This window comes from Uloborus diversus, chromosome 1 (assembly GCF_026930045.1).
Source record: "Uloborus diversus isolate 005 chromosome 1, Udiv.v.3.1, whole genome shotgun sequence".
Taxonomy (NCBI): Eukaryota; Metazoa; Arthropoda; class Arachnida; order Araneae; family Uloboridae; genus Uloborus; species Uloborus diversus.
In genome coordinates, this window is record NC_072731.1 from 100,774,054 (window position 1) to 100,840,258 (window position 66,205).

General features: G+C 34.9%; 1 protein-coding gene across 1 annotated transcript; it reads right to left on the minus strand.

Moving 5' to 3' along the window:
* Positions 1-8,116: 8,116 nt before the first annotated feature.
* On the minus strand, positions 8,117-58,757 carry LOC129235032 (adhesion G-protein coupled receptor G6-like). The gene is made up of 13 exons (XM_054868763.1): positions 58,740-58,757; positions 56,811-56,908; positions 51,790-51,966; positions 48,474-48,665; positions 46,813-46,974; positions 35,611-35,660; positions 33,403-33,497; positions 28,835-28,937; positions 25,085-25,241; positions 19,781-19,847; positions 12,511-12,663; positions 11,620-11,788; positions 8,117-8,239 (listed from the first exon to the last, which is right to left on the minus strand). Coding segments are annotated over exons 1-13 (1,479 nt in total). The 5' UTR covers positions 58,742-58,757; the 3' UTR covers positions 8,117-8,185.
* Positions 58,758-66,205: the final 7,448 nt, after the last annotated feature.

A 66,205-nucleotide genomic window follows, 5' to 3' on the forward strand; every position in this document is an offset into this window, starting at 1 on the left:
TAATTTTCTTTATGAGATTATAATAATGTGAACACAAAATAACATAGTTTTAAATTTCACTAGACATACCTAAAGAAAATGTACACAACTTTCATGAACTTATGATGCTTTTGATCAGTTACTTATTATCCAATACAGTTGTGAACAAAATACTATGTTTATAAATAAAATAACTTTTTTACTTCCTTTTACAAAAAAGGAAGTATTGTATTCGCGGAAAAAATTTTCACTCAAAAATCGCCCTTAATTTCCATTTTGCTCACCCCCAAATGAATGTTGAGTTTTTTTTTCGATTCGACCACATGCGGAAAAGTGCCTAAGAATGTATAGACACGCGAAATATCCATTTTGACCATCACCGAGGTAATTACAACGACTTTTCTCGTGACGTCTGTATGTATGTGCGTATGTGTGTATGTGCGTATGTGCGTATGTGCGTATGTTGCGTATGTGCGTATGTATCTCGCATAACTCAAAAATGGTATGTCCTAGAAAGTTGAAATTTGGTACATAGACTCGTAGTGGGGTCTAGTTGTGCACCTCCTATTTTGGTTGCATTCGGGTGTTTCTAAAGGGGTCTTTTGCACCTTTTTGGGGGGAAATCATTGTTAATTTCGATGCAAACTCAAGTGGTGTTATAATTTGGCGGTCACTTGGCGATATATCGCCAGTCTTTTGGTTGCCAAGTTTTGTCGCCAACTTGGCGAAAAATTTGGCGATTTTTTTTTTTTTTTTTTTTTTAAATCTGCTTTCAATGTGGCCATTGCTAGTGATATTTAAAGAGTTAGAGAGAGAATCCCGTTAAAATTGCAATAATAGGGAAATAGCATTAAATTGGTGTAAAAGGAAGTCATGTGATGCACACATCAGCTCGTTTTTTTAAGTAGCGTAATGAAGCTAAAATTACAACAAATAAAAAAAATATGATGACAGTCACGCAAATCATCTTATTTGCAAGCAATTTGTCTTGCAATAATAAAATCAAGAGTTTTATCAATTGAATTAATTTTTAAAAAGAGGGGGGGGGGGGAAATGTAACTATCAGTGTACTTATAAAAAAGAAAAGAAAGCCTAGCATATGTTTTCAAAACCTGAAAAGTCAAATGCAACCAATTCGTTTGTTGTAGTTCTCCAAGTTCAGCTCAACCCATCTGGATGCATGTAACTTAACACATTCATTCTCATTTACTACACTTTTGTCAACTTTTCAGAAAAAAATAGATTGATTAAGCATGTTACCGTTTAGCTTTAGAAAACTTATTTCGAACTCTAGACATCCAACTTAGCATTCTATCCGCTAATGGGTCTACATAATGGGCAACTTACTTTTTTGTTGTAAATTTAACATTAGCAAAATATGTTTTTTTCTTTCAAACAAAGATTTGACATCTATTTCAACTTGTTCAAACTCATTTGGCTGATCAGAACACAATTTATCAGTAGAGTTAATTAATGTTAAGATGTTTGAGGTGTTCTGTATGTTACAATTGCGAACTAATTATTTAATTGTTTAGCATATTTACTGCAGTGATTGATTAAATCTATCAATTTACTATGATAAATTTTATTATATTAACATGGTTTTGAATGTTTAAAGTTAATGTCAACTAAGTAAACAACATTTATATTGTTTTCATTGTGTTTATATTGTCATATGGAGACTTGATCCCTGGGATCATATATCCCTCTAAGCGAAGAGATCGAGTATCAATAATATGCGATTTTTACAAACATGCTTGTTATATTATTAACAATCAGAGGCAATTTACTAAAAATATATCTCAATTATTTAAGACTGTCTATACTTTAACATTATACTTCGGATTTTTTTTAAGTTGTATTTAACGGATAATGTAAACTTCGGAATACTTTCCTAAAGAAAAGTTTCCCTCAAACACATTCAACCAATCATATCTTGAGCTAAAACAAAATGTTGCCAGTTTTTATGTACAAATGTGACTTCAGGTTTCAAATCTCTACTTAATGATTTTGCTACATTTTTGGCTATGGGATCATGTATCCCTAGGTATCAGTAGGAAGTATCCCCAATCTCCCCTAACCCGTTAGTTAAATAAATTATTCCTCCTCAAATATCCTTTCTTTTTTTCTTGTTGACTACATTAATTAATTAATAGTACTACTTACTATTAACTTTATATTTCCGCATCGCACTGAAGTTTGGATAGGTCATTTTCAAAAGGAATGTGGGATTGAGCTAAAAAATTGTGTCACCAAAAAAAAACTATTGATGAGAGCCAAGGACCGCTAAAAGCAATACATGCATAAATAAGTGTGTTGCACAATTGTTTGAGCACCACACTGAAGTTTAGATGCAATTACCCTCCATGATTGTTGTCATGTGTGAATGCAGTTCGCAACCATCTTACTTCACTTTAATTCTACTAAATAAAATAAATTAAAATCCAACCATGAACGGTAGGTATAACTCATTTATAAACAAAGGCATGTCGGGATGAACCACAAAATTGTGTCACCTTCGTCAAAAAAAAATGTTTTAAAACATAAATAACAGTGAATGGCAGCTGGAGCGAAGCAAGCTAAAAGTGACACAACAGTCTGTTTCCAAAGCAGCATCAAGCTTTTGATTTTATTTCAAAACGCAATTTAGCATAAGTTAAAACACGTACCCTCGTTTTTTCCCCTCCGAGCACGGCCGCTCTTCGGAAAAATTTAATACACGGAGGCGGAAACAACTTGCTTGTGCCTAAGCGCCTAAATGACATCAGAAAAATTGCTTTCCTCTTGAAAACTGTCAAACGTCGCGTTGAGAAAGAGATATGTTCGCTCACAGCATCTGGAACCCAAAAATTTGCAGCTAAAAAAGTGAAAGCTGACAATTTACGAATGCAGTCATATATTAAGTTTGGTGGAAAGAATTTGTAACCGAACGTTTTTTTGCCTCGTAAGAGAAGGCACGAATTTGCATCGAAGTTTCATTTAATTTGAGTTACAAATTCTGTTCCCGCCTCGTTTCAATGTGCTGGAACGGTGATTAAAATTGAACATTTCTTTTCCGAATGAAGTTATCTCCGATTTGAAACCTTTTCATCTTTTTAAAGAGTTTTACGTTTTTATTTAATAAATGTTCGGTGACTTTTTTATTTTGTGAAGTTTTGTGAATATTTTTGAAATACTGAACAGGAGATTGAATTTGTTTTCAGAAAGAATTAATTGCTGTAGATCAAGGTCTGTCTGCAATGCCGTTGAATTGCGAAGCATTCTTGGATGGTAAGTAAAGCATTAAATTTTATGTCGCAAATATGTACTGAATTTAGTCAAGCATTAAAATACTCCTCTAAAGTCTACAACACCTAAAGTTACCTGAAAGAAATTATCATGTTTTTCTCCTGATTGATGAACAGATCTGGAAAAAATTACGCATAGAAGTTCTCCGGGTCATATTCCCTCTAGGAAAAACCCATGACCTGGGCAAAACATACTGTTCGACCACCAATTGTATGTAATTTGGCAATCGGCCAAGTAACTTCGATTCCATCTGAAGGAATCTGACAGGGGAGAAGGGAAAATAGCGATGAGATATTGACACACGCGTTTTATAATATTACTGGTGCCTTATTCATTTATTGCATTCTCTAAAATAAAATGAGGGGAAACAAAAAAAAGTTACTATGGAAACAGCAAAAATAAAATAAAATGTTTTAATTTCGTTCGGGAAAGTAAAAGCAAAATGGTAAACTCAAAATTATGTTGAGAATAAATAAATCAATTTTTATAGTGAGAATATAGAGCGAATATACTTTAGAGTAAAATAATATTGCCGTGAGCAAATTTTCATTTTTACAGAACTGGGGCTCAGTAATAAAAAGGCAAAAGTGCACATTTGTAACAGACAAACTAACACCCCTATAAACTAATATACACATATATTTCCGCCTATAAACCGGACAATATCCTTTCCATCTAATCGATGGTCAGACAGTACTTGACTACGACCAAAGAAATGCTTGTATTATTGCATACTTTATGGAATTGTCATGAGTGGTAAAATTGCGATTGTGAAACTATAAATAAGGTGACAACATTTTTCAAACACATACTGAATTTAGCAAATGTTATCTGCATTCATGAAAGTAGACCAATCTTTTAACTACCTGATTGAAATTGCTTTTCTTCTCCTCATCAATGCGCGAGTGAAGAGAAATTAAACAATAGAAATACTCCGGGAAATCATATTCTCTTTAAAACAGGGCCATGATATAAACCAGTTGTGCACTACCTACGGCTTGCCAATCTGATTCGTGGAGCTCGTTGTTTTGTCCAATGTCACAAATCGAAAAGCACCATTAATGACAAAGTTACAAATTTGGATCCAAATATTCAGAAATTGGTTCTGAAAAACAGATGTATTTAATAAAAAAGCATAATAACCGATAATAACAATCAATGGTTCATAATTTTCTTTCTTTTATCATATTTTCCCATGTTATGTAGCAAAGTTTTAAATATTTTGTAATTTTATATTTGTTTTAGCCCGCGAGAATCGTTTTAATATGAAATGCGGTCCTTGGGTAGAAAAAGGTTGGGCACCACTGATTTGGACCAGGTACTTTGTCTTGTAGAAGTAATAGATTTATTGCTATTGAAAAAAAAATGCGATTAAAAATGAGATAGTTACTTTTTTCCTAAATATACACGTACAGTAAAAATAGGGGTCGGGCCCAAACATCCAAAAAAAAAAAAAAAAAGCTAAACCTGGTGCAATTTGTTTATTACCCTCCCAATAAGAACAGGTAAAAAGTCCCACCTCATTGGGCGTCGGGTTTTGGAATGGGGGGGCATCTAAAAATTGCTGTTTAGGGTATTTTTCCACAATTTTTAGAGTAAATTTAAAGTGAGAATATTGTGTTATACTAAATTTAAAAGCATGAAATTAAAAGTGTTTAACCCCCAAGAGAGATGACATAACCCACCAATGCTACGGAGCCCCCCTATCCCCGTAAAACGAAGCAGTACCCCCAAACCCCCCTCCATACATTTCATATGGAAACATTATTTTATGCTAAGAAAATTGTTAGAAATCAAGTGTGTACATTCTCCAAGAGCGATGGTGCACCTCCTCTCAAAGCTACAGCACCCCCCCCCCCCTCTGCCAAATAAAATAAATCCTCCACCCCCCCCTCCACCTTTTATTTCAAGTAGAAGTATTATTTCATCCAAATCTAAAAGGCATTAAATCAGGACAGTCCTCCCCATAAGAACAGTAGCTCACGTCCCAAAACGAAATTATATACTAAAATATTATCCTCCCCCCCCCCCCCTCTGATGGTGCACATTTGATTAAATGGCCAGAAAATTAACGCTGAACTGTTTTTTGCTTTCAAATGATTTCTCCTAAGCTTATAACAAAAAGTCTTCGTTATCAAGATGTTTTTTGGAATCTAGATCCTCAGCAAAATCGTTATTGTTGCAGCTATGTCTAACAATGTCTAACACAGTTTGTGCATATAATTGAGCACTTCAGTCCACTTTCAGACTTTTCAAACATTCACTATATCCAACGAAACCCTCAGAGCAAGCACAAGATTGAGACGCAGAAAGTTTTCTAGAGCAGAAGGCTAGGTTGTTGTAATAGGACGCAGATTATATTTCTGTGGTGCTTTCTTTGCACCCATCAAAAATGACACTAGATTTCCCATACTTACAAGTGATCGATACACTGCATTGCTGGCATATTTCCTTGATGCTTACAAATCATTACCAAAAATATGATCAAGCAGGTACCTTCCATCTATTACATATGAGGCAGTGAGAAGCAAAGGGATGTAAGTGGCAAAATTAAAAAATTGGAGATAATCAGTACAAATGGTTGGTGAACCTTTCCTCTATCTTGGGGCAAGAAATGGTACTAGTAGACCTGGTAGTTGCTTCTATACAGCATGATTTAGAAAAGAAAATCAATGAAAGCCTACCTAGGATCTTATCTTTAAACGCGTTTTATTCAAAACTTGAAAATGTCCACTTACACCTTTTGCTTCTCACTGCCTCATATATGACATCGCTATTCGTTCTGTGATGTTGGATGAACCTTTTGCTTTAGATAATAGTACTATAACGATACAGGATTTCTTTCCTTCTGAAACCAGATTCATCGAATACTGATGGAGGATCAACGCATAACTCGTACCAGAAGTTTTCAGAAATTTGCTATTCCATCTTTACTGTTCATACCACTCGGTGTAAAAGATGGTTTGGGTTCACACATCTTTACAGATAGTAACTACTCTCGTAACAGAAGCTAAAGACATAACTGCTTATCTCCTTTACAAAGAAATGCCACAAAATTGTTTGCCTTCAATATCTTTTGATGTTACTACCCGAACGTTAAAGATCTCATCGCAGCTCACCTTATAATCAGCGAGCAATACCACTACCAAATTGAGAGGGAAGAACTTCTGGGGGGCTTTATAGAAACGGATTGTGATTTCCAAACTGGGAGACAAAAAGGTGTAAATATTTAGCATTCTATTGTTGTATTGCTCATTGCTCTCATCAAGATTTGTTCTATCGTTGAATCACTACAGGTTCTAGGCCACCTGAATTTGTCACTACGTTAGATCGTTGGATAGCTGATGTTTAGCTGATGTTTGATGTGATCAAATTTTTTTTATCGCATAATGTACTCAAAAGTTTCAGATAGTGTTGCAAGTATATGTCCGCATATTTAGCATAATTCACATAACCAGCTGCATAAAAGAGAGGTAGCTTGGTGTTTGCAAATGAGAACCCCCACCGACTTAGAGGGCGCAGAATTGCAGCATTGCCCGTCTCACTATTGGCAATTCCGGTTTGTCCCACCCTTACGGTGATGGCAAAAGATTGTAGAAAAACTGAAGTAAGTTAATCAAGATGAAATAGGGAAACTTTGGTCAATTTGGACTTTTTTTATGCTGCATAGGAATTTTGTTTTCCAGCGCTCTAAACAGTTTAATAACTCCAGTCCCAAATCATTTGGTTACTGAGCTTGCTTAGATCTTTTAGAATTATCATTCTGACATTTCCATTTTGAGGCATTTTGTACTTCCGAAAAGTTTAAGTTAGGGAAATTTTTTCGTTAACTTCACTGCAATAGTTGATTTTAGAATGTAAATTCAGGTCCCCCCCCCTCAAAGTGATGGCGCACCCCTTAAGTGTGACGGAGTACCCATCCCGAATAAAAGTCCTCAATAAAGAAAGAAATACCCCTTGAAAAAACTGCCTTAAAAATTCCAATGACTCAAATCTGCTTCATGGACCTCCCTCCATCCCCCCCCGCCTGTGCATCCCTGTTAATTAGAATTTTTTCTGTGAGAGTTTATTGTTTTACTATTATAGAGTGGTTTCTGCGAGGTTTGAGAATTTTTTTTTAAGTAATAGAAATTATTTAAATAGAGGATTATTTCGCCCCCCCCCCCTTCCCCCCAAAACCCGACGCGCAAAGTGCTGGGACTTTTTACTCCTTCTTGCTGGAAGGGTAAGAAGTAATTTGCAACAGGTTTCACTTTTTTTTTTTGGATGTTTGGGTTTGGCCATTTTTTGGCCTAATTTTACTGTACTAGTACTTCATTAAGCTACGCACGTGCTACGTTATTAGACATATCCATTTCAAGCAAATCGCACATCCATCAAGCGGCCTACTATATTTTTTCTGGGTTTTTTCCAGTTCAATGCGTAAATAAAAAGGAATTGATACCAAAATATTATGATCTCTCCAAATAATCATGTACTATTTGGAACAAAACCGTGACCTAGCTCATTCCTTTTGTGTTGCAGACTGTTTTGATATGTAGCAATTGGCGAAAATGCAACTAAGTAATTATAAACAGCAATATTTTAATCAAAATGCATAATAATTGTGATATTTGAATGAAAAATACAATTTTAATCGTTTCATAAAAAGATCAACGCTAACCCTTGCCAGTCGATACCTGAACTTACTTTGAGTAACTCCAACGTAAAAAATGGGTGCTATGAGAAAGATTGGCACTTCGAAAAGAATATATGTTTGTGCAGTCTCTGAAATACAATTTTAGTGTACGAAACATCGTTGTTTGAACGAAAAAGGAATTCAATAACAAAAGTAAGAAGTGATGCACACTAGACTTTATTGAAAAATAAAAGAAATCAGGCAAGAATAATTAACGATTTCAACGTGTCGACTGCTTTTTCAATTATCTTGCCTAAAACAACACTTGAACATATTCTTCACTTTCTGTCTAACCTACAAAAAAGCGCAAATGAGCATTTTATCAAATATAAATGTAAATTATTAAATTATAGTGGATTTTATGACACAAGAAAAACAAAATCACTACGGTTAAAAATCTCTCTCAACGTATGAGATTTCTTTTTAGCTTAAATGAATTTGATTTAGTGACATATACTAGTTGAATGAACAAGTTATTTCACAAATCTGAAGCATATCAACGATAATTTCAAATAGAGTAGAGTTAACCAACAAAAAATATTTTAAATATTTTTTTAATGTTCGTAGTACTTAGCAAGTATTTCTTCTAATCTAAAATTTAATGCTTCAAAACAAATTTGATTGACAGTCGTTCTAAGGCAAAGTGGTTATAAAGAAATTTTATGTAGCTCAAAGTGTTTCAATTCCTTTTATTAAAGCATATTTTATTTTCCTTAAGTCACCTACATTTAGAAATGGACCCTTGCGAATCTCTTAGCACTAAAGTATTTCTTTCTAAAAAAAAATAAGCATACATATTATGTCGATGAAGATTAATCAGGTGGGTTATCATTTTATCAACAAAGATCATGTCCACCTTAAAGAAAGCTAAATGTTGTTGCAACATTAGATGTTTCATCAAGTGAATAAAATTTTCTTTTTAAAGGGTCAGACGCAAATATCCTGTAAATGGCTAAGTGCTCAAATGGAATTCCACTACGCGGTATGCTACATTGCACCATCTAATCCAATCTAATAGTGAGAACAAATAAAAACAATAAACTTGAACTGATGCTTGTGTCTGCAGTGATCAGCGATTTGTTCTTTTTGTCGTTGTTATTTTTTATTCGACTTTTTATGCACAAAGATGTACATTTAATTTAACTTAGTATTGATTACTTGGAGTAATTGAAATTACAATGTTTCTTGAAATATTCCACAATAAACGCAGGAGTGCTTACCACCCCCTAACAGCAAGGGCACCCTCCCCCTAAAAACTGCGAAGCTCCTCCCCCCCCCCCCTCCAAAGCAAGAGCCCTATCCAAAAAACGAAAAGAATCCCATCAAACCAATTTTAATGGTGCAGTATGCGCCATAACCCTCTCCCCCTTCCTAGGTGGTCACCCCTGATAAACGTGCAGTAGTTTTAGCTACATTTCTTGTACATGGTAAATAAAGCACTGTAACCCACGTCCTGTATTTTAAATCTTCGATCATGTTTTAACCTTTCGAATAATCCAATAATTACAGTGTTAGTTACATTATTATATTTTATTATGTCGTGGGACAATTAAAAGGAATTGTTGTATTGGATAAATGATACACAAAAACTGTGGGTGATGGAAAAATTCTATGTGGATATTTGAAATCAGCGTCAAAAATTACCCTAGGAACACTTGAAATGTTTAATGTAACAAAACCTTTGTTTACCAGTGTAATTAATAAGACCAACAACTTTTAACTGGGTTCAAGGGAGGAGGGTTAAAATATGTTTTCAAAATCTAAGAAGAACTGAAGGGGTTAATGGTAAAATATGCAAAAGCTTTTCAGATGAAGTCTTTTTATAATTGTCACCATAATGTTCTTTGTAAGTTTCTGGTGTGCAGAGTCAATTAAAGTTGATAGATACATTAAGACATAAAAAAATGAAAAACCAAGAAGGAGTTGTCCAAATTACATGAAATTTGGTAGATGTAATATTCACGTGCAACAAAAAAACGATCAAAATTTCAAACAAACTGCATGTTTTACGGCTACGTATAACAAAAAATTCAGTATGATGTTTGACCGATAAAGTTCACGAATCTCTTCTTGTGGAATTTCTTGCCACACTCTCAAATTGCTGTGTTAAGTCAACCACATTCTCAGATGGTCGAAGTAGCCTGGACATCACAGCCCAAACATGTTCGATTGGAGACAGATCATGTTATCTTGCTGGCCATGGACAAGTTTGGACAGATCGTAGGTAATCAGTTGAAACTCTTGCCGTATGTGGTCGGGCAGTATCTTGTTGATAAGCGTGCACTGGATGGTGTGATAAAAATGGCAGAAAAACGGGCGGGCTGTAACAGTGCCACTGATCACAACTAAAGCTGTCCGGCTGTCAAAAGAAATGGCACCCCAGACCATAACTCTTTGCTGTTGGGCAGTGTGGCGGGCGATATTAAAGTGTTTATCCCATCGCTCTCTTTGGTGCCTCCAGACACGCATTCTCTGGTCATCGGGACTCATCACTGAAAACAATAGTGCTCCAGTCAGTCAAGTTCCACGTTGAACGAAAGCGGCACCACTGCAAACGAGCTTGTCGGTGCGCAGGGGTTAAATTAAGTAAATTTAAAGGGCGTCGTGAGCTTAGTCCTCATTCTCTCGAGTACCTATCAATTGTCCTTGTGATCACTACTGTCCTGTTATCGCGATGGATCTCTGATGGAAACGATTCTGGGGCAGTAAGAGCTGATTTGACCATGACCGTTGCCTTCTTGACGCTGTGTTCGATCATGGTTTACCCATTCATGCAAACGTCGTCGAATAGCCGCAACACTCCGATCCAAATAACGAGCGAATCTTCGATTTGACTACGCATCTTCTGATAAGCTAATCGCACTATCTCTTTCAAATGCTGACATCTGCTGATAATGTAAACGAACATGCATACGAGGCAAAACTATAGTCAAATTAAGTGAACGGAATGAAATTCCCATCGATGTGATGATGCGGAACAAAATTTTTCCGCTCTTGTGTACTAGATGCTCTGTAGCGCCCCCTATGCTTTCATTGGTCTTCAAAATTAAAACATTTGCATGTTATGTCGTAAGGTATTTGCAAACCAAATTTCATGTGATTAGGATAATTCCATCTTGGTGCGTCCTTTTTATGTCTTAGAGGGTATATCAATGCATGTATCGTAATAGAGGTAGAATTTTGTTTGGAACTTAAGCATTTAGAATGATAGTGAATCTTCTTGATACAAACTTATGTCAACGTGAGAGCAAAAAAGTTAAAACATACAAATTATACACATTAATCCAAGTTTTTGAATCAGTAGATTTTTATAAATATTCTAAATTTTGTGTTGCCTTTGTCGACTCATGGGTTTTTATCCTTAAATGCAAACAGTACATTTAATTGGATGTCCTGCATATGTACTGCACATTTCTGGAAAATTTGGAATAATCTACAACGACGGACAATTTACATTACATTGAATAGTATTTGTTTCACGTTATGCGTAAAGACTCATCTTATTTATGTAACTCATACGAATTAATATTATATAAACAAAAGTTTCTCAACAATTTAAAATTCTACGCGGCACTACATATATAAAACCTATAGTATATTTTTTGTTTTTCCACTAAAGAATACTAGAAAAGAAAATATGAAACGGTGTGTGAGACTAATATAGCACTTCTTACCTGATCGTTTCCTAAACAGTGGAAGAGAAATACCAGTACTCCAATTACAGTATTCAAAATGGAGAAGACACTGTAGAGAGCCAGATTTTGCTCATAATCTGAGACCATTCCAATAACGAATGATGCAAATATTAGAGGCATTAAAATTAGGTTTGATCGCTGATGGATTCTATATCAAAGAGAAAAAAATTAAAATCTTATTGAAGTACAATTAGTAATAGCTCTTAAGTAAAAACAGTAAAAAGTCCTCACGACAAAAATCTCATATATTTTTTTTTAACAATCATCTTTAAATCTGAGAATAATTCATCTTGATCTAAAAAAATCTTTAGTTATTTGTAACACTTATTAAGATTGTCATCGATGAAAATCTGCAGACTAAAGATTTCTACATTTTCTATTTTACTTAGTCATGTTTTTGCTTCATTTTCTCTAATTTACTATATATTAGCGTTTAAACTACATAAAACTGTTATATTGGGTCGAAAGCACAAAAAATTCGTTCATAGTATTAAATTTCATTATATTATCGAGCTGGGGTTCTCAAAGTGGGTGCCATGGCAAACCGGAGAACCAAAAGGAGAGGTGAAGTGTCCATACTGTAAATATTGCATATATACTAGAGATAAGCTAGGGTGTCGTGAAAAATTTCTACTTTTTTAAAGAATGACGTGAATGGAAAAAGTTTGGATACCCCTGGAATAGAAATTACAAATAGTTCTTTTATGAAAAAAACGAAAAAAGAAATTACTGATCAAGATAGGAGAAAAAAATAAATGCTCTTAAACTTATAGATCGAGAACCCAAAGCACTGATTCAAATCAGTAAATTGATGAAATATGTATAGCATTTAATATCCTAACTATATAACTATATTTGAAATTTCCTCACTTGCAACTGAGCAGCTGACGATGGTCGATAATTTTGAGAGGCTTATAATTTGCATTTCCCGCTGCCTCTAGCATAATGAAATTCAGGATGCATATGGCTGTGATAGGTCCTAATGTTAAGTAGGAAAGAGGTTTATCCATCTGTGTCCAACAACTGAAATGAATAACAGTAGAGAAAATAATTATTTTTTATCGAGATCGGTTAAACATTTTTTAAAGTAAGTTGGTTGCATCATCAAGGTGTCGTATTAAACATCACTAACTTGTAAACTTTCACTTAACCTGATATTTATTTTAATTACTTCTAATATTACTTCACTAAACACTAAAAAGTGAAATACTGCACAAAATGTGGCGTCCTCAACTTTGAAAAGTTAAAGACAGTGGAAATTGGAATTGTGTTTATGATTGGAGACAAAATGCATGTAGGGTGGACTGAAAAAAAAAAAAAAAACATTTTTATTTCTACGTTGCTATAGGGTGGAAAAATTGCGATACGTTAAGACTTGTAGAAAAAAATAAATATTGAAATCATATTAAACATATAATTTTATTATGACAACGCAGGAAGTCGAATAACTCGAAAAATTAGAGAATTTCACCGTTTCTTAGTGATATATATATATATATATATATATATATATATATATATATATATATATATATATATATATATATATATATATATATATATATATATATACAATTTTTTTTCTAATAATGTGAAATGAAAAAGCTGCAATTGGAAAAGACTTTTAAAAAAAAACTTGAAATTGATAATATCCTCGATCCTGCAACAAGTCTGAAAGGTGGAATAAAATAGAGATTTTCATCGTTTATTTATGATTATTCAAAAAGTTTGCTCCAATATCTTTTTTTTAATGCTGTAATGCAGAAACGCTGCAACTGACATTACTATGTAAGAAAAGTAAATGATAGTTTTGCTTACAGCTCACTTGTGAATTTCCGGTATCCATAAAAGTTAACGAAAAAGTCAACTTTTTCATTTTTTGTAAAGCATCATAGTTGAATGAAATTTAATACACATTTTAGTGGTAATGGTACAAGTAAATGATTACATTTTCAAACCAAACAAACAATAAAAGATAGCACCTAGTATTTTGTGCGGCCACCACGCGCCGCAATAAGAGCTGCTACACGACTCGGCAAGGAGGGAAACAAAGTTTGAATATCTGCCTGCGGAAGAGTATTCCATATTGTTTGTATGCGCAACCAAAGCTCGTCTTTCGAAGCAGCAGGACGAGGATCGCAAGCAAGACGCCGCCGAACGAAATCCCACAAATGTTCAATCGGTGACATATCCTGGGAATATGCATGCCAAGGAAGAAGCTGTACCTGCTGCGAATCAAAGTAGGAATTGACAGCAATGGTGACATGTGGACGGGCATTATCCTGCTGGAATACAGCCCCTGGCAATCCTTGCAGGAAAGGAATAGCTTGGGGCTGTAAAACTTCGTTTATGTATCGGGTACTGTTCAAATTGCCCACAATTCGTAGCAATTGTGATCGTCTATGATATGATATGGCATCCCAGACCATAACTCTTTGTGTTCGTCCACTGTGGCATTTGTTAATGCACTCCGGAATGTGCCATTCACCGGCATTTATTTATTTATTTATTTAAACCCCCACAATCACCACCGTACCAACCCTGGTGAGGGTTTAACCGGATGTGGTGACTGGGGGGAACAGAACAGATCACGAGCGACATTCGCTGGAACAATTTTGATAATTACAAAAACCAATAACAATAATAAGATAACAAACAATAAAAAGAACTAAATAAAAAGAACTAATATACAAGTGAATAAGCTAAATAAGATTGGGATGACTGGTAAATACAATGTAAACGGCAGTTTTGAAAGTTTTTAGGTTGGATATTTAAAGTCATCTGCTTGAAATATGAGAAGCGACATCATTTTATGGATATTCTTGCGTGTAACTAGATGAGATAGAATGCGTGAAATATTTTTGGAGAAAAAAAAGTTGGAATTGTAAATGCAATGGAAAGAGCTGGTTAGAGGACAGTTGAATATGTAATGTTCACGAGTTCCAGGTTGACTGCATACACATAATGGTAAGCTAATTAATTTAAATCTGTGTAGATACGATGGAAATGGTCCATGTGCACTGAGAAATTGTACTTCTACTGGATGATTGCAGCGTTGTTTTAGTTTTACTTTTGGCAGGAAATCATGAACTCTCCGACCAGTTTCTGCAGTGTCCCAGATTTCCTACCAGTTTTGAAGAAGTTCAGACCAGAGGAGATATTTGAGGAAAGATTTTGGCAGATGAATTTTATAGACGAATGGATGTGTAAGACTCATTGCTGCGGTTTTAGCTAAAAAGTCGGCTCTTTCATTGCCGAAGTGACCCATATGAGCTCTAATCCAGTTTAGTTTTATATTTGGGTTTTCTCTGCAGAGAGTTTGAATGTCTCTGACCAACTTTGAGGTATGCATCGGGTCCATTATCGCTTTGAGAGAAGACATACTATCTGAGAATATTGTAGTGCTCGAGATAATATTTTTTGATGCGATATAGTGTAAAGCGTGAAAAATGGGGAGTTCAGCTTGAAAAACTGAATTATTTACAGTTAGTTTGGCTGACCAATCGTAGACAACCTGATTATTGGAGATGTGGGTGAATGCTGATGCTGTTCCATCACATATTTTCGAACCGTCCGTGAAAATTCCTGTATGAAGTATTGAAATATTAGATTCTTCTAGACTAATATACGGAATTGCACACTGTAATTTTGGATGTTCTGTCCATTTTTTGCTGACTTCTTCAAAGTTATTAGATGAGAAAGTATTATTTGGTGGTATTTGAATTGTGGTTTTCTTGAAAAATATATTTCCCAAAGCTAATTTTCGATGAACTGTAAGAGCAATTGGTGGAATACCCGCAAGAACATGCAAAGTGGTATGAGCTGATGTGTTACATGCTCCTAAGACAACAAGGAGGAAATGACGTTGAATAGTTCCTACTTTCTTCAGATCTTTCTGCTTCAAAAATTGACCCCATACTGCGACTCCATAAAGAATTGAAGGTTCTATTACTGTTTGGTATAGCAATCTGCGTAGTTGAATATTTGCTCCCCAAGATTTTTCAGAGATGCATTGTAGCTTACTCAGAAGAAGAATTGATTTTTTATGGATTTTTTACAAGTGTGCTAAGCAGCTGAGCTTTTTATCCAGTCTGACTCCAAGATAATCAATCTCTTTGTACCTTTTGATGAAATTGTCGCCAAGTTTTACGATGGGCTGTCGAACGTAGTTTCTAGGTTTAGAAAGAAATAGGGATTTTGTTTTCTCCGGACAAGCTTGTAACTGGCTTTCTTGGAGTCAATCATGCAGTCTTCTAAGTGCTTTATCGGCTGAGGACTCGAGTTCATTCCGATTTGAGGCTGATGCTACTAAGATGATGTAATCTGCAAATGCTTGTATATGGACGTTTACAGGCCATGAAATGTCAAGTAGTGGTGCTAAAACAAGGTTCCAAAGTTCTGGGCCACTACAAGACCCTTGCGAACATCCTTTGGACGGGTTGCGTTAACCAAAGTGGAACCTGAAAAGATTGTAATATTTCTTCCTGATAAAAAAAACTCTTGTATAATTCATAAACACCACTTTCGCACTTTGAACGAAGGAGTTGCTGCAATATCGATGTCCATGTTATATTGTCAAAGACTCCAATTACATCGATTGAAATCAATAGGGTCAAACTGTCATTGTTTATGCAGTTGTAAATTTTATCAAAAAGATTTTGTAAAGCATTCTCCGTAGAGCGTCCAGATGTGAATCCAAATTGATGAGGACTATTGAGACCACAGCTATAAAGATGGTACTGTAATCTGTTAAGAACAAACTTTTCTAGAATTTTTGATAAAACGGGAAGTGATGTGATTGGCCTGTATGACGTAAATAAATTAAGTGGTTTGCCATGTTTGTGAAATAGAAGAAGTACACCCTGTTTCAGAGCTTTAGGAAAGTATTGAAACTGAAGGCAGGCATTAAAGAAATTCAGCAATAGATCTGGAAAAACAGAGTGAACACTCCAAATATAGGAATCAAGGCCGACATAGCCTGGGGCTTTATGTTTTGGCAGTTGTTTTATAGCAAAATTTAATTCCTGCGATGTGAATGCTGGAGACTCTGGTAAAGTGACTGAATGGTCATTGGCTCTTATATCATCTGATGCCGGTGGGAAGAAATAATTTAAGAGAGACTTCAAAAACATTTCTTCAGAGTCATTGTATCCCATTCTTTCTTGCAGAATTGATGGCAGAACAACTGTCTTGAAAGCTATTTTGTATGGTTTTGCATAAGCAGTTGTCACGTTACTGCAAAACGTTTTCCAGGCGTCTTTGCGAGTTTTTTGGATAGTTTTCTTATAAAGTGAAAGATGTTTGCTATATATGGTACGGAAATTGACTTTCAGCTCTGGCTGGGATTGACGTTGAAACCTACGTCTACAAGCTCTAGCCTTCTTTTTGAGAATCGTGAGTTCTTCACTCCACCAAGACGGATTAGACTGTGTTTTGAAGCATTTGAGTTTAAAACTCTCTTTAGCGCAGCATTGTAGTTTAAGGTTAAGAGTTTCCAAGAAAATATCCAGTTCGGTAGTTGAAGTTGTGTTCGTAAGATATTGAAGAAATGGATAAATATCATGTTTTATTTTCGACTTGAAAATAGAGGCATTATATTTAGATTTGAAACGTACGAACTTTATTGTTTCAACTGACTGGTGCAAAGATATTAAAATATATGAGTGATCGCTTAGTGAAAGATCTTCTAAAACTTCCCAGGAAAGAGATGTGCTCACATCATCAGCACGCCAGCTCCTATGCACATTGGCCCATTGTAGCCGCAGGCAGCGATGGTTTTGCGTGAGAGGAATCCTGTACAGTCGACGCACATTATAACGACCACACATTATAAAGACCGTCCCACTATAACGACCAGTGCCAAAAGTCCCAACTTTGTTCCTATGAACACTACGTTAATTTGCCTTCGTTATGACGACCATTCTGTGTCGTCTAATCCAATACAACGACCGAATTCAGCGGGTGCTATTTCGGGTGTTCTTCCCAATAAAACAAATTTGTAGCTTGAAATGGCCTTGATTATTGTTTACGGACATCTGCCTGAAGTTTTCAATGTCAAATCCAACTTTGAGAGGGGGTGCGCGTGGATTACCATTCACCGCAGCTAGCACAAAAAAAAGGGGGGGGGAAGAAAAATCGAGAAATTTCCAGGTTCCTAAGAAAAGGGAGTTGACAGATGTGTTGGTAGTTTGGTGTTTAAATCTAGCGGTTTTTAAGATTTGCGGTTCTCGAGAGACTTTTAAATGTTTCATTGAAAAGCAAAAAAAAAACAATTTATCGCCTATGTCTGAAACGGAAAATAATGTTTTGCAAAAATCACGTCTGCTAAAAAGGCAACCATCTGTTTCTGGTTTTATCTTCAGAAAATGTAGTGGTAGCAGTAGTAGTAGCAGATTTGTAAGTGTGTAACATTTTCCTCCCTATATTTTCTACTTTAAAATTTCTATAATGTTCTGTCATAGTATTTTGCACACGATTTTTCTAAAAATTCCTACGATAAAAACAATTTGGGCATTTAACTGGAATGTTTGAAAAAGTACCATTTTTTCACGGAACAACGGGGCATGCAAGATGACTGTGTATATTTTTTTTAATTATACCTATTATAACGACCACTCGTTATAAAGACCTTTTTCTCTGGGACGGAGATGGTCGTTATATCGAGCGTCGACTGTACGGAACGGAACAGGGAACCCCGCTCTGCTATGCCATCTGGGGCTTCCAGAGAACGGACCTTTCGGCCGGGGCCCCCTTACCCATAAGGGAACGAGATCTAAACCACTTACGACTCTAGACACCGTGGACCCAGGTACGGACCTGACTCCGGTGGTGCCCATTGCCTACTCACTGTTCCACTCGATAGCCATTGGGCAGATACAAATCTGCTCACACGCAAGTAAAGAGTGGTCGTTTTACATACGTGGATGCTACACCATCGTAAAACCCTCCCCATTTACCCGGGCTTGGGACCGGCATAGGGACGGGCCCGGTCCCCCAAAGACCAGACCCCACCTACGGCTGGGTTCGAGCGTCGACTGTATAAAGGAATCCTTGGGTGCAGCCCACGCTGCAGCAGAGGTCTCCAAATTGATGAAGCAAACAATGAAACACCTGTAGCTGTTGACCACTGTGCTGCCAATTGTCTAGAAGAAGCTGTGCGGTTCGTCAGCGCCATACGCACCAGGTGTCTGTCGTCGCGAGCTGATGTCACATTTCGGAGTCCAGTCCCGGATTCCCGAGCTGTCCGACCCTCTTCCGTCCACTGCTTCCAAACACACATGACTGTGCTGCTGTTACGCTGCACACGAGCGGCTACTGCACGATAAGACAATCCAGCTTCACGGAGGTCGACGATTCTGCCCCGGTTCGAATTCCGCTTCAATTCCGGTTCAAACTCCGAAATTTGCTCAAATTTCGCTTTCTTTCGTCAAAGAGGCATAGTAAAGATTCAGTTAACGTTTACTGTAGCATATGACCACCGATAATCATACACGCCTCGCTACAGCCGTATATTTATATTCGGTTCGATCCACCGTTCAGAGGGCGCTGCTCAGCATATGCATGCGCTACCGGTCTGCAATTCTAATCATTTGCATATCATGCCCTACTTTACATTTCCTGCAATTTTCAGCTCACTCGCGTAAGTCCTTCTTGGTGTTGCAATTTTCACAAACAGGAGTGTATGATTATAATTCAAAAGAACTAACTTAATACGCAATTAATAATTCACAGCTTGTTGGACTCACATTATAGCTACAAAAACCATGATGCTTTTAAAAAACTATAAGCTGTTGCTTTTAATTGAACCGTAAAATGAGCGAGATATTACGTCTTCAACCTTAGTTTGGGTTTATTTGGAGCACTTACTTTAGTTAAAAGTAAGGACTTTTTTACTTGCTCGGCTTTTAATTTGTCTGGCGTCTAAATGTGGCGTCAAATGTATGTTTTATCAACTGTGTTTCAAAAAAGATTACAACAATATAACCGTTAGTTGATGCTGAAATAAATTCAATCAGGCTTCATTTGGAGTAAATAAGACAAAGCGTAAGTATTCTATTTCTAAACAGTTAAATAAATGTAAAGAATTAAAATCCCTTAATTGATTGAGAGAATTTTAAAAAATGCATAATCTCTAACTTACTGATATTCTGCTCCGTAATATTCCAAGAAAAAGCAAACACCTACAATAATGATAAGTACGGAGACACCTAGGAAAATGTAAAGGAAATATGAAACACTGCTTTATGATTTATGGTTTTATGTTAATATTTCATCTGATTCCTATACCACATACTTCCAAAACAAAGCACTTTTTAACCAGTCTCATTGAGATCGATTTAATCTGGTTTGGCTAAAGTCTTGTTGAAGCGGATGGATGAGTATAAGGAAAAATTGGAACAGATAGCTGATCTGGATTGTTCTCCAGTATTGAGCTACTGCCGTGTGCAGGTAAACGGCAGTATCTGCACAAATGAGTTTTAGAGATACTTGAAGAAATGTGTTGTGGATTTAATACTAACAATAGGAAAATATTGGAATTAGATGTTTTTTCGCGCATTTTTTTCAGCGGAAACTAAGTAAGTGAGCTTTTACAATAAAGATAACGCGCAATAAAAGACAAAAATGCAAAAAAATGAAAAGTGAAAAATTTGCAGCTACTGCCCTTTACTGCACACGGCAGTACTGTAGCTCAATGCTGGAGCTTAGTGATAGAGCTCAGTATTCTCCAGGCGCTTACATGATAGAGGTTTTCATTTCTATGTCACTTATCAATTAGACGAGACACTGAACTTCATTGGAGTTATAGAGTGCTATTTATCGAATTTTTGACTGGAAATGCTTTCTGTAATTTTTGTTTACATAACTCTACAAACAACTCATGATTATCTATAGATTTTTACGCTAAAAGGAACGTGAAGACCTACCACGGGACAATGAAGAATGTAACAGGTTTTCGCGGAGCTTCTCCCACTGTGCCGAAACGAAATAGTCTCCTCACTGAGACACCTTCTCTGAACACGAAAACGTAAAACTAAAATGACGTCATCTAATGCATTTTTTTCTTATTTTAGGGAGATTTATGATTTAAGCAAATTAAACAAGTTCAGTGAAAGAACTGTTCCGTAAAAAAGGAAACTGCCATGCATACCGCTACAAGGAACTACTGTTTCCCAATAAATGGAGTAGTTTTTTCGAAAGTCAGAATATTATACAAGTTAAAAAAAAAATCTTGTTCATTGACACAGGATCGATGAAACCGATTTAAATAAATATCTGGTCCAATGAATACCGGTTAAGAGAGTCTATCGCACATTCAGAAAAAAAAGAGTACACAGAAAGAATATATGTTTTAAGTATCTCAATTGCAAGCTGATTGATTAAAGGTTAATGCAATAATGTGTACTTTTTTTTAACATTGAAGTAAACAATAAAACGACAAAAATAAGAAAACCGAATTATCAGTATTCCGATCAGTAAAATTAAGATCAAAGATAATTTTACTACATACTACTTGGAACTCGAAATTAACGTTTTTTTATGGCTATTACTTTGAAAACAATGTGCATTTCCTTTTTTTGGATGCTTTAAAAATGCTCAGTAGCACAGATGCCATGTCAAGAGCCTTCTACATTCACAGAAAGATATCGATATCCGATTTTCAAAATAAATCAAGTATTTGAAATGTAGAAAAGTATATTGTATATATGTCGCTTCAGAGCAACAGTAAAATATCTCATTTTTATTTCTTGGATTAGATATCTTACTGTTGCTCTGAGGCGACGATATATCATGTATATCATTGAGAAAGAAAGTAAAAACCATTGCATTATATTTAAGAATAAGTACACAATAAAGAAATTAATGATTTTTATTAAAATGCAAATTCAAACAAATTAGGGGAATCATAGTAACGAAGAAAGTTTTAAAGACAAGAGGACATTATGAAGAAAAAATTTTAAAAATAGATGCTGGTAAATATGTATGTTGGCGCAAAACTCAGAAAATACAGCGCAGATTTGGCTGAAAATTTCAGTCTGTACTTATTAGTACTGGGAAGGTTTGTAGACCGGTTTGAAAAAATTTCATTGGTGGTTCTTTTTTTTTATTTCAATTTAAATTACAATGTTTACATAAATTCCCTAATTTGGAGTTAAAAAATACTCGCACAAATAGGAATTAAATATCTATAGAGAAACCCCTGATTTTTCTGCATCAGATAAAAATTGTTCCAATGTTCCAAGGTAATTAGAACGTGAATTATAACAGCTTTTAACAAATTTCATGCCAAAATGTCGGTAACCATTCAATTGAAAGTTCATAGTTGATCACGGTCATTGTTAAGCAATGCTTTTATTTTTCGGCTATTTTTATTTCCTTACTTCCTGCAGAAGATAATCTTAGGATCAAGGAACATAATATCAAGGATCTTAGCTGCATTAATGAAGACTTTTCCTGCTAAATTTAATCTAATAGAGACTTTTCGATGTGCCGTTAACGTTGTTTCAGAATGGTTGATGCCGATGGGATTTTGAGGGACTGACGTGAATATTCGAGTGAAGACTTTTGGAGAACTTGTTCCAAAGGGAACTTTTTGAAGCTGTTACAATTCTTCTGGGATCTAAAACAAATGTTGATGTTATTTTTTAAAAAATTCTTATTCCGAGGGGAGGGGAACTATTTTCCCTATCCAGATAGAGCTTTTCAGCGGGATTGTTAACGCTATTTGAAAACTGTAGCCTTTATTCCAACAGAATTTTTTTGAAACGTATATCCTTATCCAAATAGGGAATTTCTAGTGGGAAGTTTTAGAATACAATGGCGGTCAGATTCATAAAGACACCAGAAAATTGCACAGTAAAAAAAAATATTGCAGAAATATTTCCGTGAAATGTTTACACCAATTGCCTTTTCATGCTAGAAATCATTGTGGGTAGCAGAACATTTAAAAATACAAGATGTGAATGTTTTACCGTGATTAATAAAAAAAATGTCATTGTTAAAACTGGACATAATTATAAAGACAACTAGCGTTTCTCCCTGAAAACTCCTAGTAATCAATAATACCCCCCTTTTTTTCAGTATCTTTTATCAGTCTTGTTGTCATGGAAGTTCAAAAACATTCTTGAAATTTTTTATCCTGGCTTTTTCGATAGAGACAGTGAGTTTTTGCTTGTTTCGATATTGAATATCATTTTTTCATTCTTCACGTGCCAAAATGTCTCACAAAGTTTCCATTAATCATAAAAGATCAAGCCTTATGTCCGTTCAGTATAGTAATTTCCGGAAATAAACGCAAAGAATTTATTCGGAAGTTTGAGAAACATGTAATTAGGCATTGTCCTTCTGGAACAAACTGCTTAAACTCGTAACTAACGGCGTTTTCTGTTTAAAAAAAATATTACTCAGTACTTCAACATTACTCTCTGAATTCATTCTGCCCTGCACAAAAAATGTTGGTATAGTTTCCGTTCGTTGCGAAACTTCCTCGGACCATTACTGAGCCACCTCCGAACGTACCCTTTGAGATGTTTTTTCCTTCACAGACCAGGAATAGCAAAATCCATCTAGTCGTTTCTAATGAAACCTCTTTTAATCAGAAACAATTTCATTATCCCACGTTTTATCCATAAAAACGCATTTTTGGCACTCTAAAAACCTTGATCTCTTATGAACTTTTTTAAGAATCGGTCATGACATTACAGTAGACCCTCTTTTTATGCCGGGGTTACGATCCACGGATATGCCGCGTAAATCGAAACTGTGTAAATTCAGACTTAATAGTAGTGTTAAAATAAGGATTAGGTTCCGTAGATGAAAAACAAACTACTTCATTTTAGTGATGACTACTTGTATAATAAATTTAATGTGTACTTATATTGATTTTTATGCACAAAATGCATAAAGAAAACATAAATTAATTTCGTTTTCTGTTTATAAAGAGGAGCTGGTCATGATAGTCTTTTGGCAGTCATTAAGGATTTTTATCTGTAATTCTTTGCAGAGCATTAACGTATCCATGACCACTTGCGTCATTTCCATGATAGAATCTTCCTTCACTAACAAATCAGAAAGACCATTTCTATTGTCTAGGAATGACTCAAAATTTTCAATGTAAACGTTTTTGGTTGTGTGTCACCGATGTCGGTATCCTCGTTGGTTTTGGTCGCCTTTGTCTCTCCTAAAAGCTCTTCCAGTGAGTTCTGAATGAACTGTGTGAGCTTAATAACTTAACTTCTGGAAAGAGCTTTGGAACCAATTACATAAAATGTCTCCGTGTCCAAAGCTCGATTATTAGCACGCCAAAATGCAGTTTATTATGTGTAATCTGCAATCTTTAAGAGTTTGGATTTTTAAAAAGGGGAAAATTTTATCTTTTTTGGACTGCCGCATCCACGTAAAACCGAAACTCATCCGCATAAAATAAAATAAAGGTCTCAAATCTTAAACCACGTATAATCGAAACCGCGTAAAATAAACCCCTGTAAAACGAGGGTCTACTGTAGTCTCACATCATGAAACTCTCTTTTTGTAAAACATGTTGAACAGTTCGAGAACTGCATCGTAACTTGAATCCCCATCAAATGTTTCATATGTTTGTTTTTTGGAGCGATTTCGTCTTATTAACATGTGTTTCACACGTACAGAAACAGGAGATTTCCTACCTGCTCGTCTTTGAGGCTCTGATTAGGGAGATTTTTGAGAAATCTCTAAATGACCAATATCTGTCTATTCAAATTTGTTCCAGGGAAATTCAAAGGCAGTTCCATGGTAAAATATTTGCACACAAATGTGTAATGCAGATAGATATAAAAAGAAACTTGTACCAGCAGAACTACTGAAACGAAATAGCAACTTTGCTGTTTCGTTCGTTTCGTTGCATGTTACTCTTGTTCACTGCTAAGTTCTTCCTCTCTTAACTAGAAACTTCTGAAAATGTGTTTGAATCTTCAGTAGAGGTGGTCAAACATCCTAATGATAAATGATCGTAATTAAGCATTTTCAGCAAGAGTTAGTCATTACGGCTCATGCTACTAACTTGAAGACTAACTCTTTTCATCCTCTGTTATTTTTCGTAGTGTTGTAGCTTTTTCTAGCCAACTACGTGTGAAAATGTGTTTGCGTATCAATAGTTTTCCTTTTATAACCATTTTTGGTGCTTACAGATATAAATCAGAGTGTAAAAAGCTTTAGAATCGGCTTCGAAGTCCGTTTCTAAGCATCAGGAATGCCGTCATGCTGGCGGAGAGAAGCGCTTCTAGAGCATGGAAGTAGCATTAGTCCAAAAACTGCCTCACATTGCCTGTTAATTCTAGATATCAGCTGATTCTTCCAGCGATTACGTATTCTTGTGAATTGGGTATTGATTTTTCCAATAGTAAGTAAGAACACTTAAGTTATTATGAAAAAAAGAAATAACACAGAAGATTTTCGAAATCGTACTCACCCCAACCTACTAGCATGTTTTGGAATCTGCTTAGAAGTCCATTTCTAGAAACCACGAATGCCACCATGCTGTAGACGTGAAGCGCTTCTAAGAGCATGAACATAAAGCATGCCGTGAAAAAGAAATGCAGTGCAATCGATACAACTTGACACAGATCCTGAAAAATATGTTATAGCTATTAATTTACAAAAATGATGAAATTGAATAGAATAATTATTGCAACTATTATTTTATTAAAACAAACGTAATTTGAATTCTTAAGCTACGAGAAGGCAACTCTGCAGTTTGAAAATTCTTCAAAAACACTTTGATTAAATGGATGTACACTCAACATTTTTCAGTGTGAACTTCTTGCATGATTAACTGAGTTTTCATTGGTCAAATCTGTTGCAACCACTAGAGAAACAATGCTTTTGAAAGCTTTTCAGAAGAGTAAAACAAAAGTTTCTAAAAAATAAAAAGTTATCAGCAGTTATGCATTTGTAAAGGAAATTACAATTTTGTGCCGATCTCCAAGCAAAAATCGAAAATAAATCTGTTATAAATATATTGCAAAATTATATTCCGTAATTAAAATTTTCTTTATTTTTTTTTATCAAGCACTGTGCCGAAATCATATCTTCTCTAGATCACGGGATGCGGGAGCGTCCCGCCCCGCCAAGGAAACCAAACGTCAGCAGCCAACAGAAGCAAATCCACCGCCAAAGACGAAAGAAAATAAAAGCGACCAAGAACAAGATTACACGACAGAATAAGTTGGAGTTTTTTGAGTTTTTCACCCCTCTGTATCTCAGCCCCATGAAAACCCCCGGAGTTGATTTTTAGTACACTCAATCTCTAGTCGCCCCTGACGCCGTGAACCAAAATACAATCCCCTGGACCATCAGGGGGAGGAGGTATTAAAGTTATAAAATCGCTGTTCAAAAAAGTTTTCGCTTTCTTTGACAGGGCTACAGCCCAGACGAAAAAAGGAATCAAGCTGAAATTTCGCACACACATTCCTTGTGCCCTACTGATGTGCCTTTTGTGCCATTTGACCCCCTCCCCTTCACCCCTCGTTTTTACCCTCAAAATTGTACCTTCTCGGGGTTCTATCTAAGCCCCCCGGGGGGCTACGGCAATGATTTTTTGTATACATATTCTTGGGGGGCCATTGAGTACATATACAAAAATTCATCTCCCAGGGACATCATGGGCCGGAGTAATTGAAGTTTGAAAATCACTAATTTTCCCTAAATTCTTATGTACATACTCTTAGCTCATAGGGTTTGTTTATCTTGGACTGCAATTGCAAGGTTAGAACAGATCTAACAGTTATTCCAAAGTTGTCTTAGGAAATGAAATTCAATCAGCACTAAAACATATCCAACAGTTGCAACTAGACGTTAAATCGCGGATATCACAAATTTGCCACAGCGACTGCGCGTGCGCGCAGACTTAGCTCATTGGGCTTTCTGTTTTCAGATTCTAAGTTGCTTGTTTATACTTAAGCAGAGAAACAAATTAATGAATGAGATTAGAATGCTGTCCCCCCCCCCCCCAAAGTTTTGCCGATACAAAATTTCCTTCCCCCTGCTTTTCAGTTTTGATATATTTATGGAGGGAAGAAATTTTAAATGTCGTCGCGAAACTGGGGTTAAACCATTACAATATTTTACGTGACAAATTATATGAAACTGTACGCATACGAATACGGCACAAATAACTTTTTAATTGAGAGCGAAAAATAGCACTTTTTTATTGGTTTGCTTATTTTCTAAATTAATGGATTTTTCACAAACAACACATAATGAATTGAAAATATATGAAATACGTGTGTGGATATCCGTGCTTTGCAGTAATTTGTTAGCTGAAAAAAATTTTGCAATTAATTTAAGCAAGACTTTTAATGAGTTTAATCCGCGCGCAACATGCGCATTCGCTATGGCAAATTTGGGATATCCGCGATTTGACATCGAGTAAAGTTGTATAGATCTTCTGACACATTCAAATTTAAAATATTGAATGGCTTAGTTTTTTTTTTTTTTTTTTTTTTTTTTTTTTTTTTTTTTTTTTTTTGCTTGGTGATAACATGCGTTATTTCGTTTTTTAAATGAACTTTTAAACAAAACTTGGTATTAAAAAAGACAAAGACTTCTATCAAGAAAAAGATAAATCACCAAACAATTAAAATTATCCCATAAATTGTAAAATAATCCACGATTTAAGAAAAAATGTAATTAAACAAAAAGTGAAAAGCTAGATTAAAATAGCTCTCAAGCTGTAAAACATTTAAAGAAACCTTAATTTTGCATGGTGTTTTTTTTTTCTTTTATTTAAGCCTGATTGTTGAATATATGTCACTTGACACAAGTTTTATTCTCAAGGTAGACCGTGCAAAACTAGGCAACGCAACTCTTGATATATAAATATTTGAAAGCTACTGTTGATGTGATTTTATACTTTTTTGTTTGTTTGGCGAAAAGTTTATTATTGCCAAAGAAAAAACATCCATTTCACTCGCAAAAGGGCTGGATTCCGGTAGCGTGGTCGCTTGGCGTGGAGCAGTTCAGTCTAGGATTATTTTTTAAAGAAATCGTAAATGTAACTCATTGTTTTGGCGATTTGTTTTGAAAGAAAAGAAACTTCAGATTAGTTTTTATCCGAGTGAAATGTACGACATTTTGTTCTTTTTTTCCGACGATGATTTCGAATGTTCCACGGGATGTTTTCTTTTCTTTTTTCGTTAAACGGATGGATTATGATAGCGTGGTTGCTGGGCGAGTTTGGCGATAAACAGTATAATTGCGGAATTATTTTTACATTTGAAAGATATTATTTGATGTCTCTTTTTGTTTATTTGGCGAAATATTTTAAATTGCAGTAAAAGTCGCTTGACTTGCGAAATAAAGTTTCAAAAAAACTGTAAGTCTAATTTAATGATTTGACGAAAAGTTTTAAATTCCAAAGAAACTTTTAATAGTTTTTTTTTCTGAAAAGGTGTGTACGTATTTTATACCAAGAAAAATGATGATTTCACATCAGAGGTTGAAGGGGGAGTCAATTTTTTTTAATTCAACGGACTTCCATTAATTTAGCACGGACATCGCCTTGCGGGTACTGCTAGTAGTGTATAAAGTTGAAACTGAAGGGGCATGAAGACAACACTATATGATTGTAAGCTATAAGATACGAATGTGTTACTTAATTAAAAATAAAGTGGTAATTCTCAAAATTAAATGCCGGAAAATACTAAAAATATTTGACTCAGTAAATGTAAGAGGCACGTTCAAGTAAGACGCAGTAAGAACAATTGTATAGGTGCTCCGACGTTCAACGCATAAACTTGGCCCGTCGCCAAGTTTTAATTTATTTTTAACGTGCAAAAAAAATTAATAACATTTCAGTTCATACAAATACAATTCCCAAAAAAAAGGATGAAATTCTTCTCGACTAATGCTCAAAAATTTGTGAGAATATTTGCTAGGGAGTAGCATCAATCTGTTACGAATGTTGGCTCTCCAGTTATAATTCGTTTTGAAAAAAGATCATTGCGTAAACGTGCCCCATGCGTAAACGTGTCCCGGTCTACCCGAATCATGTAAACAGATATTCCACTTAAATCAACTCACTACAAAATAAGTATATGCAAAAATTTTAACATTCAAATAACATTAAGGAGAATTATTTCAAACATTTAGGCGGAGTTATATCAAGAAAATAAGTTCAATGAGCTTACTGATAAACTAAAAAACAATAAAAAACACTCACGGGATTATCAGTGGATATGTCATTAGGAAACAGCAGAAATAAATGAGCTATCAACAGAGCAAATTCCATGTTCATTTGAATTACTCTGTCCACAGTAAAAATCCTAGAAATTGAATACAAAATAAATATTACCTAGTTTTGATATCATCAAATAATTTAAAAAACATCAAGGGAAGTTGTGGGAACTTAAATTTCTAATGAAAAGAATTATCTGTAGTTAAAGTGAGTAAATTTTTTCAAGATATTTCCTGCCAAGAAAAGGGAAACAAAAATGTTTTAATTATTGTTTTTCTGCCATTTTATGTTATTATATAATGGCATCCGTTTAAGGATAAATTTTGAATTATTAGCTAGAAAACAATTATTTTCAAATACATCAATATTGCAACCAGATAATATTTCATATCGTTTAAATTATTGAACTAATATGTTTTTCAACAATAATCTATAGCTAAACGCAAGATCTGGCATTTTAGATTATTTCTTTTCTACTGTACCTGCAGGGCGATGCCCGTACTAATTTAAAGGAAATTATTTGAATAATGAAATCTCCCCTTCCCCTTTGTAAAGTAATCATTCTTTAACTAAAATGCGTACACACCTTTTAAAAAAACTTTAAAAAATGCATATAATTTAAAATATTTCGACAAATAAACAAAAATGACATTAAGTTACACTTACAGTAACTTTAAAATGTAACAAATGACACAACTCTTTGGTTTATAAGCCCAACTCGCTTGCGAACACGCTACCGTAACATAGCCAATTAGCAAACGAAGCTATCTTTCAAACGAAAACGTTCAAACGCTAACTCTGCTCCCTCGACTTCCCCTCAGAACAGAATGTAAGGGAGGGTGCGCAGATTTAGACGAAAATTATAAAATTCAAGAAATTTGGATTCTATAAGAAAATTTTTAAGAAGGATTTGTTGTGCAGCTTAAGTATACAAACATTTGAGACACAAAACATCTCATTACTATTCAAATTTGAGAGATAGTAAAAAAAATGGAAAGGTAAAATTTTGTCTAACTGAACCCCACGGAGTCGAGTACAGTGAGACAGTATACTGTGCACAGTGAAACAGCAGACAAGGCACAAAAAAACAACATAGCGGATGTTCAAAAACGTCCCAGCCAAAGCCTTGTAAGAGACTACACAGGTTGACTACACAGGCGGCAACTTTGCACGAATTGGTATACAAAAACCTGTACCACGCTATGACAAATGCTTGGAAAATCACGGGAGCAATGTCGAAAAATAACGTAAGTGTGGTAGATTTTTGTGCAATAAATTTCTTTGCTCTATCTGTAATCGTTCTTTTTTTTTTTTTTTTTAAACGAACCTTACTTAAAAAACACGCCTCGTATGAAGTTTTAATACATCTTCTTTATACTTATTCAGCATATCCTCGCTTCCGGTTTAAATTTCTCTAACACGTATAAAATAGAAACCATTGCTTAAAAAAATATTAGCACACTTTTTTTTAAACTACGTTTTTAAAGTAACTTTTCTGATTCCGATGTTTAGAACATGCTGAGCAGTTGCTTCCAATTATTAAAAGCAGTTTTACGCAAATATTTTATCCATTAACGGTGTGCAAAAGAAGCTTAACTTTTGAAATAAAATTTATTTAAAAAAATAATAAATGCAGTACCCCATCTCAAAAGGGAAAAAAATTGTAAATTCTTCTCTCTGAAGTCAAATACTTTAATGGAATTTTAACTAAGCGAGTTTTACATTTCTAAAACTATCCTTTTATTTCCTAGAAGCTTCACAAATTATTTTAAGTTCAAAAGCTTTCAAACAAAAAAAAAACGACTTAAGCTTCAAAAAGAATTTTCGTTTAAAATTTACGGGATATCCAGCAATAAATATTTTTCAAGCAGCATAAATTCTTAAAGAAATATTTTATGAAATCATACCTTTAATCTTTTAAAAGATTGAATGTCAAAGTTGTTTTTAATGCATTTTACTTCATCAAAAACACGTTTTAAAGTTGTTCAGCACAGAGGTTTAAATAATCAATCATTGCTCTAGCGATTGCTCAAGCTTAAGACTGTTTCTGTACATGTGTTGTGCCTATGATTGGATGCATCTTATGATTGGATGCATCTTAAAATTAACGTAATGGGGTCGTTTCCAAAATTTTAAAAGTATTTTTTTCTGAAAGAGCATGCTTAAAAATATAGGATCAAACCATTTCTTAAATAATTTGTTCAAGTTTAATGTTTCAGAAAATTACTTAAATCGGTGCGCTTTCATTGTTTATGGAGTTACATTGTTTAAATTGGTTACATTTATTGTGACATTTGATTTCAGCATAATGAGATTGTTTTCGAAATCTTAAAAGTATTTTTTCTGAAAGAGCATGCTTAAAAAACTAGGGTCTAACCAGTTTCTAAATAATTTGACAAAGTTTAATATTTAAAAAAAATATTTTAATCTGTGTGCTTTCATTTTTTACGCTTTTGCACATGACATCACAAATGATGAAATGCCATTCAGTGTTGCCATTCATAGTGCAAAATATTTAATTCGCATCTTTACTCACGTGTATTGGCAACGATATGGTTGATAGCAAGTGTAGAGCGCAATTTTAATTCTCTTCTTGATTATCATAACGTGGAAACGTGGTAGAATGATGCGCCAAATTGCATCATTTGTGACGTCATAAAGACCACGCCTTGTTTTCAAAATTGCTGATTTTAAAAAATTAATTTTAAAAAAATGTTGGGAAAATGAAAGTATTTTCTGGGTCTATGTTATTTTGTTTACTCATTCTATAAATTTCAGTGACTAAAAGTAGTACTTTTGACTGAAGGAAACAACCCCATTATTTTTCATGCGTAGAAAAGAGATGAATAAATTTTGCAATTTTCATAGTTTTATATACAGCTTTTCCAAGTTAAGTTAGGAGAAGAGCAAAGTGAAATGCATTGGCATGAAAGTAATTGTTTTTCTTCTTTCTAATGGGGCTGCGTTAGGGGCACAACCTTTTGCGAACCTAGTGCGATGCCCTAATAAATCAACCATCCTTCTACGTAGCACCACTATTGGCGAATGCTTTAACATGACAACTTTAACGCCCAGGTTTCCCATTAGATAGAGATACCAGGGCTCGGCTCGGTGCAAAACTGCACTAGGAATTTAATTTTGCTAAAAGCACTGAAGCCAAAAGAGAGCTCGAGGGAACTTTTACTTGCCGCATAATCATCCGACATGGACGCTGAAGATTTTCTGTTTCTTCAAAATCCATCGATTGAAGTCAGGTTCGAACCTGCGCCTTTGGGCGTACGAGATCGTCGTCTAACCACTACACCACTCAGTCAGCAAAAAGAAATGTCAGCATATGGATTGCTAAATTTGTGAACTATAGGTTTGAGATGCCAAACTATATCATTTGGAGAAAAGTTTAACAATATATTTACAGCAAAGAAATAGTTTTAGTACATGTGCCCACAACATAGTATAAGAACTAGTTCATAAATCTTTATTTAATATGAGGACTTTTCTTGACATAGAGTGTTATCTACGGAGAGCTCCAATGCCTTAAAAATTAGTCCATTAAAAAAAAGGAAATTTCATTATAATTCAATGGAAAATCAAAACGAAAAAAAAAAAACAATGTTTATCGGAAAGGGTTATAGAAGAGGATTACTAACAGATGCTAGTTTTCAAGCGTGAACCTTTCGTTCTCTCCTTTATTCCTGGAATAATTTTCTTTGAAGACATGATTTAATCGAGTGCATTGGAAATTTTTACATTGCTTTCATGGGGATAAAGTTTTTTTTAAGAGCCATTAAAGTTAAATGAAAGAAAAGTTAAACAGTTAAATATCAGATACATAGCCAAAAGTTAAAACATCCTGTGAATCAAACTGTGCCTACAGTTAAAAGTTACAGTCGCCCCATAACTGGACCTAAGCTTATGGGGCAAAGTCACGTGTTTAAGTTAAATACAAACTCGTTGTCGGCTGGGTGGCGTGGTGGTAAGGCGTTGGCCCTCTGCGCCCTGGTCCTGAGCTCTGACCTACGGTGGCCAGTGGTTGATTTTCCAGATGCAGAAAACCGATAGTGCCCATGTCGTATGATTATGCGGCATACAAAAGTTAATTTGAGTATTCGTTTGAATTTGAATGCCCTGCAAAATTAAATTCTTAGTGCAATTTCGCATCGAAGAGAGACCAGGTGCCCCCACTTGGTTGGAAACAGGGCGTCAAAATTATCTGTGCTATTGGCATCCGCGCCATAATGGTGGCACATGAGAGACTGGCTGTCGTAACAGGGGATCGCACTTGGTCTGCAAAAGGCTAAATAGCCTAACACAGCCCAGATAGAAAGAAAAAAAATTTTTTTTCTTTCTTTTTTTTTTTTTTTTTTGTTTTCAGAATGGAGTTGAACTGAAATGTATAATGCAATGCTCTCCCTCCTGACAAGTATTTTCTTCGGTTAAACCTATTTTTCGCTATTAGAACGCAGTGTAAACCGTAAGCTACTACTCTGGTCTACCATCCAAGTAGAATGTGACATCTGCTTAGTTCTTACTATTCTAATCAAATATTTTCTTACCTCATGATAATGAACAGAGCTAAAGTCAGCGACACCATAACTAGGAGAACTGTACTAGCTGTTTTCGTCACTACCACAGCAACGACCTTCTGAACCTAAGAACAATAATAAAAAAAGATTTTGCGTCGAGTTCTGAACAGTGTTGGGCATTAATCAATTATTTTTTCAATTGCCTTGTTAATTGATTAAAAAAGTAATTGCAATTAAATTAATTGCAATTAAACTATTAATTGTACTTTGCAATTAATTTAATTAGATTAATGTACGTTAATCGCTTTTCGCAATTAAAATAATTGCAATTAATTTTTTATAATTGTTTTATGAAACAATTAAAACTAACAATTAACTTAATGTATCAATAGGTGCAGCGCAACGTACAGAGTTCAAAGTACTAATTCGAATTCCTATTTTCGTTCAGTGTTTGATTGCTCGCTCGCCGCGAGAACTATTCTCGTCTTGGCAAGTTTTTTCCACACGTAAATGTTTGTGTTTTAATTAAGTGTTTTGAAATTGTGCAAATCATTGCTTTATAGTTTAACCTGTAACAGGGGAAATCAGGAAGAAGGACATAATAGGGGATGTAAGATCTCAGAGACCGCTCTGTTTATTTTTTTTTTTTTTTTAATCGTGTAATTAAGATGCATTTCTGTAATTTCCCTCAGATGTTCCTTGGACTTTTACTAGCACGGAATTTTTTTTTTAATTTTTAATTGAAATATGCCTTTTTTGAGGATATTTTTCTGGAGCCATAAAATTTTTTGAGAAAATTCATATGCTGCAGTAAATAATTTATTGCTCGCAATCAAGTTACTGACACATGAAATACACCGCCAGGTCAATCATCTCCAGCCGAGGACTGCAGGTTAGTCCTTATTAGCACTCATCAGCCCGGCATAGGAAAGTGACTGTGTTGGAGATAGAAAACCTCTTAAGGAAGCCAAGAGTGCCAAACAAACTGGTAGCTGATATAGAATTAGCGCAGACCAGACGAGTGACCGAAGCAATGGTTCGGTTCAACTCGAGTATTTCATATATTTCTGCTTTAACCCTGGCTATTGGGCGGTAATTTATTGAGAGTTACTGATATTTTATTGATCTTTTATTTGTTGCTAACATGTGTATTTAAATAGTTAGATAGTAATATGGTACCTGTTTAGCGTCCACGTCCCAGGTAGACCTGTCGTCTGTAGAATATATTATACAAAACCAGTAATTTTTTATGAGTTAGTTTTAATTAAAATTCACACAACAATCGACAATTGCTAATTGTAGTAAACTACAATTAACAATAAATTGTTAACTGTGGTAAACTACAACTAACAATTACAATTGATCAATTGTTAGTTGTTGTGGTTACGTTTACCAAATAATCAATTGTTAATCTTTAATTGTCAATGCAATTAAAACTTGCCCAACTCTGGTTCTGAACCACAATAGGAAAGAAAATGAACTTCAGATTCCCCCCTCCCTCTTTTCTTTTGCAAGATCAATGGTTCTAGAGTGAGTAATATGTTTTGTAAAATGTTAATTACATTTTGCTTTTGTGACGTATTGTTAACTTTAGTAACCGTAGTCGTTTTTGGTTAACTTTAGTAAAAGTGCAGGCTACTATGTCTGTGTCGTCTGCAGCCGTACTTCAGCCAGCTCTTTGATTTCACAGCAAAAAGTGACAATCAAAAGCCATCACAATAATTAATGTTACTGTTATAAATACTCAGTTGCAGTAATGTGGTTCACTGAGCTAATGACTGTTAACACAACAAACGTTTCGCTTTGCCTTTAGTCGCAGTATGGCCAAACTTAAACTATCAAAGAAAAAATTACTTAGTTTGAAAAAATGCCTTAGTTTGGCTGCTCATTATTTAGTACATCCATTTCACGTGCCCTGCATCAGAGCTCAATGATATTTCTTCGTAAAAAAAGTCAAAATATAAATGTTTTCAATGTTTATCTTCAGCAGTCCAAACACATGCGCACACGCTAACAGTACGTTGTGACAATTCGCATGTGTCAAAGTTTGAAAAACTATTAACTACCCCTAGTAAAATCACAATTTAGTTTTCAAATACGAAATTTCTTACAATCTTCATAAATTTCTTTAAGTCATTTTTATCCTATTGTGTGTGATGAGGAGTTTATGAGTGTTAAATTTATAATTTCAAAGAAATATTTTGGTGCATTTTTCGATGCCAAGAAGCAAATACTCACTGGACTTAATGTAGGAATGGGCCTGGGCGTTGGCTTTACTGGTGGCTTTTCTGTAAAAAAAATATGTACAACACATAAAAAATGCTATTCTGCTTAAGCTAAATTCTTAGCTTTTACTCGTATATTGTGGACTGTGGAGTATTTAAAAATATAAAAATTTCGTTTCTCAATGCACAAACAGTGTTTCAACATTTATAGGGTCATTCCTTGTCAAGTGATCCAAAATTTGAGAAATTTTTTCACTCACATTTTTGTATTGCTTTGAAATTTAACTCATCGATTGTACCCTTCAAGGTAATCAAAAGTCTAAATTTTTAGATTTTATTTCTTTTATTTTTTTATTTATGAGACTTTAAATTTTTGAAAAAAAAAAAAAACCTTTTTTTTAATGGATGCTTGAACATAAAATGGACGATAACCCAGCACCAAATATAGATAGAAAGATTTGGTAAAAAGCATTTTAAAGTAGATTAATTGCTGTTAATTATTGTATGCAACATGACTAATTTTGTATAAAATTTCATTTTAAAAATTTTAATTTAAATTAAAATGTAAAATTCTCCAAAAACACATAATGAATTGTTTTTTAAATTCCCAAAATTTTTGTGTATTTTATCTTTATTTGTGCAAAATTTCAAGTTGGGATCTCAATGAGATCATATTTTTATGAATTTTTGAATAAATTTGACTTAAGAAATACTGATATTTTTAAGATTCTATTTAGTTAAATATGGGATTCTCTTACTAGTGATAGTCAAATGAGTAGTAATAAGTAAACATGACTATGCTTGAAATAAACTGGCATGAACTTGTAGATTGGTAAGCCCCCCCCCCACCCCCGATGATTCATTTCATTCCCTACCCCAGCACCAACCCTCAATTTCGGAAGAAAAGAAATAGTTTTCCCCAAGATCATAGCAAAATTGTGTTTGCTAGATGTTGTTTTAATGTTTTCCATTCTTTTCACACAAAACTACAAATAAATCAAAGTATCAGATCATATGTCTGTCCACACATAACTTTCTACAACATCTGGAGTGCAGTTGTTTTTTAGCAATCACGATTGTTTATTGTTCTCACTTGACCGTCATTGATGTCCGGTTCCTTTTTTAGCTTGGACCAGGGCCCTCTGCAGCACCACCGCCGCCCGCCAGCTTCTGCATCCAGTGGCGTAGCGTAGAGGGGGGCAAAGGGGGCGCTCGCCCCGGGCGGCACTTTGCTAGGGGCGGCAAATTCTGCAACGCTATATATTAACATCGAAAGGGTTTTTTTTTTTAATTAAGACGGCGCTTTGCTAGGGATGTATCACTAAATCAACATCAAAATGTTATTTTTTTTTTTTACTCTTCAGTTCTAACCTGTCTCGGGAAATTTTTCTCGTTGACGCACGAGCACGAAATACTGGATACTGACATGCATGCGCACCATTATCACTGGTGCTGACAGAGAAAGACGAGAAGAGAAAAGACAATCTCGTTGGAGAGGATTATAAATCAAAGATCGACAAGCAGGCAGGGGCGGACTCGGTCCCCCAAGAGGGCACCAACCTTAACTACCAAAGGACACGAAAGAACTGAGGTTCAAGGATGCAAAGGTTTTAAAGGTGCAATAATAAACGAAAGCGCACAGGTTTGAGGGTGTGAAAAAACGAAGGCGCACAAGTTCAAGGGTGCCAAAAACAAATAAATAAAGTAAACAAAGTCGCACAGGTTTGAAGGACTCCCCTCCCCCCCCCCCCAAAAAAAATGAAGACACGCAGAAGATGTTCGAGAGCGCATCGGCCCGCAAGCCAGTCCGCCCCTGCAAGCAGTCAGTCTTAACTAACGTGATTGCGCCTCCACGTGTTTCCCTTGACGGGCATAAAAAACCTTATGCTCTTTTTTTTTTCCCCCGCTCTCAAACCTGAGCACTTTCGGGGTTTTTTTTTTTTCTTGCGCGCGTGCGTTCTCAAACCTATGCGTCCTTTTTTTTTTCCTGCACCCTTTGAGAGCCAAGGTTGGCCCCCTTTTAGGAGACCTAGTCCGGCCCAGGTAGAAAGATCCATTTTTATATCCAAAACGTTAATTTCTAATAAAAAAAAAGACCTATTCACCGAAATTGTTTTGAAAATGTCTACAAAACTCCCCAGCACTAAACTAGATAACTGAAAATTTTAACGAAATCGGTCTGGTAGTTTCTGAATTTCCCCCGTACATATACCCCCGGGTGATTATAAAAAAACTTTGCCAACATCTGCACTTCTAGCTTCCGTTCTATTTAACCGATCAAGATGATATTTCAAATATAGTTCTTTTGAGATATGCGCTCGAGATTCTGTGAATGGCAACACAGTGGCCCTCGCGGTTACAGTTACAGAAACTCGAAGTTTTCGAATGGCAACGCCTACTTTTTACCATCGCAAAATGTTCAGCGCATGCGAAAACCCTAAATAGCGTTGAAACGGTACCGATATGTCTAAAAACGGACGTGTTCTGCAAACACAAAAAAGAGTTCTGAAAACCGGCCAATAAAACACGATCTGGGCGCACGCAATAAATTTGCATGTGACAGAGTCAAGAAACCAATCACAGAACGCCGGTCGCCAGATATTCAGCGTAGGAAACCTATAAAATACCAAGCGGGTATGCGAAGTCGTCATTCGGGAACTTGCACATGCTGACGATATGAGTCTTCCGAGGAAAGTTCGCGGTGAATTGATCAAACTCTATTACCAAAATGGGATGAACGCTGCGGAAGCTTTGCGTGTGTATCGCCGCAATCATCGACAACGACGCGGCCCATGTACTCTGCAAGCTCTGCGTGATTTAGTGCGGAAATTCGAAGATACAGGCTGCACCTGTGAGAAACAGCGCTCCGGACGGCAAACTGTTTCTGAGGACGTTGTCATGGAAGTGCACCATACAGTGACTACAGGACACACAGACACCGCAAGAGGCATAGCGCGCGTGTTGGATATTCCGAACTCAACGGTCCGCAAGCTCTTGCGCTCGGTACTTCACATGTTTCCCTATCGGTTCCAGCGCGTCCAGATGTTGGAGCTGGGTGACCCACAACAACGTCTGGACTTCGCAAATGAATTTTTGTTACGATATGATGCGGATAACGATTGGCCACTTCGCATACTATGGACGGACGAGGCGCATTTCACCTTAAATGGCAGCATTAACACAAAGAATTGTGTGCACTGGGGAGAGACGAATCCTCATGCTGTGGCGCCAGTACCATTATATGACGCCAAAGTGACTGCGTGGTGCGGCATTACAGCTACATTTGTTCTGGGCCCGTTCTTCTTTGAGGAAACGACCCCGACTGGCCTTGCAACATGTTCTGTAACGGGCCGTCGGTATGCAGCCATGCTGGAAAATTATGTCTTACCGGAGTTGCGTCGGCTGAATGCACTCAATGACATTGTTTGGATGCAAGATGGCGCACCTCCACATATAGCGAGGTCAGTTAAAAGGCTCCTGGATCAGCATTTTGGTGATCGCATCATCTTACGCCATTATCCTTTTCCGTGGCCTGCGCGATCCCCAGATCTGACACCTATGGATTTCTGGTTTTGGGGCTATCTCAAATCCAGAGTTTATCTGTGCAATCCTCAAACATTGTCGGACTTAAAGGATTCTATACGGCGTGAGATTGGAAACATCCCTCGTACCATGTTGCGTGCAGCGACATTGTCCACCGTCTCCCGCATGCAATACGTAATTGGCTGTGATGGCACTCATGTGGAAAATGTTTAAAATTAATAAAGATTTTTTTTTCTCTATGTGTTCTCATCATTGAGCAGTGTCTTGTCTCTGTCGTATGCATTATTCCTCCGTGCGCCTTGAAGAACTGTTTGTATGTGTATAACACGTCGGTTTTCGGACATATCGGTACCGTTTCAACGCTATTTAGGGTTTTCGCATGTGCTGAACATTTTGCGATGGTAAAAAGTAGGCGTTGCCATTCGAAAACTTCGAGTTTCTGTCACTGTAACTGTAACCGCGAGGGCCACTGTGTTGCCATTCACAGAATCTCGAGCGCATATCTCAAAAGAACTATATTTGAAATATCATCTTGATCGGTTAAATAGAACGGACGCTAGAAGTGCAGATGTTGGCAAAGTTTTTTTATAATCACCCGGTATATTTGGATTTTATGTTTTTAATGAGATGCTTGGATCTATCACTACATCTATTTCAAAAAAATCTAAAGAAACAAATCCCTTATATAGAAGTTTGGTAAGAACTCATGTGAAGTATGCTGTTCAGTTTTGGTCTCCTAATCTTAAGATATTAATGTATTGTAAAGGGTTCAAATGCGGGCTACAAGGCTAATAAATGTACTTTCTCACTTAGACTACGATTCCAGGCTTAGAATGCTAAAAATGTACAGTCTTGAGCAAAGAGGAAATCGAGGGGACATGATTCAGTTGCTTGAATTTATTAAAATGAAAGATGTTACGGGGCTGAAGTTTAGCACTGAAAACAGGACAAGGAGTCATTGTTTTACGCTATTTAAATCTCAGGCTAACATGGATATTAGGAAAAATAATTATTTTGGCAGGGTAGTGGAACCTTGGAACAACTTACCGGAAGATGAGCAAGGGAGTAGATAGTTTTAAGAGGGTCATTGTTCTTCACTGGGGATTGTAAATTGACTGGGACCAGTCCAGCTGGGCCCAGAGCCTGTTGCTGGTCGTCACTTTTGTATTTGTTTTTTATATATATATATATATATATATATATATATATAAAGAAGATATTAATGCTAAATTATAGGCACACTTAATTTCATTCGTAATCTTCAGTGTGATCTCAACTTCAATAAATATACATAATCCGGGAAGGTTCGTGTCTGAAGATCTGTGACGCGAATTATATGCAACGAAACATGCTCCAAGATTTATTTATTTTTAACACGCTTTTAATAGCTTCACCTGTATGTATGTGTGTATCTTGTAACATAATCTTGCAGCTCAAATTTCGCTCACTTCCTGCGATCGGATTCTTTTGAAATTTGGCACGCGACCTCAGACCCGATGACAATGCGATATTCTATAATCAAATTAATTAACTCTTTTAATTGTTAGTTTCCTCCAATTTCAATCAATATTTTGGCATAAATCCAACAATGTGAAAAAGAAAAAATTTTAAAAAATACATTAAAAAATGCTCGCAAAAATTATTTTAAAATATCTACAAAAACCTTTAATTTTTCTGCATCAGACAAAATTTGTTCCAATGTTCCAAGGTAATTAGAACATGAAATATAATTGTTTTTAACAAATTTCATGCCAAAATTTAGGTGAGTCTTCAATTGGAAATTCATTGCTGATCAGACCATTGTTGAACAAAACTTCTATTCAAATGCATCTCAAATTTTCAAAGTTATGTAGATATGATTTCCGCACACATACATCGATATTTTTTCGTAAAACAAGTTAAAATAAAAAGGAGAATATAACATATTAGTTTAAAAAACTAAAAAAACACGCTTTCGTAGCAAAATGAACTAAAAAGTGAGAAATAACCTTTGAATGATAGTAGTTGCCCAATCACTTAATTTTAATGTAATACAAAAAAGCGTGGGGAGTTTCTTATGAGTTGTTTTGAATTTCTTCCATTTGTTGTTCATGCAAAAATGTAAATAGACAGCACCCCACGGTTTTTTGTATTAGATTAAAATTAAGGGATTGGTCAACTACTAAAATCCAAAAATTATTTTTCACTTTTTAGTTCATTTTGCTACGAAAGCGTGTTTTTTAAGTTTTTAAACTGTTATTTTATTTTAAATTTATATTTATTTCATTTTAGTTATTTCTTTATATTTATTTTTAGTTTTTTTTTTTTTTTTTTTTTCAACCTGAACTTTTTTTCGGACATGGGGATCATAGAAGTGAAGCCAATACTTGGATTTTACATCGAAAAGTAAATGATTGTACATCAAAAAGTACAATCGAAAACAAACTGGAAAAAAAGAAAAAACAGTTCGTTTCGATGATTTTTTAAATATTTTAGGAGGGAGCACCAACTTGAGGGTCCCTCCTTGCTACAAATCTTCATCTTCTTAAACTTTTCTTTTCTCTAGTCCCCCAGAAAAATGTTAACGATTAATCTAATGCTTCCTTCCTCTCCAAATTAAAATATTGGCTTAGAAAAAATTGGGAGGGGGAGGAGGTTGATCTCAAGAACTTCAAAACAGGGTGTGTAATAGGGGGTAACAGTGGTCATATTTGCAGGTCCGGATCTATAAATTTTGGACCCCTACTACTAAATCTGCAGGGCCTCTCCCCAGAGACCAGCCGTGTATGCTTGTAACGTTAATAAGTCTTAGTGAAAGTTTTATTCATTTTTTTTTCCAGTTTCTTGGAACGTCGAGCCCCTTAAGGCCGTGCCCCCCCCCCCCCCCACTGCGGGGTCTGCGGGTACGCACAGATCCGGACCTGCATATTTGGATTCAGGGGGTCATTTTAAAAAACGACATTTTATACAACATTTTACAGAAACGACTGATACAATCGATATTGATAGGGTTGTTAAAGAATTTCCGTTGATGAAAAGTAGAAAATTAAAATTTTAGGTTAATAAGAAAAAATCTTTTCAAGTATAAAAAAATGTATCCATCAGGTAATTTGTAATCATATTTTTTTCTTCTTCTTTTCAATAAAAGGTTAAAGAAATACTACCAGTATACACAGTTTTAGATCATGTTTTAAATGCTTTTATCAAGGGAAAATATTATCTCTCATCATGCAATAATTTTTGAAAAATATTTATTATAATTTTTCGATCAACAGTATTTCCAGCCCTAGTAGCACATAACGTACGACAGATAATAAAATCTTGTTTTCGTTCTGTAAAATATTAAGCATATCGTTTTTTTTTTTTTTTTTTTGTTGTGTGTGGAAGGGGGGACATATAACAGAACGATGTAAGAGGAGCGGCAAATTTGGTGCCTGCCCCGGGCGGCAGAAACCTACGCTACGCCGCTGTCTGCATCCTCTGGTCCTGAGCACTGTCCCCCGGAATCCGCTTCTGAGCGGTGGTGTCCATGTCATACACACACGCACGCGTCTTTTCACACATACACACACGCCTACGTGCATACACACAAGCCTACACACACACACACACAACTATATGCACGTAACCGCCCAGGAGGAGGGCAGGTTTGGAGTGACAGGAGCTGTTTCTAGAATCAATAACCCCAATGAGTAAGGTGCTGTTGCAACTCATGATTGCGAAACATATAATTTGAATTCAAAACTTAAGAATTCAAAATATTATTATCTTTTTTTTTCTTTATTGCTTGCTTTCGTTTTAATTTCTGTTGTGAAGGAGAGTAATGCAACGAGATTTATCTGTAGATATACAGCAGACCCTCGTTTTATGCGGGAGTTACGTTCAACGGAAATGCCGCGTAAATCGAAACCGCGTAAATTGAGACCTAATAATAGTGTTAAAATAAGTATTTGATTCCGTAGATAACAAAATACTTTATTCGAGTGATGACTAGTTATATAATAAGTTTAATGTGTGTTTATAAAGGAGAGATTATGGGGAGGAGCTTGCTATGATAGTCTTTTAGCAGTTATTAAGAATTTTTCTCTGTAGTTCTTTGCAAAGCATTAACGCATCCATGATCACTTGCGTCATTTCCATGATAGAATCTTCCTTCACTAACAAATCAGAAAGATCATTTCTATTGTCTAGGAATGGCTCAAAATGTTCAAATTTCAACGTTTTTGGTTGCGCCTCACCGACTTCGGTATCTTTATTGGTTTTGGCTTCCTTTGTCACTCCTAAAAGCTCTTCTTCCAGTGAGCTGTGAACTGTGTGAGTTTAGTAACTTTACTTTTGGAAAGGGTTCTAGAACCAATCACATAAAATGTCTCCAGTGGCCCAAGCTCGATTATTAGCACGCCAAAATGCAATTGATTACGCGTAATCTGTAATCTTTAGGAGTTTGGATTTTGAAAGAGGGGAAATTTTTATCTGTTTGCATTGCCGCATCCGCGTAAAATAAAATAAACGTGTCAAGAAGTTTTCTCAATTTTAGTGTTTTTGATTCCCTCCCCCCCCCCCCCCGTTTATGAGCCTCAGTCACTTGTGGTGTTTAGCAGCGTTTGTTTTGATTATTACTCTTACGTACCAGCTTCTGTTTTTCGTTTTTTTTTTTTTTTTTAAATTTTAAAAACACTTTTGAAAAAAAAGTGGTGGTGCGGCGGCGGAGGGGGGGGAGCTGAACAATTAACAAGTTCATCCCAGCTCATATCAAGCATAGTCATGTTTACTTACTACTCACTAGACCATCACCAGCAATAGAGCCCCATATTTAACTGAGTAGAATCCGGAAAATATCATTTTTTCTTGAGTCAAATTGTATTCAAAAATTCATAAAAATATGATCCCATTGAGATCCCAACTTGAAATTTTGCACAAATAAAGATAAAATAAACAGAAATTTTTGGGATTAAAAAAAAATCATTATATTTTTTCTAAAAAATTTAAATTTTAAGTTTAATTTTAAATTTTTAAATTTGAAAATTTTTACAAAATTAGTCATGTTGCATACTACATTAAACACCAATTAATGTGCTTTAAAATGCTTTTTACCAAATCTTTCTATTGATATTTAATGCTGAATTATCGTCCATTTTATGTTCAAGCATCCATGAAAAAAAAAGAGGGTTTTTCCAAAAATCAAAATGTCATAAATAAAAAAATAAAAGAGATAAAAATCTAAAAATTTGGACTTTTGATTACCTTAAAGGGTACAATCGAGGAGCCAAATTTCAAAGAGATACAAAAATGTGATGAAAAAACTTTGGAACACTTGACATGGAATGTCCCTATAATAGTTAAAAAATCTCAATATTGGTTAACCGACTTGACATCTTTAAAAAAATAATAAGTTCGAATTTAAATATAGTTTAAGTGCATATTACCGTGATTATCATATGCATAGCATTATCTTATTTATTCTTTTAGTTTAATATTACTCCAAAATTTTATGATCGATTTATTTAAGCAGTCATTAGTCAAGTGAAGTAAAACATTAATTCAACTTTTTTTTTTTTAATTTCCACTGGCGTGCAATTTTGGGGATAATATATTGTAACAATCTACTAAATATCCGTTGCACCTTCAAGAGATTTTGCCACCATAATTTTTTGTTGCTACCACTTTTCTGACAAAAACTTCACGAATTTATTTTACTCTGTAATTAATTTTTTAGTTTGCTCCTTTTTTTAATCACTGATAACAAATTCTAACCGACAAAGCTATTGTTGAGATGCAGTGCTTCTCTAAATGCTTATGTTAGATTATTACATGAACTTTAAAAATTTACAAAAACAGCTTTACAAAAATAGCAACAATTGTTCTTCCGAGCAAACATTCAATATGCAAGCACTCTCTTGTGCGTTAAAATATTTTTTAAAGCTTAATGGGCTTAATAATGTAAAGCTATCATACATATACACTGGTGTGCAAAAATTAAGGACGAGACGGTTTTTTCAATACAACTTTGTACAAAAGCTTTTCAAATCAACACATTTAATACCGTAAGATCCCCAATTCGTAAGGACATGTGTAATGTAAGCAACACTTACTGAAAGAGAAATCAGAGGGATAAAAAAAAAAGCTTTATTGAAAAAGTAGCATGGAGCGCAATGCGACTGAAGGCCGAAACATCCCTGTGATGGGTGTCCAACAAGAAACATCCGGTCTTTAGTAGGGGATATGATCTCCCCCGACTGCTAGGAAGGTTTCACAGCGTCTGCCCATGCTGAGAATGAGGGTGTCAATGAGTTGTTGAGGCATTGCTGCCTATTCGTCTTGCAGCGTCAATCGAAGCTATCAAATCGTTACTGGTGGTAAGGTACGAGCTGCCAAGCGTCTGCCCAGAAAATCCCATACATGCTCGATGGGATTGAGATCCGGAGATCGTGCCGGCCAATCCATACGTTCAATATCCTCACTCTCTAAGAGCTGTTCGGCAGCTACTGTGCGATCACATGGTGCATTGTCGTCCATGAAAAGGAACTGCGGACCCATAGCGCCTCTAAAAAGACGCACATGTGGAAGAAGAATCTCGTTACAATAACGGGTCCCATTGACTGAACCTGCGTCGAAGATGTGAAGGTCTGTATGACTACCAAGCATGATGCCTCCTCAAACGAGAACACCGCAACCTCCATACCTGTCCCTTTCAATGATGTTCGAGGGATGATTGCGGCTTCCCCGCTCTTTCCAGATGAGTATGCGATGAGAATCGCTACTCAGACTGAATCGGCTGTCATCTGTAAAGAGTACTCGTCCCCATTCATTGTCTCTCCAATTCCGGTGTTCCCGGCACCACAGAGAACACCTTCTGCGATGGGCAGGCGTTAGAGGTACACACCGTATAGGGCGTCGTGCAAACAGACCACCACCGTGCAGTCTTCTGGCCACGGTAAAACGCGATATTGGTCGTCCAGTCGCCTGTGTCGTGTGTCTAGCGATTTCTCCCGCTGTCTGCCGCCTGTTTCTTCTGGCCTGTAAGACAATATACCGGTCATCTGCGGGTGTGGTTCCTCATGGACGACCACTACTGAACCCCCGGATAGCTGTTCCTGTAGTTTGAAATTGTCTCCAAAGTCGTGAAACGATGCTGTGAGCAATTCCGAACTCTGCAGCCACACTTGTCACACTGCGGCCTTCCTCCAACTTCCCAATGATTCGACCTCGGGTAAAAGCATCCAGATGTCCTCTAACAGATTGATTATTCGCCATTTCTCACTGAGGCAGCAACTCGGTGTGATTTTAACTGCTATACGGCGTGCAATCTCTTTGTCAGAAATACTGATCTTACACCGACAACATGCTTTATACTACTCAGACACTCCCCCATTACGTCTGCCTGCATATCTGCGCATGTGCTACCGTACATTACCTTACTTAATCGCCTGATTGGTCTTCCTGTCCGCTCTGCCTCTTCGTTCAGCTGATATGCTAATTTTTCGACTTTGTCCTTAATTTTTGCATACCAGTGTATATATATTATCAATAGGTTTTTTTTGCAAATGGGAATAACTTCACTTTCATTTCAAAAAACATTTAGCTTACTAACGGGTCTCCAACCCACAAATATGATCCACACTATCTCTACTTGAAGTTACATAGTTACATGTTTCTGCTAATTGAAATCCAGCCAAGTAATTGAAAAAAATACCTTTGCATATCCAATTCCTCTCATCCAATTCATAACCCATTACACATTTGCATTTCCTTTTCGGTCCGAGATCATCACTCAAATCATCGCATTTGGCTCTATCCGGACAGTGTTTTAGCTTGTCAATATTCTGGTATTCATCGTAGTTTTTATCACAAGGACCTAAACAATGAAAGGTACATCATTCAAAATGAAGCTATACAATGTCATTGCAATCATTTGAAGAAGGTATACAAAGATGAATTGTCCTTTGTAAATCATTTTTTTCCCTCTTGGAAACAGTTAGAATGAAGTCAAGAAAGAGCACCGTTGGAAAAAAAAATGGACTGCAGTTGTAGGGAAAATGACCGACTCCGGGAATTTTAGAGCCTTCGACTCCGACTTCAACACCCCTAAACAGTCCGACTCCGCCGGCACTGCCAGAGTTGCGGATTTTGAGGGAAAAGGATCGACTCCGACCCCGACTCTTGGAATTTGAAACCTTCGACTCCAAGTCAGGAAACCTTCCAATCCCCCAAAATCAGTCCGACTCCACAATCCTGGAGAAAACTTGTATTCTACTTAGTTAATCGTACATGTATTTTCAGATTGCCAAGCAATAATGAAAATACAAAAGAGGAAAGTCAATTTTCATCTTCGTGAGAATATAATTATTGTGAAAAACCGACTTTGTAGTTCAGTACCCCCTTTTTAGTTACGTAATTCTGAAAGCTCAAGCTAAGCAAAAAACTTTCACTTAGCCATTCCAAAGTAAATTTGTGAAGTGCGTTATGTGCTAAAAAACGTTGATGCGAAATGTACTCTACTTATAAGATACATTTCACTGCATTAATTCTTGAATATTTGTGAATATAAAGTATTAAGGAATATGTACGTGAAATCAATTGAAAGATGATTATCGACTTTGGTGCCAAAATTCAATAGATGTTTTAAGGATAGAAATAAAATCAAATTTTCCTACTAAACCAATTTTACAGTATTTCACTCCAATATCTATTAAATTAGCAATAAGACGCCTACTTTTGCCACTAGGTTAAAAGAGGTCCTATGAACTTTAAAAGCTTTTGACTATATTGGGACTTAAAGTTATACGTTGTCTACAAAGCTACAAATCTAAAAATCATTCTTCGGTTATCACAGAAGCAGCGCTTTTAACACGAAACATACCTGGAACTGCCAAAGGCAAGAGAAAAGTAATTCTTATTAATGTTTGAATTTTTCTTCTTACCATTGATGTGAAATTTTACACCCTTTTTTCGCATGCATCACTTTTATTTTTGAGGCAGACCTTGCAACACCGGGCTATACAGCTAGTAGGTAACATTTTTCAGGTCAAGCAAATCACATAAAAAATTGAATTGGCACTTGAAAATATTAAAGACAATCCCAAGTTTCATTCTCATACTTACTGAGGTATTCCTCTATCATTGGATAACGTTCTTCGTATTCCTCTACTTAATAAGTGTTGTCTTTGATTGTGGCAAATCTCATGAAAAATTAAGTCGCCACCAGAATGGATTAAAAAGAGTCCCAAATTTTTATACTTACCAGAGCACTCTTCCTTCATAAAGTTGACCATTCTTTGCATTAATTTTGCTCAAGAGATTAGTTCATTACCTGAAGGAGATATAGAGAGTCCAAAATTTTATTCTTATACTTACTAGGGCATTCTTCCTTTATAAAAGGAGACCATTCTTTGCATTCCTCCACTTCATGAGATTTTTCCTTGATTTTTTCGCATTGATATCCGTTTTCATCACCATTGACACATTTCTTTACTCTTTCACGTTTACCCTTGCCACAAGTAGTAGAACACGGGGACCATTCCTCCCATTCCGAATTCGCCATTTTATCTAGAGAGGCCAAAGTAAAGATATGTTCTGTAAATCAAAATACTAATCCAATTATAAGTGAAAAAAAAGTATGTAGTATATAGTTGAAATTTCAAGTGCCAATGCGGAAATGCAAAAAGGAGGGGAGGATTTGCTATATAGCTAAACGTAACAAAATTGAAATTCCCTAGAAGTTACATAGTTTTTTAAAATCAAGTTTTACACGTTTCATCAGTACTTTAAACATATTTTTATGAAATTCCATTCATGAAAATGTGGTACTCCTGTAAAGAAAATTTTCATATAAATGTTCCTGTAAGTCGTAAGTCGTCCCTAAAAAGTTCTTGTAAATCCATTGTTCAAAAAAAAATCTTTAAAGCGTTTGTGAAAAGAAATCGAACTTGAACAACATTAGAGCACTTTTTTTCCTTATAGGAAGCAATCATGAACATTCCTGTTTCCAAATGTAAAATGATATCATTTGTGCTACCATGTGCAGTTAATAGTAAAAAGTTCACTATTTTTCTCTGAATACCTGTTTGGAAAAGTAAACATTCATTCTTATTTTTTAAGTCTTTAAAATAATTTTAAAGTTTCTAACAATAGCATTTCATCATACTTGTAAAGCATTACGCAGACTATTACATTAAGTGACATTTTTTTCCTAATCTAACATATTCTAGGGAAATAAAAATTGTAAAGGACGTCTGTAAGGCAAGGAAGAAAAAAATCCTGTTTCGAAGCATCGTTAGAACTAACTGTGTTACATCAGACATTGACAATGTGAAAATGTGGTACATTTATGAACAATGTTGAGGCAAAGTTGTACTTGCATTCTGTGTTACGTTTCAGAGAGAATTTTTATGTCTATTGCACGCAGTGAGTCAGTTTTTCAGCAGTCATTGCTTTGATGTGTTCGACGTTGGACTAGACACCCAATAATATCGTAATCAATGGTCATTGATTTCAAAGACCCAAAGAACACGTTTATCTTCTATAAAACAAGTTGTGTGCAACAACATTTACAAAAATTCAACGATTTTTGTACACAAATGTGCATCCATCGAGGAACTAATATAAAAGCGCCCCCTCCCACCAAAAAAAATTGAATTTTGACATCTTGAATTCAAATTATGTTTTTCACAATCACGAGTGTGTGTGTGTGTGTGTGTGTGTGTGTGTGTGTGTGTAGGCGTGTGTGCTTGTATCTGTGTGGCAGACGTGAGTGTGTGTGTGTATGCGTGGGCTCTCTAACCTACGGTACGCGGGAAGCTTACCAATCTTTTTTTTTTTTTTTTTCGGAACAGCGACAGTCTCGTTGGAAATATAATTGAGACATTATTTTTAATTACAATCAATCATTTAAATCTTTTTACCGTTAGTTTTAACCGTTTTCAATTTTTTTACTATTAACTAAAACCCCATCTCTCTTTTTGCTCTTTTTGAGAACAGATCTCTTTTATTCGCGCCACATTCCCCCGTTAGTCCCCAGGCATGGGGCATTTTCTGGCTCCACGGAAAACATGTGCTGACTCCTGTCTTCACCAATATTTAATTAGTGATCAGCTCAGCATGAGAGGGAGGCTGACACCAAATTTAAATGTTATTTGCCAAACTTTAATGCTAGATTCTGAATTTTTCGAAAAAAACTTGACAACAGAAATCGAAAGTCTCTCAGAAATAGCTTTGAAGACTTTGACCGTGCATCAGACGAAATTCAACTCTTTCAAAACCCTTTTAAGTGTAATATTGACAAGGTGCCTGCTGAAATGCAAATGGAAGTCATTGAGTTAATAACGAATGATTTACTCAAGACAGCTTTCCAGGAATGCCACAAGGAAGATAACCTACTTCTATTTTACAGTTCTCTACTAGAAAAAGACTTTAAGAACTTAAAAAATCATGCTAGAGCTATGTTTTCTCTTTTTGCACCCACTTACAAATGTGAACAGACGTTTTCAAAATTAAAAGTACATTAAATACGACAAATATTTAAAATCCCTCTTAATGATCGAACTACGGAGTTTGCCCCTGAATGGACTGAAATTTTATCAAACAAATACAATCTTCTCATCATTTTTTAAACTTTTTAAATTATTTTAAAAGCTTTACACGTGTTGTGTTCTCATTTATTTCCAAGTTTTTAATCATCATTAATTCAATAAAATAAATTTATAGTACATTTCAATAATTTTGTCTTGTATCACTCACTCATTAGCCTTTTAAAAAAGAAAAAAAAATCACTTAATTCTGTGACAAAGAATACGATTTATTTCAGTTTTCTGTACTCTTCTAAATTTTACAAGACCCCCTATAGTTATGATGTTATTAGAGATTTACGGACACTTAAAATATAATTTAATTTAGCTAACAGCAAATATGTATAGTGGACGCCGGTTAATTAAATCAGTGGTTAATTGAATCGGCCGCTTTAATGAATCAAATTTTCAAAAATAGAATAAAATCTAGCTTTATTGAACTATCCGCTAAATTGAAACAGCCGCTTTATAGAATTAAAACTGTTAAGAACAAACGTAATTCATAAAAGCGGCGGCCACAGTACGAGGAAATATAGCAACTTAGAAGCAAGCCAAGAAATTTTCAAAACCACCACTGAGCGCTTAATTAAAATACATATAGAAAATACATTCGCAATGTATGGGTGGACTGGGGGGGACTAGAGCTAAATAGATCATCTGAGCTAAAATATTGTTGAACCGGCTCGCCTCGTCTCCACAAATTTACAATGTGACCCGCGAGTGAAAAGGTTGGAGAGCCCTGGTCTAAGATATAGAAACAACCTGGAGACGGTTTTCGCTAGAGGAGTAGCATCGGGGGCCGGTCGACGGTGGTGCTGCAGAGGAATGCGGGAGGGGGATAAAATCATAGAAATTCAAAACAGTCAAATGAGAACAATAAGCAATGTGATTGCTCAAAAAAAAGCAGAAAAAAACAAGAAATGAAAATTTTTGAGAACTTCAGAATAAGTAATATGTTAAAGCAAGTAAGCAAGCAGGATTGAAGTGACAGAAAATCCATATTATGCAATGTTGAACATGGATTGTTAAATTTTTAACGTAATAAACATTTTTAAAATAAGTTGATGCATTTGAAATTTTTCAATTTTCAAAAAATAGCACTTTACCATCACAGCTCTCGTCATTGCAAGGGACGGAAATCTTGTCCGGTCCTTCACAATCTGCTCCACCATTTTGAGGTTTCGGATTGGTGCAAGTGCGAACTTTTGTCTCTTCGCCACCTCCACAAGGGGCGGAACAGTCTGAATCTGAGAGTATGCTCCAAGAAGTCCATCCACCGTCAACTGTTGAAAAATGCAATATTACATGCAATGCGAAAAGGTAAAGCAATCATTTAAGGCACGGAAACCTAATCATCGATTTCCGCATTGGGTTTGATTATAGACAAGAAATGAGAAGTAAAAATCTGGGATTCATTTCGTATTGAACACCAGAAATGAACGTCAAATTAAAAGGCGTTAGATGCATTTATAAATGGAGTTGTTTCCTTCAGTCAGAAGCACTACTTTTATTCACTGAAATTGATAGAATAAGCAAAAAGAATAACATGGACCCAGAAAATTCTTTCATTTTCCCAACAGTTATTTTTTAATCTTATATCTTTAAACGAGCAATTCTTGTGGGTATGCACTGTTTGACCATGGATTGTATAGAATTGGCAAACATCACTAGACGTTAAATCCCGGTTATCACAAATTTGCCATTTCAACTGCGCTTGCGTGCGAACTTAGCTTTTTGGGCTTTCTGTTTAAAAATTTCGTGTTGCTTGTTTATATTTAGGCTGTGCTAGAGTCCCAACAAATTAATCAATTTCATTAGAATATTTTCACATCGATTTCGTGATATATTATATGAAACTACGGATATGAATAACTGATAATCTTTATAATGTAAAGAGCAAATGACACTTCAATATTTATTGGTTTGGAAATATTTATTTATTTAACTTAAACGTAAAACACGTTGTGTACTTCAAAAATGATTGGAATATGAGTACAGATATCCGGTTTTCGCGGATATTTTACGTTAGGCGTAAACAGCTTAGTATTATACATTTTTATTTAGGTTGAGGGTTCGATTTTGTATTAGAAGTGATGCTGCAATTCTAATACGCTCTTGTGAGGTTAAAAATTTGACCCTGAAAAGGGTCTTTGTTTGATGGAAAAATCAGACACCGAATCCATTAATAATCAAGACGCAAAACTCAGTCCATGGCCCAGCGCCATTAATTGAGTAGGGTCATGCTCAGACTTCACCGAGGTCTAAAAACTAAATCAGAGAATGCTTTGTGATATTTTTTTTCTGTTGCCATCTCATATTCATTAACAAATTTAAGATGTTTAATTAATTTTAGCAAGATTTTTGAAATCAGCAAAGTCCGCGCACAAGCGCAGTTGAAATGACAAATTTGTGATAACCGGGATTTAACGTCGAGTACAAACATCCAGTTAAGGCGACTCCATCCGAATGAGGAGGAAAATAAAAATTTTATGCACGTATTCCGCTCATTTGAATGAGACTATGCTTAATTTAGAGGCTAACATACACATCTGCAAAATCTGACATCCCTGAAAACTAATAGATGCCTCCATTTCCGGGTGTAAACAGGATTTTTGCCTTTCCATACAATCCGTGGTTAGACAGTATATATATTAATATTTTGTATCTCGAAAACGGCTCTAACGATTTCGATGAAATTTTGGATTTAATTGTAGTTTTGCATTCAACGTTCATCTACATCAGTGTTTTTTTCTGTAAAAACGCGATTTTTTACAAAAAAAAAAATTTTTATGTAAAGTCTAATTAAGTTAAGCCTTGAAGTGAACTGTGAATTGACGCATCAGGCAGACGATTTGCAACCATAACAATGAAAATTTGTTTCTTCTCGCTTTAAAATTTTAAACTTGCTTAGAGTTGCCAGGCTTGGCTGATATTGGCCACGTTGGTTAATTTCAAACACGCTTGGCTGAAAACAAATTCAAAAGCATTATGTAAGTCGATGTAAGGCTTTTTTCTTTTTTAAGTGAAACTATTGCTTGACCGTCCTATTTTATTTTATTTATTTATTTTCTTTTTACTCTTCAAATAGTTTAACATGTTTTTTAAATCACGCATCTAAATTTTATTTCGAAGAAACGTATGTCTTGAGAACTGTTTATGTTTTGTTAAGACAGTTGTTATCATTTGTTGGAATGGTTTGTGGATCATCAGTTTTCATGGATATCATGCTGTATGTAGCATTTCCTGGCGTAAAGTGACCAACTGCACTAAAAAGTACTTATTCAAAAAGAAAATCTCGATTGGAATAAAATAGTGAAACGCAACATAGTATGAAAGGAAGTATTCGGTTAAAAACCGATTTCACCATAGCAAAACTGACTCCAAGGTCAAAATATTTTAATTACTGACAAGAAAATTGAATAGTAAAAACAAATGTAACAGATAGTTTAAAGCAAAATGTTGATTTAATTACATTTAGAATCTTCATTGTTTTTTACTTTAGTGTTATAAGAAGGTCGAGTGCTTAATATTTCGTTAACGTGAAGCTTTTCAAGTATATTTGGAAAAATATTGAACCTTAAAAAAACACGAGTTGACAAAAAATAATTCTTTTCAAGCCGAGCGAGGCTCGGTCGTCCAGGTACTTATTTTTTTTTAAATGTCCGATTTTGCAAAAAAGACGTGGTCTTGATGACGTCACAAATAATGCTCTTTGGCGCATTTTTTTTTTCGCGTTTCCACGTTATGATAATCAAGAAGCGAATTAAAATTGCGATCTACGCTTTTTGACAAAAGAAAAAAAAAGCTACCGATTATAAACTAATCAAAGCTGCGAAAAGAATTACTTTAGGATGAATGATACTGAGATTAATATAAGGAAAGAAAATAAAATACTAGCATCAGCAATCAGATAATTTCAAAATTTTGTTTTAAATTCGATTGTTAATCGAAATTCTTTATGCAACGCCAACAATGTCCTTACTTTGCATCAGATGTTTTTCTTTCTTAAAAATGCCAACATTTAACAAAACTATGTCCCCAAAACTACTCTAAAGGAGTGAAATATTGATTGGAACAACAACAAGAAATTCCTCTTCATAAGTTATTGCAAGTACAGTGGCTCCCAAAAGTGTTCGTACACCTAAGACTTTCAATGAAATAGACTCTTATCCGTTGGTTAGAATTAATATTTCGGAATAGGTATTTTATTAAAAGATCTATGATCTATTTTTAACAAAACAACATGAAAATTTTTAATAAAACCTTAAAACATATTTTTTTTTTAAATCAAAAACCAAAACGTGCCGGAAATTTTATCTCAGAAAAGTCTTCGTACACTTTGAAAAAATGTCAAAAAATTAGTAAATAATCTAATTTTTTACTAAGTTATTATTTAGTAGAATATCATGCAGTAACAACAACAGCTTTTATACGTCTGGGAATAGATTTCATTGTTTTTTCTTTCAATATTTTGTGCAATTTCTGAGTAAGTGTTCAGCCGCACCACGAGTCTTACTGTTTCTAATTCGCTTTTCATTTCAATGGTGTATTTTCGTAATCTAGCCACCAGATATCTCCAAATATGTTCCATTTAGTTTAAATTTGACGATTGAGGAGATATTTCTAAGCTTAAGGACTAATTATGAGGCACCAAACGCAAACGTGTGCTTCTTATCGTTATCTCGTTAAAATACAAAGTTGTTTCCGATTACCAAATTTTTGGCTAATAGTTTGAAACTGTTTTTTGAAATATTTAAAGGAACATCATAATTCATTATTTCACCAAAAAATTCCAAATTTCCAAGTCCTTATGTTGAGATGCACCCTCATACAAGAACACCTTCACCGTCCTGATTAACTGATCCAACTAAGTTCTTAAGATTAAATTCCTCAGTTTTTTCTTCCATTTACAATTATACAACAATTTAACCCAAAATGTTGAACTTATTTTCATCTCTCAGTAAGACGTTGTTCCAAAACGTTTTGAGCTTATTTATCATTGATTTTACGACGAAAAGCGTAAGCTTACCGTTTTTCGCACGAACAAGAAACTTTCTGCGGGAATAGGTCCCATTTAATACAGCTAATCATAAACCTTGGCGAACAACTTTAGGTAAAAATTAAAAGTAAAATGTTTCATTCAATTCTGCAGAAACTTTTTCAGTTCTGAAATGTGTACTTTTCATGTTTTTTTTAACTGTAAACCTCCGATCACGCTTTGTTAACTTTGCCATTTGACGTTTTCTTACATTGTTTTCGATCCGATTCTTGTCTTTAAAGCATTTTATCAAACACTTCACTATAGAATGGTGTAAATTAACCAATTTAGAGACATTTCAAACCAATTTACGGCTACTGGGAGGGGAAAAAATCAAATTTCGAATCGTGTTTGTTGTTTTTTACGCATCCTGCCATTTTAAAATATTAAGCAAAATATTAGGGAATGAATACACAAAAAATTAAAGGCAAATGACTTTACAGTATCATTACAATGCAAAAATAATAAAAACTCGCATATGATAATTTTAATTATGAATTTATTCGAAAATATCTCAGTGTACGATGACTTTTGTGACGTATCTTTTCTCTGTCTCTTCGTTTTTCGACAAATTTAAAAAAAAAAAAAAAAAAAAACCGGCAATATTTTGGAAAAAAACTACTGGGTTTTATTCAGAATGGCATAGGAATGGTGTGAAAAAAAAATTGGACTTCATATTCGAATTCAGTTTTGCGTTATTTTGGTTTTGCTACAAAATTTCAAGGTGTACGAACACTTTTGGGAGCCACTGTATATACAAAATTATTGACGGAAAACTGAAAAAATCACAATTATTCTGATTATTTTCACACCTCTGTATACAGCTAAAGATGCTGTAAATATTAAGAAAATGTCTGTACTACTTCAGGAGCCGTTTAATCTACGTATGATGTTTTTTAGACGTAATGCTTCTTTATCGAATCATTGCTAAAATCCTGATGCAGTAAAAAACCGTTTCCAAGTTTATAATCCATTGTAATAAAAAGATTATTATTAGGAGAAGCAATGAAATATACTATATGCTAAATGTGATTACTTTAAGCAGTAAACGTTCGTTTAGCAAAAACAGAAGGTATAATATGCACCTACTTTTTTCTTCTCCTGCAGAAGAAACTGCGTACAAAAAGAGTAGTTCCAAAAGAATTTTCACTTTATTTATCATGTTGGATATCATGCGCAATGCATACCTGAAATTTGTAAAGATTGTTAGGGGTTTTTTTTTTTTTTTTTTCAGAAATTGAATTGAGTTAAATTACTTAAATGTTACTACGTGATAAGAGAAAATAATAAGCATCTTAATCAGAAATCTTTTGTTTACAAAAAAAACATAATTAGTTATAACATCGTTACGAGAGTAAAACTTTTAAACAAAAATACCGGTTATCAATATGTTTTCGCCTCCCTATATTATGTTTTCGTCTATAGTTGGGACACACCTAACCTGGCAGCATTGTGAAGGCTACGAAGATCCTAGTCGCAGCATTACAACGAAGCCAGGTTTGGTTTGCCTCCACTATAGTACTTACACCGTATTTACGACACGCTTCATTATTCCTGTCTTTGTCAAAACGCCGCTTACGTCGACAAATATAATCAAACTACCATGAATGCAGGTTCTGATGATTAAAAGTACAATCTATCTTTTAAGTGCTAAGAATCCAAAATTAGAAATGCTTCAAAGAATAATTAAAAGAAAGTGCTGAAAACCGATGCAGAGAAGACAGTATTTACTCAACCCATCTGCACGGGCGAAACATTTTTAATAATAAATTTGCACTTTCTTCCCGGAATTTCAAACTTTGGCTTTTCATTGTTGTAAATTCGAATGTGTAACATAATGTGGATGTATCATGTAACATAATGTGATATCATGTAACATACATGATACCACATTATCATTATGTTACATGTATATCATGTTACATAATGTGGAAAAATCATGAAGTAAATGTAAATTAATTTGTAAATTTATGAACAAAAGTTAAAGCTTTGTAAAAGAGCCTTCTGAAAAAAAAAAGTTTTTTACCGGAAAAGTAATTATTTAATGTTGGGGGGTCATTTCGCAGTATTTTATCGAAATGTAGAGTCCACAACATGGCACTATTTATATGGCACTACTTTTGCCATAACTATTTAATGTTCTGAAGCGCATTATTTAATTTGAGTTAGTCCTATCAACACACAATTTCAAAATTAAATAATGTGCTAATCAAACAGTAAATTAAATAGCTATGACAAATATAGTGTAATGTTGCGGACTCTACATTTGGACAAAATACTGCGAAATGGCACTGATTGTACGGTCATGTCCATAACATGTGAAAATCCTTTTTTTTAAAGAAAACTTTGTAGTAGGTTGATACTTCAATACGTATTTGTCTCTTACATTTGAATACGTCAAAATTAAAATCAAATTTTGAATTTTTGAAAATAAAGTGCAATTTCATTCGCAAAAAAACAAAAATTTTATTTGTTCAAAAACATGATCATATTTCAAAGGAAGATGATTGAAATCTCGACTGTGGTTTAACATACGGCAGTCTGGGAATTTCACCAAATATCGCCAAACTGAGAGCAGATTAGCAATAATCATTTTTGGCGTCAAATTTGACGTATCTTCGAGTTTTCGCCAATATGTAAAATTCCTTTCCAAACCATTATTTTTGTTCATTGTTAAAATCTCATTTCCATCGTGGAAAAAAAAGAGATATCACTTCGAAAAAAACTTTTTAACGACATTCCCTCGGGTTCCCCAAAAGAGCAAAGGATCAAAAAATATAAATAGCCTTTTCTGTTATAGCAGAAAGAGCCGTACCAATCTTAACAGTGAGAAGTTTTCTCCTTTTCACTGAAATAACAAAATTTATATTTGAATGTTTGATTAACTGAACTAAACATGCAGAAATCTTAAAGTAAATGTGAATATATTTGTAAAATTATAAACAAAATTTAATGCTTTGTAAAAAAGCAATAGTAAAAATTTCGAAAAAAAAAGGGAAAGTATTAAAATATACTTACATAAATCAAGCATTTCCTTGCATCACAGAATTCGTTGGAATTCTAAAGGGTATCAAGCAAGGGCAGAAATGTTTGTGTATGTGATAAATAGACATAGAAACATCTCCATGGATATGCAGATAAAATCCCTGCTCACGCAAGGTGGTTCACTCGTGTATGAATTATTGATGATTCGCCAACACATGTCCGTAAATACGAGATCTAATTCAATAACAATGCGTTTCGACTTCTACTTGCCCCTTGGCCTGAGAGAAAGATCATTATTTGAGGTTGCTCATAGTTATTGATAAAAATCAATCATTTATGAGCTTAGTGATCTTTAGGTTTTTTGCAGATAATTTACGGTTTTTCTTTTGAGAATAATTCCATCACTTTGATCCAAACTTGGTAAAATGATTACTTAGTTTCTGCTGAACAATTACTAGATCAATGATACTACAAAAGCACAGACTGAAAAATGCTACTCACTTGTTTCATGGTAGCAAAAAGGAATTGGCTAAAAACAATAACGACGAAAGTGTAGAAGAAAGTGCAAATGACGATTTTATGGGATTTTAAAGGTCGGCCCAGTTTTACAAGCTAATAAATAGTTAAATTTTAATCTGGCTCTGCGATAGTTGCCGAAAAGGTTTTTTCTCCAGAAAAATTACATTAAAATAAGATTAGCCGGTAAACCGTAGTTTGATTTCCGATTTAGTGCATTTACTTTTTGTACCACAAGGTCATTCCTCTGCTCTGTATGCTTCTTGTTCCAGTCTCCTCAGCATGCTAAAGCAAAGAAATCATGAACTGACAAGGCCTGTTTCCCGGTTGCAGATTTCGTATATTTTTGTGTTAGGTGATTTTTTCCTAAGCAATTTGTAATTCATGTTCGTTACGGCATTCCGTTATCTCCCCCTCCCCCCCCCCCCCCGAGAAAAGTTGACTGCGGCTACAGTTACGTTGCAGCCCACCAATGGACTTCTAGTTTCAGTTGTGGCTCTCAGACATTTAGAAGTTGGAAATTCCTGTGCTAGTAGTGCTATAGTGATGTTAGTTTGTGGTGAACAAGAACGGTGCTCAAATTTGCAGCACTGGTGCACGTTGAATCCTTATATATTATTTCTGTAGCCTGTTTTTTGTTTCTACGTGAGATCTTCCTTAATTCTTGATCGATTTCTTCAATTTACACCTTATTTTAAAGCTTATCGTGCAGGCACTGACGAAAAATAGACCCACGGTCTAAAAATTGTTTTTTCTGTCAAAAAAAACCTGTTTTAAAGAACCAGAATGAGGTTTTAGTAGAAACAATAGTCGGCAACTTCGACATTTTTTGCTTAACTGCAACCCACAATTCATCAATACTTTGTTGAACGGAGAATTGTTCATCAATAAATTTATCAAGATCTTTCTCATCACAAGTCTCAAATACTTTCTCAAAAAACATTAGAGCATACACTTTCAAATGGAGCGTACTTTTTCTCACACAGTTCCAATTGAATTTTATCGAAAGAGCCAATAGCTAGCTCATTAGATGCCTTTGTAATACCCGATTTAAGAACTCTTTCATATACTACAAGGACATTCATTTCGACACAATTACTTAATTAACATTTGATTATAAATGCAATAATAAATCTCCTACCTGACAGCTTTCGGATGACTAGTGGCACTTTAGTCCACTATTGTCCCTATCAGTTCAATTTGCACTGCACAGTAAAAAAAAGCCCCGAAGCTGCTAACGCTCCGTAAGGACTAAATGTTTCGTTGACTTTCACATTAAACACACAAAAACTCACAAAGTGGACTGTAACACTTTTAGAAAACTCTTTATTCTCTTGGAGATCGGGCATCTTTTGTCGACTCCCCACACTCGAACACTACAAAAGGCACACTCCCACGTATATCAATGTTGCATAAAGCACTTCGCTTTATGATTAGCATTTGGTGGTGATCACAGCAGCATATTACACTATGGACCTTAACATATAAGGAAAGTTCCCAGGCTATTCCAATGTCTCAATTCGGTTCTCAGGCTAGAATTTCTTGACCATTTCTGAAAAATGGAAACGGTCTAAATCCTACTTGAAAATCCCCGTTCCAGCTTGGTATCATTTTTTCAACTCTGGTAAAACCTTTCTTGCCAGAATGGTAATATATTGCTCAGAAAGCATCATACCCAAAACAGGCTGCAAAGAACCAACCCCATCTCAACCGAAACAACGCTAAAACATATTCTTTTGTGGATGTTCTACAAATTAGTTCATTTTCTTTTGCCTGGAGATCTATGCACGTGTTGAGTTCTTTGGCATAGGACAGTGAAATTACTTTCGTCGCTAAATAGTACTTTCCTCCAATACTCAGCAGTCCAATTCTTATGTTTTAACGCCCACAAGTAGCGCTTTTTCTTCATTCATTGGATCAGAGGCTGTTTCTTCATCGGCTAACAGGCTACAAAAAGACGTCTCCAAACAGTAGATGGGCTAATATTTATTCCATTCTCTTTTGAATCTCTATTAAATGCTGCGCTAGTCTTTCGAGGGTCTTTTTTACTTTGCATAAGTAGAAACTAGTTATCTCTTGATATTAATTTCGATTTTCGGCCACATTTCTCTCTTCGCTTTGGAAATATGTATCCTGTTTCTCTTTTCTGTTTTGTAATATGGCTCACAGTCGCAGTACTAACGCGAACTACCTTTGAAATCTCTCTATAGGCATTCAGAAAGAGTAACAATTTTTGTACGCTTTTGCGCTGTCGTATCCACTGCTGACGACAATAAAATCTCAATTGACATGATCATAGCTGCCACTTTCATCTTCGGAAATCCCTACTCATGCGCTCTCTGAACCCCTCCAGTTGGTGCAAATTGATGTCAGGTAAAAGATGTATTCATCCCATAAATTTTTTTTTTCAAATTTTAGTTTGATTGGTGAACAAAACTTAGATTTTTTTTTTCAAATTAATGGAAATCATATTTTGTTCCAATTAATTTGCACAAGGGTGTATTGTATATGTTTCTTCGCTATTTTAGGTTATTCACAAGCCAAAATGTTTCCTGATATTATATTGTTAAATCTTCAAAGATCACGCATAAACCAACACCTTGAAATGCAAAACCGCAACTTCATGAAAAAAAGTACTTGACTTACCAAACAAAATTAATGATTTTTAGTCTAAAAATGTTACTTCTATGAGCCACAAATGGTTGTAGCCACTCAAACCATCTTTAAACGTAAACCTAAAATCGTTGTGCCATCAGTAGAACGCCGCATTAACAAAATATTTGACTGCCCCTGTTACCCGGACGTCCATCCCCCCCCCTCCCCGACAATTACAGAACTATTAAAGTTTAAATTGCATATTTTTCATTTTTTATTTACTTATTTATTTATTTATTTTAAAGACATGTAGTATATTCTGTTTGCAACAACTTTTTTGTTGTCTTTTTAGAAAAAATATTTGCATCTCATATTTCCTTTATTTTAAGTGCAAAAGAAGTCTCAATGCAAACCATGAAACTACAGCAGGTTTTTGCCATCGAAAAATTCCTTTCTTTTTTAAGTTGACTCCGGTCATTTGCTCTTAGAATTCATTTTTCAGATCGTAGAATTGATTGATCAAACATTCAAATATTAAAGGAATAGAAGCGTCGTGTTTCGTGCGGCTTAAGCGCTTGCACTCTTAACTCAACTGTAATTAATTATGTTTATTCAATAATTAATTTCATTTCTGCATTTATCATAATATATTCAACGCGGAAAGAGTTCATGCAGCAAAACGCGATGTATCTCGTCGTTAGAAAATTCAATGCATGTGCTGTAAATTAAATACCTGAAAATCATCATTTATTCTAGTTATTCGAAACGTTCAAATGGTGAAGAATCAAAAAGGTCCTTACTATGATTTTAGATCCCTGGCTGCGTATTCCATATTTGCAATTCGCATTAAATAAACCTCGTTGGCACTGTGTTGATTGAAGTTACTTTCAGAACTAATAATGTAGTTTTGTTTGCATATATAATAATTGCATCCACCCTAATATATAAATATATATATATATATATATATATATATATATATATATATATATATATATATATATATATATATATATATATATATATATATATATATATATATATATAATTATTTTATTTTATAAAATAAAATAAAATAAATTGATAATAATAAAATAAAATAAAAAAATTGCTCCTTTTTGAAGGTTCATTCGAAAACTTTTTCGTTCGTTTATTTACAGGTATGTTTTCATGTTCAATTTTCCTCCAAGGTTCTCGGGGAGGGTAGCAAGTTATTGGGACTTCCCTCCTGCTAAACAGAAAGGACCTTTTGAACTTAGGGACCGGTCCTACCCTTGAGAATGTATCGGTCCCTGGTTCACTTTTTATCATTTTGGTGTTGTTTCCGTGTTCTTGCTTATTGCAATTTCCAATTTATATTGATTGTTTATTCATGAATATGTTTGTATTGTTTTTGTTTCTAACAGCTTTGCGCTGGCATTACGGTACGCTGTAATGTTTATTCTTCCATTTTTCTTTTTTTTTTTAAATTATATTTAAAATGTTCTTGAAAATTATCTCATGTTTTATATGTATACTATACATATATATAAATATTAAAGAAGAGAAAAAAAGAATAATTAATTATCCATCCCCCTTTCTTCTTTTATGTTTTAATGCTGAAAATGTCAAGCAAAAACATAAAAACAATTTTCAGTAATCTTCTGTAGTCCCATTTTTTACGCTTTCAAAAAACATAATGCGCTTTCAAATAGTTTTCCCTCACGAAGAAAAAAAAACCCTATAACGTACTTATCCGAGAACGTTTGGGTGCTGGTATCCATTTCGCTTTTAGTAATTGATTTCAGCTCAATTCCTTTATTCTTCAAGCGTCGATTTAATGGACGTTTTAAGATTCATTTAAAAGTGATTCGAGAACGTAAAAAAAAATTAATGGTTTTTGAGATTATGGATTTAAGATGAAAAGGATGAATTAATAGACGCGTTTAAGTCGGGAAAATTATTTTCAATGATCTGTTTTCTTTATTTTTGTTTTTGAGAAAAGTTTCTTTCGTGTGGTTAAATCATTTATGATGCCTCAATTATCGAGAAAGATTTGCTTTTATCAAAGAATTTTGGAATTTCTCCCCCTTTTTTTTCATTAGAGCTTTTATATGTTTCAGACGATAAATAAGAAACGAGTTTAATACTGGCAAATCATATTATCATAAGACCTAAATAGATCAAGTATGGCCAAGGAAAACAGCTTCAACTATACGCATTGCGGAATTTTAAGTCTAAAATATTATTTTTGTACTCAGCTATTTTTGGTAAATTAGGAAAATTACGTATATGTAGTAACAGTTAAAACATAAAAACTTTTTTTTCATTGGTTTTTCAAAGGACCAATTTTAGTTAAGCAAATAAATCAATTTTCTTATTGATCAACAAAAAGTAAGATCGATGAAATTTATGATCGCCGTGTTATGTATCACTAATAACACTTTGTTAGAAGTTTCCGAAAAAGGTCTGTTTTTTGTTTGAGGCTCTTGTTTTCTGTTTAAACGTGACAGAAAGTATGTACAGTCCGACCACCGATGAGATGAAAAGGCAAACATCCGATTTAGAGGCGTAAATGGAAGCATCCATTACTTTTCATGAATGCCAGCTTTTGCAGATGTGTGTTAGCCTCTAAATTTAGCAGAGTCACATCAAAGTGAGCGAACCACGAGCGTCAAAATTTTACTTGTCCCCCTCATCAAGGTAGGCTCGTCTTAACTGGATGTTTGCTAACACCATATCATCCCGTGGCCAGAGTGTAGAAAAGAATAGTTAGTATACCTCTAGAATTTTGCTTCTGTGGTGTGCACTCGTAATTAGATTTTTTGCGGTTTATTTATTTTTTTTAATAAATTGTTTACTACTTTCCTTAATACATTTTTTTAATATAAAATAATCTTTAAAAAATATTTTTCAAAATTCTTCGTCTGTGGACACTAGAGGACACTACCGTAAACGATATCAGTCTGAACGCTCTGAATTCACTGCCCAACGTTAAAGAAGTCACTTGCATACCCTCACAAGGTACTGATGCCACTTTTCTGCGCAAGACAGGGACTACTCATAAAGAGATTTCAGGCAGCGTGGCAGTGTTGGGTAAAGTATCTGAAGCATTCAGGCATCAGCAGGAATTAACTTTTTATAGTTTGCAGTCTCTTTGAACATTGCTGTGAGCTCAGCCACCACCTCCTACACAGAAAGCCTAGTGGTTTCGTCACGTGACCGAAAGAGGCTGACTCGGAGGAAATTTCCCGATGAAAAGCGCTTGAATTCATGTCTCTTAACATACTTAAGCTATTATTTTGATAACAGTAGTTCACCAAACATATTAACATTTATCAATGGAGAAATTAAAAGTTTATTTTCTAAGTTGACGCTCTTTTTTTCTTTAAATTGAGCAAATATATAAGAAAGAACGTAGGGAATAAGAAGATTACAGTAACCAAAATTTTTTCAATACATTGTATCATATCCGTATGATTTTTAAGGAGTTCCAAAAATAATGTCTTAATTATCAATATCATAACGAAGTAAACATTAATGAAAAATTTAAGTTTTAACAATTATAGACTCATATTTCAACAAGAACGACATACTTTAAAATTTCCTATCCACTATCGTAGAAGCGATCACATACTTAATAACGCAATGGTTATCACAATAAAATATTCTAAAAAAAATTATCATTGAATATGAAATGCGTTCTGCATAAATATGAAAATATATATGGGAATTATGTAAATCATGCGTCACGATCTGCAACACAAAGTAATCAAATAAACATTTTGCGAATCTGAAAGCAATATTTAAATAATCTCAGTTGTGGACGAAATATTTTCTTCTTGTTTACTTTCCTTGGCGACACACAAGTTTCATCTTTCACAAACAATTAAAACAAATTTGTAGCTTTATTCTTACAAATTTTCGTGAAGTTAGTAGCTGCATTCAGTTAAAATTATTGAAATAATTACAAAAAAATTAATGATCAGAATTTGTTTTATGCAAAATGTAAAAAAAATATCTAAAATGATTAAGTTTTGTAAATATTTCTTTCATTGCAAAAATGCAATTTTCTAGAAAGAACGCTAGCCATTGAGGGCTTGAGAAAGAAAACAAATTGTCTTACCTGTTTTTATGTTGTAAATTATATCCATTATAGATTATTAAAGTTCAAAAATTTTCATTTCTTTTTTATTCTTCATTACAGTGTAATATTACTAAAATGTATTTATACTTGCACAATTAATTTAACTATAAAAAGGAGTTTTACTAAATCCAGACTGAACTTTGCTGTACAGTAGCATTAGTGGAAAAAAATGCTAAGAATTCGAAACTTAATTTGAGATTGGCGAACGCGTTGGCGAGTACTGAGAGCGCTAAACAGCCAAATAAGGATCTGACTCGGCCAT

Excerpts from the sequence above, each read along its gene's own strand:
- LOC129235032 (XM_054868763.1), bottom strand. Across the intron at positions 46,975-48,473 it reads TATAAAGGAAGAATGCCCTA|GTCCTTGTGATAAAAACTAC; the intron begins GTAAGTATAAGA and ends TTCATTGTTTAG. Across the intron at positions 12,664-19,780 it reads TATTACGGAGCAGAATATCA|TTGTTGGACACAGATGGATA; the intron begins GTAAGTTAGAGA and ends TATTCATTTCAG.